Raw genomic sequence first — 71,599 nt, 5'->3', positions numbered from 1 at the left:
GAGAATTTTGTTTAGAGTTGCATGAGGGTTTGATCTGTGAGCTGCAGCCATCACTGTGGGCCAGTGGAGTCTTTGTTTCATGTCCCCTTTCAGCTGTGGCTGCTGCTGCCCAACGAGTTCTAGAGGTGACTCAGTTGGGTAGGGCTGATGAGGGAATTGAGGAGGACTTAGAAAAACAGTGCCACAATCTCTGCTCCCTTAGGAACAGTGATTGAGTGTGGGCCTCTCCCCTTCCTAAGGCAAGACATCTAGAGCTCATTAGCTGGAATTGGTTTTGTGGGCATTTGCTTTTTCAAAAACAAAGGGAAAGATTGCAGTGCTATCAACAGCTAACATTATTTAAAAGTGTTAAGATTAAAACTCTACTCTGTATTTCTTGGGCCTTTGCATACATAGAACTTGGGGGCATATCTGGTTTTTTATATATTTGCTTACCTTCTTAGTATGCATATTTCCAAGACAAAAGAGAGTGCATGCAGGTGTTCTGTGTTTAGAACAATAATTAAAGTATGTTATTACATAGTTAGTTTAATTCCCTCTTGACTTCAAGTTGAAATTATAATGATGCATGGCTTCAAGTGCCCAGAGGACACTAATATCCATGCCACATGGAGTGCAGAGGGGAGGGGAAGAGCAGTATTAATTACTAGTTCATCTTTGAATTCTAAATATTAGCATAAAACAAGTCTTGTGCTAACCATTAATGGGTCTTCATGGTTGTTACATACACTTCAAAGGAGACAATCTAGCTACACTTTCATTAATGCAACAAGAAAGTGTGTGTATAATGGGCTTAATTTATCTTGGACTTCTTCCAAGACTAGGAAAAGAGTAGGATGTGGATACTTGGTTAATATCAAGTTTGTCTGAAACAGTTCAAAGGTGGTAGCAAGGCTGAAAGCTTCTGCTTGAATTTGATAGAGTGATGTTCAGATGGACTCCAACTGTCTGCCTGGTACCGTACTTGTACATGTCTCTTTATCTGAAAGTCTTTTTTCTCTTTTCCCTAATTTCATCAATACTTTCTTCTGTTCTTTGCTATTAGATTAACTGGGTGGATTTCTGCAAACTCCTAGTGCCAGCTCCAGCTGTGGTGGAGAGGACTGAAGCTTACTAGCTGTGAAGTCATGAAAGTATCTTTAGATGTAGCTGGTTTATTTCCTGTAACATAATGATTGGGCAAAATGTGTGTTGATACTTAATCCTATGATCCTCTATCTAAACCAGTGGATTCTGGTTTTTTTTTGTCCACTAAAACTGGATACTAGTAAGGAAACATCTACTGGAATTGCTACTCTGATCTTGTATATAATTTGATTTAATTTCAATTTGTAATCTCAAAAATCAACACCTTATATTCTCCCTGAATAGGATGGAAGGCTGTTATTTAAGGTTCAAACATGTTTTCAGGATCGATGCACATGGGGTTAATTTCATTTTCCTTTCTGCTGCTTTTGCTCTAGAGCTCTCAAAAAGGGAAATGTAACTGGGGGATGTTAACTAAGCTCTCCTGTTTGAGAGAGAGGCAGAATAGAAACTGTGATACTTGTTTGACAGTTATCAGGTAGGCTGCTAGGATGTTGTCTCTTCCTTTTGTATAGTTGTAGTGTTCCATACCAAATCCTTTTGCTCTGGTTGGTAGCTGTTGTACTTTAAATAGTGTTAGTAATTGGCTGGTTTCTCTACTACTTTATTTCTCCTATGGTGTAGAAGAATATCTTGCTAATGCTATTTTATATTCCAGTATACTTTCAAGAAACCTCACTGGGACAGGCACAGTAACACCCATATCAAAGGATACCCAAATATTTGTTAACTTTTATGTAGTCTGATTAAAGGTTTAGTGTATATAGATATCTTAGGTAAATTAGCAGAGGGGAGCTGTGCCTGTAGGAAGGATGACTAATGGTTCTTCTATAACTGTTTTGTATTCTGTGCTCATCATTAGTTCTTACCAACTACTTGAAACAAAGCAAAGTGATGAGCAGGGCGGTTTAAAACTGTTTGCAGGTGGATTTTACCTTGTGTACATGCCATTCCTCATTATGGTGTCGATTTTTCTTTCACAGTGGTCATGTATAAACAGAGCATTGCTGTGCTCAGGCTGCTGGGACAAACTGTCTTTTTTTGAGGCCTGTTTTCCACATGCCTAAAGCTTTTAATGGAATGCTAGGCCTCTGCCCAGCAGATCTGAGGATCAGCTCCAAGATGCTTTTGCCATGTTTTTTAGTTGCAGATTGGAATAGAATTGCTGAGCTGGGCTTCCTTTACCTGTAAGCAGTTTCACAGAGTTGTCAAAGGGTATTGAGTTTCTGCAAGTCTTTCCCCAGGACTTATTGGAGACCTGCAGGAGAAGATGTTATGTGCTTACGTGCTGACAAAAACTTTAAAGGAATTTTTTCCCTTACTGGAGAGTGTGAAAAAGTTCAAAAGAAAAACATTGCAAGCAGTTGGTTTACCTTTTTATAGGTATGACTCCAGAAGGCCTGTGATGTCTTAATTCCTACTTCTCTACTCGGTTTTTTTTTGTCTAAAATGTGTTTCCTGTGGTCACTAAGGATTCTGATCTTTGCTCAGATTCTGGATCTGTGTTGTCTGAGGCATGGGCAGAGCCTGTAGCAACTGTCAGGCACGCTGATACTAAGGCACACCCAAATGGCTAAAAGGATGTATCTACTGTTTCCATTTATCAAGAGTGCTCCAAGGGTCCCTGCAGAGTATCTAGAAGCATCTTCTGGAAATCTAGCTAATTAACCTGGTTTGCTCTGAAGAGACTGGCTCTTCCTGTATTTTGTGTCTGGGATCTTATGTTATGATGAGGATTCCTTGTGTGATTTCAAGTTGTGTTTTATGGAGAATAGTATTGCATTTGAGGTGGTTCAATCAGCTAGGGAAAGTCCTGTAGCAAGTCTGTGACTGTTTTTTGCTTTTAATTCCCTTTCAGTTTTTAAGATCTAACATTTTTTTTTTAACTGTTATTTCCAGACTGTCACAGATGCTCTTGCCTTCACAGCTTCTGTGCCAGTCATGCTAAACTAATCTTTGCCTTTCCTATTCCTCTTCCCCTCATTCTCCCTGGAGAATAAAGATGATGTTTTGAAAGCTGTTTTGTTCCTTAGACTGGTTCCTGAGTGGCTGAGACGCCTAGCTTTTAATGGGAGAAGTATTTCTTGCTTGCTCTTCAGCTGGTGTGGCTGGTGTGACACTTGGCTCAGTGACACACATAGATGGTGCAAAATCACTTTCTTAGTGAAGGAAGGTTAATTAGGAATAGCATTAGCCTTCATCTGTGCCACATGGAAGCTAGAAGGGGTTGGTTTTGGCTAGTGTAAGTAGAATAGCTAAAGTTTGGAGATGAATTATGAAATTATTTCAGCTATTTTTCTGTTGGTAAACCTTGGTTTACCAGTCTTCTCCAAAAGAAGTAGTGGCTTTCTTACAGTTAAACCAGGATTTTTGTCACAAATGCGCTGATAAATTTTTGTGTGAAAAATTGCTGTGAAATCATTAAGCTTTGTACTTCACTTGACACTTGTCAATCTTCTTCTGGTGAAATAAGTGCTTGCTGTATTTGAGCATTTCTGTTGTCTTGCCTTGAATGACAGTATGTTCTGCTTTGTGTCACCTGACTTAATTACTATTAAAAGGCTGTCTGGATTACCTTTTCCTCAGGGGAAGTATCAGAAGCCTACAGTCCTCTAAACCTTTATTCTAAATAATATGATCTCCCAGTTATAGCTTTAGCTCAGTTGTCTTTTTTTTATCTGAACAGCATTTGTTGCATTTACTGCAACAGGTACCTGACTGAATAGCATGCTTGGGTCAGTGATTTCTGCACTTGTTCTATTTCATGTGATATTTCTGTGCTGCAGAAAGGAGAATCTCGATTAGATTTTTCAATTGTCTTCTTCTGTCATGATGTTCAAAGATGAGTTCTGAGATATAATTATAAATCTGATTTAGAATTGTGCTTTGTTTCTCATGGCTTTCTTTTCTTCCTCAAACACATTTTTGATTATCCTGGGATAGATGGTAATGGCTCAGGCAGGTGTGCAAGATTCCACATTGTAATTGTTTTATTAATTTTAGCACTGTCTTGTTTTAATGTCAGCCATCAGAAAAAGTGAAATACTTGCTTCACAACCACACCTGTACTGGAACTGGAGTTCAGGGAACGTAAACAAATGTTCCTTGGAGGTTAAGGGCAAGAATATAGAAATCTGCTTGTCATTGTCCCTAGCTTTGCTTTCAACCTGAGAGCCTCCAGAAGTAGTTGTGGTTGGTCTCTCCAAAATATTTATACCAGTTTTCCCTTGGACCCCCAAAACTCTTAAAACCATTTTTCCCTTGGGCCACCCGTGTAGCATTTTGCTAAGTTCTGCCTAAAATGCCATCTTCTCTGACCTCATTTCTTCAGGCCATGAGTCCTGTTAGCTTACTTTCTTACCTTTTAGTTCTTGGCAAGACCATGGAAATAGATGATCTACTCCTGACCCATCCCTAGGGCCTGTTGAAGCATTTAGGCTTCTGTCACATACTCTGGTTGTGTCTTTTCCAGGCTGAGGAGTTTTGGCCAGCACTTTAATTTCTCTCATGGAAATAACTTGATTCTTTGTTCTCTCTTGTGTTTCTCTGGACCTTTGATTTCTTCAGTCTACCTCCTGGAAGACTTGATTTTTTCTAACTTCTTTCCCTATCCAGGGGTGTTCTTTTCAACAAACTTCTGCATATTAAGTAGTCAAGGCATGGATAAGAGTGGAAGGCAGATCTCTTACTGTGATCAAAGAGCTTGTGTTGAGTTTGTGAAGGGAAATCACTTAGCTGGGAGAAGCTACATGGCCTTAGTGGATTGAAGTAGTAGTCGGTTATGGTTATCAAAAGATAGATTTAGTGAAACCTTGCTTATCAATACAGATTTGAACAGAAGAACGAGGTCACAGGTATCATTAACCCAGGATTGTGACAGGCTCTATGAAAATTAGTTTACATTCAACAAGGTTGGAAGTTAAAATGAGATTTGCAATGTTGTACACGCACTAAAATAGTTGGTACAAATAAATTCTGAAAGATACCGTAGAAAGAGAAAAGAGTAAGACTTAAGTTGTTTAAAGACCACCTAGAATGTCATTGTTCTAGTAACTAGAGTAAAGTTGCTGGTCATTCATCTAAGATGAAACTGATTATTTTTTCATAAGCATTACGAAAAAGCATTACTTATTCAATTGGGAAAAAATTCCTCCTTGATGTATTGATTAGTTTGATAAGCCTTGTGTCACAGGGGAGGTGCCTAGAAATGGCACAGGCAGAAGGCATTTGTAGTAAAATAGAAGTGTTTCAATAAAACTGACAGTTTATAGCATAGATTAGTATTAAACATTGATATTCTTGTTTCTTGCTGGAAAATCTCAAGAAAGGCAAATTATCATGGGAGTCCTGAGTAGCTGAATTTTCACTGATTTTTTTTTTTGTTGGTTCTGTAAGTATATGGAAAACAGATGATTTCTAAGTCAATCCTATGGTGTTTGCTGAAATTTAAGTGGCCACAGTTGGCAGCTTGGACTTCATAGTTGGAACTTAATCTCTCTGAACACAGCAGAGATGTGTACATTCTGGAATCAGGGGAAGGGGGATGGATAGGGTGGGGATGAATAGCAGACAGCTATAAAAAGAAGAGGCAAGCATTACTTCTGTTCCCCTTGGACTAGCATTACTGCTATGTGTGTAATGGTGAAAGGCACCCCTTTAAAATAGGGAGGGGATCTTCTAGGAGCTGAGAGCTGTCAGCAGATGAGCTGTTCTTCAGATGAAATCCTCACGTGACTGCTGCCTGGTCACATCTCCTGCAGGCTTTTTTAAATGAGAAGCTAATGATTTGCTCCTGGTGCTGTGAAAACTGTTCCTGGGGTGCCTGTTTCCTTCTTCCTCAGGGATGCTGCTGCCCTGGCTGCAGCAGCTGTCTAACAGGTGCTATCAGAGGTCAGGGCCAGTGCTGAACCAAATGTGCCATCTCTGACTTGCCATTTGTCACAAGGTTGACTTGGTTGAGATGTGCTTTGAGTTTCTGTCTAGGGTGCTAAGTTACAAGAAGGTTGTGGAGTCTTTATTCCCATGGTTTAGCTTCACATATGTAGATGGATCTCCAGAGGGCTCTTTGATCTGAGCTGACTGTGTTAACGTCCTGCCTTGAGGAGCTCTTGTCTGACATGGCATTTTGGGCTTTTGTGAAAATGGGTCACTGTTTCCTACAGGCATTAGCTAAAGCTAGTGTGTGACTTGAGATGATTTCAAGAGCTCCACAGCTGGAATGTTTGCTGTCCCATAATGTACAAAGACCCCTTCACACTGAGAAACTCCTGATCCATTCTGTCACTGCAGGAGGATCAGAGTATCTCCAGAGTTCCACCTGAAGATCTTACTGCAAATGGGTTCTGTGGGAAGGTATATCAGGATCCCTGGTAGTTTGATTAGCCTGGAGAGAAGCACACTGCTTCTGTTTCATAAAACACTAGGCACTGCCAAATAGGTGTTGCAATACCCCTTTGAATTCCTCCTTCAAGTTGTTTTATCTCCTGGATGTGTGCAGCTGGTTGTTGGTAGGATTCTTCCACCTAGTTGCTAGGTAATTTTCTTTACCTGAAATGAGTCTCTACCTGTGTGTTAAATTTGATATATTAACTCCAGGACTGACTCTAATTCACTTGTTGTTTTTATTTGTACTCTTTTTGCAATGAAATTATCTTAATAGTCTAGATTTCCCTCTGCCACCCCCATATGCACACACATACACGCCCCTCCAACTCAGGTTTTGCTTAGTTTGGTGGAGGAGTGGAATGAGTGTTCAAACTCATGTAGGTGGAGTTATCAGCACGTTGTCTGTTAACCATGGCAAAAAATAGCCCCCTCACCCCTCCCTGGTTTTGCAGACTTCCTAAAGATTGTCAGGTGGGGCTAATTCACAAAGGGTTCCCCTCACACAACAGTAGGGCTCCAGAGTTTGTAAACATCTTGCTTTTGTGACTGGGCCAAGAGGAGTATAACTGCAGTAATTGCTCTCAAATAGAAAACTTGAACTTGCTCAGCTGCTTTCTGCTATCTGCTGCTGATGTTTGCAGGACTCTAACCCAGCCTTCCATTCCTAACCAAATGGGATTGTTTGGCCCTGGTTTCCAAAGAGAAGGCTTTTGTATAGGACTCACTATGGTCGTGCCTTAAATGAAAAAATGAAGATGTAGAGAATGGTCATTATGATTTTGCATGGTGGATGGTCTCTGAATTCAGCAGACAAACTTCTGGCATGCAAGTGGCTGAAATATCCTTCAAGTTTCAGAAAAGTCCCCTACCCTGCCCCCAGCCCCCATGTTCCCCCCAAATGGGGATGATTTACTCCTTCAGTAAAGGTCCCTATTATGACTTTATAATGTCTCTTTCTACAAGATAAACCTGAAGGCTGCCTGTCTGCCCTTAAACTTGTATTGACTACGAGTCCTAGATCTTCTCAGAATCTTTCTTAGTTTCTTCCTTATTCACTTTCCACCTCTGGGTTATTCATGAGGAAGTTGTATGAACTTGCTGCAGAGTTCCTGGGGAAGGAAATGGAATATGCTTGCCTTGAAGTCAGCTTTTTCCATGGCAAGCATCTGCCTGGGGGAGGGGGAAGAGGTGCTGAAAACAAGAAAAGGGAGGGCAAGCCCACAGACCTGCGCTTGTCTCACTTGACTCTAAGTTTCTTATGAAGGCAAGCATGAGAATTGACTGTGCTGATCAAGACTTAATGGACGTGGCTGCAAGAAATATTGGTTGTGGCTTGTTCCAGAAGTTAAAAAAATTAACCTGCAGCAAGACTAATGATATACCATCCAGTGTTTGGACAGATAAAAAGGTTTGAGTACAAATGTTTCCTGTGCTTGATTGAGGTTTGAAAAGAAAAAGTGTTTACTGGAGATGAGACCCTGCATTTACTGTGTGACTGTAGAACAGGGAGATAAGGAGGTTTTGGGATTTGTTTAGGAGGCACACTTTTTTTGTACTTCATAGCTTTTTCAGACTGTGGGTTGGAGAATCTAACTTCTATACCTGACTGAAAATGCTGTCATCAGACTGATCATCTCTCTTGGGATGAAAATTCTGACATGACTGGTTTGCCAAAAAAAACCCCCATAGCTTTTGAATGTTGATTTTCAGATATCAAGGTGATAGTAATAGTTCATGAAAAGACAGTGCCAAACCAATATTACAGGTCTTGTTTCCCCCCTCCCCAGAAAAGAGGTCGCTGGGATAGTAGGGGGAGTGTTTTGTTTAGTATAAACAGTGGAATAATGCTTTGAAGTTGCTTCTGTCAACACCAATCCTGAGGAAAAAAACACAACTGAGGCAGCATCAGCAGGATAAACAGACTTAATTTGTATCTTTCCAAGCTACTTGGCATATCTGTTTAGTTAACTCCTACGAAATGGCTCTTGCATAAGCTGTGCTCTTCTGCAGGAGTGCACTGATGCTTTTCTGACTTGTAGCCTTCAACATCTTCTGAGTTTTGTTTTGATGAGCACAAATGATGATATGTGTTTAATTTTTTCCAAAAAATAAACCTAATCACCAGTCAATAGAACTAAGTCTGTTTTCTAGTGCTGTATGTTCCATACCCTCATTCCCTTTCCCTCAAATCTGTGCCACGGTCACTTCAACAATATTTTCTAAATATTTTGCCAGTACTAGTTCTAAATATTTTGCTAGTCCTGGTTGAAATGAACAACAGATACTACTTCACAAAGCTTCTTGTATGTATCAGAGCAGACTGGAATATGCGTGTCCTGCTGTTCTATTAGCCTACAGCAAGAGTTGTGTGCAAGTTAAATAAGCTTGTGTGGTGAGCTGTGTGTGTGTATTATGAGTAGGGCTCATGATTTTGGGGCTTTCTTAGGATACCTGTTTAGTGTTTTTTGTTAGATTTATGCATGAACTAAAGCACACTTCCATCAACAGTCTCCATGGAGAATATGTTCTTAAATAACTTTAAGTGAGCCTGTTCATATTAAAGGTACATCAAGAAGCCAGGGCAGTGCTGGATGATGTGAGGGAGGTAAAGATTTGCTGTATGTGTAGTCCTTAGGTTCTGAAGAAAAGCCAAATTAATGCAAGTTCTGTTGCTATTCAATTTAAGAAAGATGTCTGGTGTCAATGTCTCTGGTAGAGATGAGTTACTTGCAGCTGGTGTCAGTAGATGTGTTGGTTAGAGACTTTCAGTAGTAGTGACTATGTCAAGTGATGGTAGAGTTGCCATAAAATAAGTATGGCCAGTATGAAGCTGAAAATATCCCTTAAAATTTATATCCATTAATGTTATTAAACTTTATTGCTTACTCTGTTTATTAGGTAAGGTTACACTCAGGCTGAGTGTATGGATGTTAAAATTTCCTAATAAATCATTCTGATAGTAAAATGTGTTTCTGATAATTGAGCCATAACTGGGAAGCTCTCAGTGCCACATATTATGAACATATTTAGTAACACAGATGCTTTTTGTAAGTTTTCAGCTGTCATTTTAAAGTGAAGTGCAAAATTCAAAGACATGTAAGCAGATCTAGTGCAAGACTTGATACATGTGGTAGTGGGCAAGAGTGGTTTTTGAACGAGTGGGTTAAGGACCAGTTTTCTCTCTTAGTAGTTGCATTGTGATGATCCATTGCACTACCACAGGGAGGAATTCCTCTTTCAAGTTGTTGGCCAGCTGGAGAGGAGGAAGGATGACAGGTTGGGTTGGTAACCTTAACTATCTTCTCTAGAGGTAAAGTAACCATAGAAATCAGTTTTACAGTTGCACTTTTGCTGTGTCTGTTTGGGGTTTTTAAAGAGTGGCTGTGTAACTTAACAGAGAGCAGAAGTTGGACAACTGAGAACTATCCCAGCTGAAGTTGATGGTTCAGTAAATACACATTTGTCTATCAATACTGTGTAGTGCCATTTGATTAACATCTCTAATCTCCTGCAAATGTGACTGCAAGCCTTCCTGAAAGGTTACACTCCAAATGCTCATTCATGTGTGAACAGCCAAGTGCCAGCCTGGTCACCCATAAAAGTAGACTCAGGGAAGTGAAAGGATTTAAGTATTTGTCTTGTCTTTGTTGAGTAGGTTCTCTAAACTTGTTACAGGTGGGCTGTGGTTCTTGTTGGTGACCAGTGGGAGGATGGTTAAAGCAGATGCTGGAGACCAGGCCTGTGGGACCTGGGGCCTCCAAAGGCATGAGGAGGCAACATGAGCTGTGTGGGCTCCTCCACATTTTGGAGGAGCAGCTCTGCACCAGAGTCATACTTGCTCATAATGTACTTTTAAGCTTTTATAAGGCTGTAAAGCAATATTTTTGGTTCCAGAGACTACACCAACTTAGACCATGAGGTTTGCCACCAGAGCTGTGGGATTTCTTGTTATAAGCATCTAAAATGGGTAGAATGCCTCTTTATTGCCATTCACACAGTCCAGCACAGTCACACTGGAACACAGTGCATTGCTTGGAATTCTTTACCCATGAAAATTCCTTAGCATCTTGAGCACAGATGCTTTTAAATGGTATGATGGGAAAGCATAGATGACTGGACTGTTTCCTAAGATAGTAAGTCCATCTTAAATTTTTTGCTGCCTTTTGTGGGCAGTCAGATGCAGCAGCCAATTTGCAGCTGGACAGACCAGCCCTTGCATAAGTAAATGGACATCTGCATTTGAGCACTGGTCTATACTTCTAATACAAATCAGTAGAACACAGGAAAACTAAGGGATATGTTAGGAGGTACATAGTTAAAAGTGGAAGATGTGGATAACTTTGGACCTTGAACTGATTGGCAGAATTCTGCCTAGATATTGGCTCATAATTTTGAAGCAAAGTAAGGAGACAGAAGTTGCCAGAAGATGATGTTAGGGCAGTATTATATAGAACTTATTTTCTCAACTATTCAATGTATGGTTGTTTTTTTCAGGTAGCAGTTAGGAAGAGGCGTTGCAGGTAGCGTTTTCAGAGTACAGTAGAATCCTATCTGCTTCCCTAAGTGCTGAGACTGGGGAGTGCAGGAGTTGGAGGGTGAAGCTACTAAAATGCTCTGCTAATATTTGTCTTGAAAAATCAGGTGGAGTTGAGCTGTGCTGTCATACCTCAGAGGCTGAGCCCTTTGCTTTCTCAACTGATCTCTCTCAGTTGTCCATTTCCAAAGGCAGTACAAACTCAAGTATGTCTCTGTCCAGTATGGTCACTGCTGAGCTCCCTTTCCCCTTCCTTTAGTCTAATCTAAATAGTCACCACTAAACCTGTTTGTGTTTCACTGATGTAAAATCATCTTCCCTAGCATATGTCTGAAGGTGAAAACACAGTAGACTTATTTTCAAAAGCTGAGTTGTGGTTTGTATGTTAATGTAAGTGAGCAGTAGGAAAATTAAGCACTCAAGTACGTTTCTGAGTAGAATGATCTCTGCTGTAGTCATGGAAGACCTCAGAGATCCCTTCTGCTTGGGGGCTGCATTGATCCTATTGCTGCTGCTCTTTAAAAATGGGGAGGTTCCAGTGTTTTGATCAACCCTCCTTGGTGTGGAGTTGAAGGGTGTATAAAGCTTGTAAAGAGCTATCTCAAAATAAAAACACACATCTCGTGATGCAACAGTAAAATAGTCCTGATGACCCTGTGAAAGATGGCTGAATTCTTACATAATCCTCTTCCAAAGAAAGTCCTTGCAATTTCTTGGCTGAGTGTCCCCATATCCATGTGAATTTATAGATCATTAGGCTGTGAACTTTGTACACATTAGGGCTTGGCTCTGCATGAAGATGAGTATAGGATGATTTTATGATAGTGGTGCAATAACTCTTTTCTGTTCTTGATGGTTTTTCCTTGATTTTGAATGTATGTGAGGATCTCAATGTTATTTGTAGCACTTGGAAACTATCAAAGTTGAATGGTTTGACAGCTATTCTTGTTCAACTCAAAGCAGTTTAAAATTATCTATGTATAACTTACTTAGAAAAGAAGTTTAGTGTTTGAATATCAACATCTGTCCTACATATTTGATCATAAACGAAGGAAAATGCCTGAAGCCTTGGTTTAGTGCAGTAAAGCCTTCATGTTTTTTCTAAATCATTTAGGAGCTGTCTGAAATCATGGGTTTTTTTCTTTCCTCAGGGGAAAGTACAGTACCAGGTGTGCTTACTGTAGTAATTGTTTCTGCTGTGTCTTTTTTAGATCTGTTTTTTATGCTGCCCTTTCATGAGACAGAAGTCTAAATTTTTTGATAGATGCAGGATGAAATGTGTATTCCTTCTTTAGATATGTTTTTCTGATCTGGTATAGACTTATTTTTCATGTGCTTTCTTAAATGATAGCTCTCACTCCTTTTTAGGGGTGGTGGTTCAGTTGTTCAAGTCTTAAATATCCCAGCTGTTTCCCAAGGTTCAGAACCTCATTTCATTTAAACCTTTTAGGGCTGCTTCTGAAAAGGATTTCTGTGGCTAAGCAAGGCTGAGAACTAGATGCAGTGGGGAGAGAGTAATAATAATTCAGTCCTCAATGTATGTCTGTGTGTGCATGGAATGTTTTTGTTTTGCTCTTAGCATGGCTTGTCCCACAATTTTTTAATGCTGTTGTATTTGAGAAGATGCTTTCAAGGGCTTTCACATGACAATAGAGAAGTTAAACTTTCTACCGCTTTCAGTTGGCTTTCTTGTAGCAGTAATGTCTTTTTATTTCAAATCAGTTTGTCTGGTTATAACAGTTTATTACTGTCTAATTGGTGTCTTGTTTTTTTTCCAGAGGTCGTTCACATTAATATTAGAAGCATGGGATTGGGATAACGATACAAAAGCTGGTGAGTATTTATGCAAAGGTTGGAGTTTTTACTTCTGTGCAAATTGGGGAGGGGGAATATTGTATCCTGCTTCAGTCAGCCATCCCTCCAAATCAGCTGTAGGCAAACCTGTTATCTGAGTAAAAAGGGCATGTACAAATCCAAACAGTGAGTATTGGGTTAGGAACTGTGAAAAATTATTGCTTTATAGAAAAAAGACAGGACATTTGAAAATAAAGAGTGTAATTAACACATGACTCCTGGTAATTAGCTCTAAAAATGCTATGCCCTTTTTTCTTTAAAAAAAAAAGGAAGATAATCTGTAGAGTTGCACTTCAAATTCCCCTCAGTCTGCCTGTGATCCCACTGAGCAATATTTTGTTCTAGATATCTAGATCTAGTACAAGTACTAGATCTCTGCAATAAAAAGTGTACTTCATATTTTTGATGACGTTGTTCTAAATCTTGGTGTGATCCCTTCTCTGTTTCTCCTTAAGTACTCGAGCTTACCTTGCATTTTCAGTCTGTAAATGCTAATACTGTCAAAGCTGGGTTATTGATCTGAAGTGAAAGCAAGATGATTTTATAAATACTCCAAAACCATATCAAGGTGCTGATTGCCATAATGCTGCTAAAGCAAGACTCCAGCTTGAACCTGCTCTTTGTAAATGGTTTACAAATATGTCTTAAAATAACCAGTGCTTCTGTCTATAAGAAAAAAATGAACCTCAGGTTTGCATTATGGTTATTGATGGACTATTTCATTTCAGTTGGGGTCAATGTAGAGGAAGGTAAGTGTTTGAACATTAAGATAATGAAGGGGTTATATATTTCCCAAGTCATCATCAGATTCTGTATCAGTATGAGCAATGATGACTTTTTAGTTTGTTCCTGAAGCCTTCTTCTGTTAGAATTAAACTTATTTTGTCTTAACAGCTCCTTTAGCCTTTTTCTATTTGCTGTGTTTTCTTTACATCACTGATATTAATGCTGTTGCAACCTTTCAGTTGAGTTTGTCCACAGCCTTCTTGAATGGCACTTCCTAAAGCTGGGTATGGTATTCAAAATGAGATCTTGTGTGCTGAGCAGAGTAAGCCTGAATCTTGAATAACTCAGAGTAACTGATTGGAGGAATCCTTTTGAATGCTTTGTTTCAAATATACTGTGTGATATTAATTAATTGAAATGATATTCAGGTTGGGAATAATTTATCTAGGGGCAGCTAGTACAACAAATATTTAGAGTATTCATGCCCTAGTTACAGAGGGCAAATCAACTCATGAGATGGAAAGGACTGAACATGAAGAGAGCCTATCCTGCCATTCATCTGTATGCATTCAAGTGCTGGATTTCATTTTTTAATTAACTTCTTAGTAAATAAGAGTATTGTAACTTTCTGTTTATTTCTTAGAATTTGCAGAATCCTCTTGCAAATCTGTAGCTTTAAACCCCAGATTTCTTCTAAAGACACTTGATAAGAGGACAGTCACCTCAGGCTTCTGTTAGGTCTTTGTTATGCTTTTTAGTTTAACAAGCTCTAACAAATCTCTTTACTTGCATTCTTTTTTTTCCCCCTGAACCTCAGGCCAACAGGATATAGAGTGTCTTCTGGAGGCCCAATGTGCCATCTCCTTAAATTAACAGTTTCTATGAACTGTGGGAGAGTATATAAGTGTCAGATTACAGTTTAGCTCTATGAGAAACTGCTGATGGAAAGTGAACTTCCCTTTAATTTAGGCTGCCAGAGAGAGGTACTGCAAAGTTATATTGCAGCTGAAACCTTGAAGGCTTATCAGGTGAATTTAGGAAGGCTTTGTTAGCTTGTAATTTGGCAGGAGACTAGCTAAGTGCTTGTCTTGGTTAAATGTTTCTGTAGTCTGTTTTCTGATTTTGTGATAGAGATATGTTGCTTTGCCATGCTTCAATTTATATTTGCATATAAGATCCTATAGAATTCCTTAATGTTAAAGGTTTTCCTTTTTTTTTTTTTTGAGGGATTTTGTCTGTAAGTCTGAGTCCTCCAGTAGGTTTTGCCTTGTGAATCTGTCAAGATGCAAAGATGCTTCACTTGTATTTTTGCAAGCACCACTGAACTGCCAAACAGGCACAGATCAGTAAAATTTCACATTAGAGAAGAGGAAAGGGAATACAGCAGCTCCTCCAGAGAGCAAAGAGTATCAGGTCCTGGAGGGGTGAAGTGAATGTCTGTGGAAAGCCTAACTCCCTGTCAATCCTGAGCACTGGGCTGATCTGGGGATCAGGTTACATGTATCTTCTGTTGCTACTGTAAGATAGATTAATCAAAGTAATTGCCAGAGTCTGTTTATAAGCTGATTAATTAGTTCTAGAGTCAGGTTTTGCTTTCCTTAAATGGGGATGAGTAAGGCTGAAAGTTAAGTGTACAGTCTGTGTTCCAGCTTGGATTGTCAAGTGGGTATTAAAAACCAAAACAGCCCAAAACCCCCCATCCAAAACAAAACAACCTCCCCAACAAAATAAAAACAAAACAATGACAGCAACAAAAATAACAAAACCCAAACAGAACAACAAGGAAACAAAAATCCTCTCTTAAAACCTAGAAAGAGCGGCTTCCAATGAACAACTTGAGGATTCATTTGTCATTCCCTCCCTCTGTGTCTGAGCATCCTGCATTCTTCTTGCACTCAGTGAAGGCAGCAGGACTCAGAGCTGACCTGTGAAGTACCATCTCAAGAGCAAGTCTGCCATGACAAATATTTCCCCTGTACAAATTATTAGAGAATCCTTCAGCCCTGATTCCTGAACTGCTCCTGTGTTTTTCTCCTCCTGGGTGTAGCAGGGTTGGCTCGGGGGTAAACTTCTGGCAGCGTAGTGTTACCACTTGTTTGCTTTGGGAGGATGGAAGAGGGGGAGAGGAAACTGGCTTAGATACAAAGTCACTGCAGAGGGCCTGCTCGCTGGCATCTGTCACAGCAGTTCCACTTTCCAGGTAAGTCACTTGACTTGGCAGACGTAGCAGAGGTCTTGGCAATGCCCAAGACCTGCCTTGACAAAGCAAGCTGGCATCTTCATATGTGAAGTAACTTTCCATTTGACTCTTGTCTACTGCAGGGATGCAGTGGTTGCTTTCCTCCTTCCCATTAATCTGTAGGAGACTAATCTGTCCACAGTGCTCAAAAACATGCTGAAGAGAATATGCTTCCTGAGAGAGGACACCTCCTGCTCCTTTGGATGTGAAGTTCATGTGATGCCACTGTGCTCCTTTACAAACAACTACCAGCATCACCTTTTGTACAGCCCTTTCGGCTTGTTGGGAGTGTCTGACCTCTGCCAAGGGTCAGGGTGCTGATGGACTGTGTTCTTATTTGTATATCACAGTTAGATACTCTTCAGATAAGGCTTTCTCTTCTGAAAATCAGATGCTCTGGGAACATTAATTAAAGACCTACCTTTTAGCCATCATTTCTTTTATGCAAGCATCTCTACTACTATCTGCTTTTCTAGAGAGGCTTGTAGAAAATCCAATAATCAAGAAAATTGCTTGGGGGCTGTTTGTATTGTAAGTAAGTTTGAGTAATGAATGATGCTTTCTTGACCAATAACCAAACAAATTCAATTATGCCTTTACTGAGGGCTAAAGAAGTGTGAATCCCTAAGACCTACTTCTATGGCAAAGTCAGATGCAGGGAGGAAACTCGTCTCATCAAAACAGTTAGGTGAGAGAGGCTGAATATCTTCAGACACACTTTGGTATTGTGGGGGAGGAAGGAGAAACCTTGACAAACACGTTCCTCCCTGTGTTTACAGATCTCTCTGGGAGATGCACCTTCTACCTTGGATCAGTGTTAAATCTTAAGTTAAACAGAGCTCTCATACTTCCTCTGGTACCTAAGTTTAGTATTAGAAATGAAATGGCTTGGAGCTGATTCCTTCATGCCTTTTGTGGCTCAGGGTAAATTATTTGGCTTGTTTATTTAGGATGTTAAACCTTGCTTACACTGATACAAGCTTGAGGAAAACCCCTTAAGACTCTGAATACATTCCTTTTCAGAGGAGCTTGTGAAGATAAAGTTTGAGTATTCAAAAAGATAAAAAGAACACTTTTGAGTTATTTCCCCTGTTCCTGACCCCCTGGTATCAAGAGATCTGTTCTGCATAGGTATATTTGCCCTAGCTGTAATGCTTGTTCCAGTTAAGTGGATCTGATGAATCTCCATTAGCCTGAAGATGCCTGATAAGAATTTTATTATATAAGCCACTCCTTTAATCTCTTAAAATGAGTGTTCTTCAGTCCATCTGATGCACTTTGAGGAAACACTTTGACAGCAGTGGCTGCTGCAGCTGTTTATAAGGAGCCTATGTTACTTATAACAGGAAAGGAGCTCTGTAATATATATTTGCTATTTGTTCAATTTTCCTTGACCATCTGGTGATTCAGCATGTTTTCCTTTATAGTTTTTCAGATCAATAGTCATTGGAGGAAAAGAAGGTTATTAAAGGATGCTGAGATTTGCTCAGGGAAATGGTGGTGTCACCATCCCTGGAGGTGTTTGAAAGACATGTAGATGTGGCACTTGGGGACATGGTTTAGTGGTGGTCTTGGCAGTGCAGGGTTAGTGGCTGGGCTTTGATGGCCTTAAAGGTCTTTTCCAACCTAAAATGTTCTGTGATTCTGTCTAATCATTAAACTTTCAATGGTGACTGGTGTGATAAATATCCTGCTGGTAAAATGTGAAATGCAGACAGCCTTTTCTGTCTGTGCACGTGCTGCTGGGTGATGGAGGAGCCCATGCAAGGGAATGAGAGTTAAAGAAGAGGGATAGGCTTCAGTGTGTCCTGGCCAGCCATGATGTATTTTATGAAGTCTAGTGCAAGCAAGTGTGACTTACAGCTTGTACATGGCAATACCACTTTTATTGATAAAGCAGGGAGATACTGTGAGGTCTTAATAACTGGAGTACCTTTCAATGCCAAGTTAGAAGGGATTATTTTTAAGTTCAGTATTTTTTAATTTCAAGCGGAAACATTTTTATAGAAGCAAGCTTAGAAATAGATGCCAAGAGAGCAAGATACTTTGGAGAGCCTGATACTTCTGTAACTGTTATTTTCTCTTAATATTGGAGGGGCTGAAAATTGTCACCCTAGTCCTTTTACATGCTGAAGGGAAAATTCTACTTGGCTAAGAAATGCACAGGATTCCTCTAAACTGTCAGTAACGTTCTGGTTGAGAAACAGTCACTCCTTGGGTTTTGTTTTCTAAACATATGAGGTTAATGAGTTTTAGAAAGCAGCTGGGTAGGTAAAATGTGTTTGCTAAATGTGGTAGCTTACTATTGCTTGCTACCAGCTTGGCATGTTCTGTAGTATTAATAATTTGAACTTCAGGCTTTATCTCACTATTATATTAGCCTTTTGCTGTGTGCAAGTTTTTGGTTATTAATTTCTTTTAACATGTACTTTACAGAATCTTTATTTAAAAAGAAATTGGGTGGTGAAGCTCTGAGCTGGCATGTGTTCAAATGAAGCTTCTGTACCTTTTTCTCATCCTTAAATAGTGTTTGTAGTTCCAGATGCAATTTGCAGTCACCTAGAAAACCCATTAGAAAACTCTTGACACTGGGGTTGCTCACTGTCTGCCCTTACCCCCCTGCATTGGGCTTTGCTTATTTTCAATATCTGCCGAAGCCACTGTATAATTTCATTGTATTGGCATAGTTGTCTCACCTTCTGCTAATGAAGCTTCTATACAAAGAATTACATGGATGAAGATACAAAATGTATATTAATGTAAATGAAAATACTTTGTGTTGGGAGTTTCTATAATGTTACAGCCTAGAATCCTCTTGTCCCCTGGGATATGTAATTCTTTGTGCAGGTTTGGCCTCGGTGAGTGGAGCCTGGCAGTAGCAGAGCTGCTGCTTTCCATGGGGACAAGGCAGGATGCTCACAGAGTGTGCTGCAGCAGGGATCACAGTTATCAGGAGTTTCACTGATAAGGAGAATACAGAGCTGAGAATCGCCCGTGACAATGCTGGCTTCACTTGTTTATTTTTCCTCAAAATGTTAAACACTAGCTGTGCAGTGTTCTATGGAATGGTTGTTAAAGATGTTTTGCCTTTATTTTAGAGAGAATGATAAAATAGAAACAAGCTAGTTCATGTATATAATACAAGCCTACCAGAGCATCCACTATTGCTCAGTAATCTTGCAGCAAGTGGAATATATTGTTGTATTTTTTAAAATTAAACTTGCAGCAGAGTACTTTATCTCAGCTATGATATTATGCAGATCTTGCAATTTTATAAGAACAAAACGGAGGCAAGAAGAGCCTCAGATCAAGATAAAGCTGCTGGTTGTCAGCATGTGGGTGTGGTATGTTTGGCTGCCTTGAAAAATAAGCTATTTCCTATGGATAATGTTCCAGGGTTTTTTAATATTTCCTCTGGGACACTTTTTTAAATTGGCCTTCCTGTAATGAACTTTGCAAGGCAAAGGAAAATTCAGTTATACAGTAGATCTTTATCATCTTAACATTTTCTTTGCTTTCTTCCCTTAACTGATTGAGTACTTCTGATTGGATTCCATATGTCCTTGTGTGCTATCAAACTTAACCCTCTGTTGAATTTACCTTTCTTTCCAAAAAGGTGAAAACTTACTAATAGAGCGAGTGGCACATGCTGGCATGATCAACCCAGAAGATCGATGGAAGACCCTACAAATTAATGGTCCTGTTGCCCACTTTGAAGTCCAAATAAGGGTGAAATGTGATGAAAATTACTACAGTGCTCTGTGCAACAAGTTCTGTGGCCCTCGAGATGACTTTGTTGGTCACTACACGTGTGATCAAAATGGAAACAAAGCCTGCATGGAAGGTTGGATGGGAGAAGAATGCAAACAAGGTAGTTTGTTTCCTTTGTCTTGGATTAACCCTGGTGTATGTAGAATAGGTGTAAACTGCAGTAGGTATTTCTGTGGTGTCAGTGCTGTAGCATATTAATTTTAGCTTTTCAATACAAATCTTTGCATTAAACATCCTCTCTGAAAAGTGGAGCACAGGATACAGTGTTGCATCTGGTGTGTGCTGTAAGCATACCTAAGCAAATTTAGTATTCAGGGGAAAATCTTTTTACTAATTGACTTTTTTCAATGGTGGTGTTCCTTCAAAGAAAAATTATGCATTACATCTGTTAATGTAAGATTTTATTGAAGTGATATCATCACTTACACAGTAGACTTCAATCCTATAAAAATGCACCCATAACACTGTTTCTGCAAATGAAACAGTTTTAAGTGTAAAGTGCACCAAGCTGAAAGCTTTTTGATAGCCTTTAATGGGAACAGAAATTTGAGTGTAGTCATCTCTTACAATGTACCACTCAATCAAATCTCTCTGTATTTTGCCTTCACTAAGTAATTAGTGCTAAAATTATTAGACTTACTCTTCTTCCTGCTGAGGGCTTTTTGGTTTTGTTTTTTGTTCCTTTTCAGTAAAAAGCTTGTTAATGATGGGGAGGACCATTTTTAGGGCTTATTCAAGGTCATGTATCACTTAAAGTTTGGGATTTCCAGCATAATACCAGTCTTACATCAGGTTTTAAAAACAACCATATTTTATAAAAGTCCTGACACTCCTGCTACAAAGGTTTTTGGCTGTAATGGTGCTGTGTTCTGTGAAATAACAGTCTGGAAGGAGCAACTATTGGAACATGGCAGAAGGTGATCTGCTTTGCACACACAACAAGCTAAATGATAGGAGCCCTACCTGAAGAGCTCCAGATTGCTGCTGTACTAATGGATATCTGACTGCCCTGACTGATACTCAAATCTTTCTGTGTCTACAGCTGTGTGTAAACAAGGATGTAATCTGCTCCATGGGGGCTGCAGTGTACCTGGGGAATGCAAGTAAGTCTGCATGCTTCAGTGTCTTTTTTTTTTTGGGTGGGGGAGCACTGAGTGTCCTCCATGTATGTTGCCACTTTTAAAAAGTCTATTTTAAAATGGAAAAATTCTGTACAAGAACATGGATGGAAATGGATTTGAAGGAGATGTCATATATGTAAGAACTGCATATACTCTAAATTGTTTTGTGATGCTATTCTATTTTTTGCCTATATAGGACTAAACAGATTTGCTTCATGTAGTTCAAAACTGTGCCTTTATCAAATGAGAAAAATCTATATTTTTATTACTATTATTTTCAAAATCTTTAGGAGTTTTAATCTTGTTTGTTTCTCTCAAATGAAAAGGGCAGCTTGCTCTTTAGGCTGTTAGATGAGGAAATGCTCACAGTCCTAGAGCACTCAATATACATTTTGACCACCAAAATATAGTACATTTTGCTCTTCCAAGAAAAAAAAAGGGTTTTGGTAATAATAGAGATACAGTAGCAACCCCAGCCTAGACTTTCTACCTCATGTAAATTTTTTTGGTCCCTAAATATGAGAGAACAGAGTGAAATGTTAAGGGAACATTTGTGATGCAGCTTGAGTGGACTGTGATAGCAGGGGCAGTTGATTGTTTTCCTGCAAAGGTTCAGACATTCAGTGTAGTAGGTCAAGGGGAAATGAGTGTTATTTTTACACTGGCTGTTGAAGAAAGCTTAGGACAGGTCCCCTTGCAAGTTTGGGATCCTGTGTAAGTTGTTGTGTTTATTTGTGGTCAGAGTGGTATTCACCATTGTAAGGATGGGTTCACACAGCAGCTCTGTGTTGAGCCTGCTTGGTTGGAACCATGTGAAATTGAGCTGTGGCTGCCAGAACCCCTGAGAGCTGACAAATAGCACTTTGTGGCAAGCTGTGACAGTTTAATTTGGCTTCACCCTTCTGACTACCACAGCCTCCACAGAAGTGGCAGAAATGGGATTCAGATAGCCCAGCTTAGCTGGGTTTAGAGTTGAGCTGGGGTTGAGGTGCCAGTTCATGAGCATAGGTGGCATGCAGACAAGTCCCATCCTGCTGCAGAGCCTCATGTTTTTAACAGTGGGGGATAGCAGATGAAGCAAACCTTAAATCATTGCAGCAGAGTGGTTTCTTACTGCCCTGAAGCCTTCATCAGATGCTGATGACTTATTAGGAGGTTTGTTGCATTGTAGTCCTCTGACTGAAAACTGCAAATTTGAAGTGCAGTGCTTCTGTCTGTGTGTGGTTTCACTTCTCAAGCTATAAAAATTTCTTTAAAAGATTTTTTTCAGGGAAGATGTTTAAATGATGGCTTCCTTTTTGTGAAAGAAAAATATCTATATATAAAGTTATTTGTGATTTTTCACACTAAATATCTTCCTTGTGATTTCAAATATTGGGTGCTCCTACTGCTGTTGGGCATTTTTTGATGCAAGTAGAGATTGTAACTGAGAGCTGGGCCAGTATCATTTCTGCTTGAAGAAGAAACAGTCCTTCCCTTGAGCCTTCCAAGACTGCATTTGTTCCTCTTGAGAGACTATGTTAATGAATTTTGATTCATGTAAGGGCTTCTGGTGTCCTGTAAGTGTTGAAGTAGCATCCTAGGAGCCTATGAATATTTGCTTTTTGAATGCAAGTAGTTTTTGGCTAAATGTGTAAAAGAAACAGATTTAAGCAAATACAAAGCAGTACCTTTGGTTGGGGTTTGTTGTTTTGGTTTTTTTTTTTGATGGGGGTGGGTGGGTGAGAAGGATTAGTACAGTTTCCCTTTCAACTTCCATTTCTCTGTGATACCAGCTGTATGTGAGAAGGCAGAAGCTGGAGAGGAGGGAGGTTTCAAGAAGGAGCTCTTAAAACCTTTTGAGCTGAGAGGCTGGGTGCTGTTAGCTTTATCAGGGTGGCTGTCAATAGGTGATCTCACATGGTGAAGCCTTTCCTTGAAGCCTGGAGCTGATGAGAAGAAGCATCTGGGGTTGTAAATCCAGATGTTCCCTTGCAACCTGCCCAGCTAAACTGAGCCCCTAAAAATAACCCTGAGTCTACTGAAGGACTCTGTCCAGGTATCTCACTGTTGTGATGGGTGGATTCTCTCACCTGAAAGAAAGTATTGAGGGAAGGAGTAGTGGATTGCGTACAGTTTACCTTGTTTCTTGATTCATGTGTGCTCAAGTCAGATCTGTGATCAGCAAGCTGAAGGAGAACAATGGTTTTTCTCTCTGTGGCCACTCTGTAGTATTGCAGAAAGTTCTTAGCTATCTCTTTAATGGCAATTTGGTGGTCTGTGTTCACACAGAAGCTTTAAATTGTATCTTTAGATTGTATTCTGTCATTGTTATAAGAATATATTGGAAATGTTGCTTTTAACCAAAATGGATAATACTTTCTGTAGAAAAATTATGCTGGCCTAAAAATAAGCAAGGCTTACAGACATGACCTTTATCTTCAGCAGTACAAAGGAAGCTGTTATTTAAAAGAAACTGCTATGTTTGGTGCTATTGAATTTTAATCTAGATTCCTTCATCCTGGTTTTTGGACAGCTGCCACTGTAATTTAACAGGTGAAAACAATGTCCTTTTTTAATTCAGAAAGAAAATGAAAATGTGAGAAAAAATATGGGTGTGAGGTAGCTGGGAACCAGCTGGTGCCAAAAGCTACTTAATTGCCAAAACTTGCAGTGCTGTTAGTAAATAGAGAAGCTGGAAAATGGTTTCCACTTTCAACTTGCATGAAAATAAAGGTAACTTAGGCAGGGGCTCCAAGGCTTCAACCAAGGTCCCAAGAAAAGCTCTATTTTCTGTTTCTTATATTCCAATGTAACTTAGAGCCATTCTTGGATTAAAAGTTACACTAAAATCAGAAGTAGCTAAATTACCTCAGACTGTTAATGAAGGCTACGTCACTGGTTCTGGATGTGCATCATCCCTTGGTCAAGTTTGTGCATCTGTTTGCTTTCAGACAGTTACTGTTGAGATGTTTTTCCATTTCTTCCCCTGAGTTTCCATCAAAATGGAAAATAAGTAGGGAAGGCCAGATGTCTCAAAATGACCTGATGTAAGAAGTGATTTTGTGATGTGGCTAGGTGATGTGTTTCTGTCATTGTGGAGGTAATTCAGCAAAAACAAAATTTCCTGAATAAAGGTGAAAAATACATCCTTGGGGAAAGTGAAAGCAACTTACCTGAGTCTTGCAAGGATGGAAAAATGCTACTGTCCTAAAGAGAAAACAAACCAGTCTTTATCCACCGTGCATAAAGAAAGACAATAAACTTTGGTCTGCAGTGGCAGGCTAAATGGTCTTTTTTTATGGACTTCACCAGGCCAAAGTAGTAGGAGGGGTTATCAAAGACACAGCGTTGCAGAGCCTTGATGCTGGTACTTTGTGTGTTTTTACATCATTTAAAGTACTTTGTTAAATTCCATTAAGCTGTCTGGAGGAGAATGAAGTTTGATCTAATGGCTCATATCTGGCTCGGGTTCAATGACCTCATGAAATTAGCAGAGTTGAATATAAAGAAACCACCAGTGACAGTGTTTTTCCTTGATTAAATCTGCTGACCTGGGTATGTTTGGTACCACTCATAAACTGTCACTAGGCTTAACAGCTCAATCTTTCACTTCCTTGTTACCCAGAGTGGTATGGCCTTGGTTGAGGTCCAGATATGCCTCATGTCTGGCTTACATTGTCATAGCCCTGCCAGGATGATGGTATTTTCAGAAGTCATTCTGCTTTTCTCATTGCCTTTGAATGTTTGTTTCTCATCTAAAGCAAAACAAAATGAGTTGAATCCCTAACACTGCTCAGCTTGCATTCTGGAGCCATGGTAAGAGCTAGGTTTTGTCCTGGGAAATGCCAGTCTTACTTTCCACAACTGATACAAAAATTTCTTTAGAATGTGCAGACAAACTAAAATGAATTAGAAATGGGATCATTAATAGTACCCTAATATGAATTCTTGTGAATAAATTAAAGTTTGTGTGCTTTGAACCAACTTGTTCTAGAATTATACATGACAGTTCTACAGTTTTGGTTATTTTATTTGTTTAAACATGTACTTTATCTTTGCCCCATTGAAAAAGTTTTCTCAAACTTTCTGTCCAGTGCCATGCCTTTTGTGGTCCTCATATTCCTCTTCAGCAGTCCTGCAGTGCCCGCAAGCGCTGTGGGAATCTCCCAAGTGGTTTTGTTCCCTTCATCTGTCACTTTACAGGCCAGACTTTGCTCAGCTGTTACCCAATACTTTCTTTAGAGATGCAGAAAAGCTGGAGCTGCAAAATGAGCTACAACTACCTGGAGTATCAATGGCATAAAACATGTTCTAGAGAGTCTTTGTTAGATCTTACTTCTCAGTAGCTGTCCAATATCACTGATGTCTCTGATGTGGTTTTGTGGTGGATAGCATGTTTAATATCAGCTTTGGGGAACTTTGACTAAGCCTTTTTTAAAAAAAAAAAACCCAGCAGTTGGATTCTTGTAAACTCATTCTTGGGGAAAAGGTGATCTGGTGAGGCTTTTCAAAACAGGTTACTATTGAAAGACTCTAGAAGGACTAGCAAAAGGTCATAGAGAATTGAGAAAATGAAGGAAATAAAATTCCTGCTTCTAAAAATTGGGAGAAAATAAGAGGTGGAGATCTTCCACAGGTATTCCAGAATGGAATTACAAGAAATCTCATAGGGCTGCTCTGAACAGTAAACTAGAAAACTATTTGGGCAGTGTGCTTAGCTGCTTTGGCATCTGACCAGCTCAATTCCAGCAACACTGGGCTGCCCATGGTTCTTAAAAAGTGAGGCTGCTGTTTGGCCCTGCAGGAATGCACTTGGTACCAGGCTTGGGACATCTCCTGTCTCCTCTTTAGTGTAAGATATCCTGTCACAGCTTCAGATCTCAAAGATCTTGTAAAATTCTTACCATTGTTGTGTCCTTCATCACGTTGAGTTCTCTTGCCTGTTATAACCAGTGTGTTTTTATTAATTTTTTTATGTCCTAGTGGTGAGCCCTTAGGGAATGTTGGTAAGCATTTCACAAGTAGACACCTTAAGTTAGACAAAGAATTTCATGTTTTGCTTCTTTATTGGTCAAGGACCTGAGGCATGCTCTGCATGAGTGGGCTGGGAGGGTATAGAACATATCCTAAAGGTGGATGTGCATCCAGGAGATGTGAGTGGGTGTGCAGGAAGTAAAAACATGTAGTGCTTGAACTTGTGTCTACAGCAGTGTGGGGAGTGCAGCTGAACTTGAACAGTAGATCAAAGCAGCAGAGAGAATTCAATATCATACTCCAAACACTTTGGGACTTTAAATTTTAGACTCTCTAGTCTGTTCCTATGGCCTGAATGCCTGTTTGCAGCTGGAACACATTGGGTGTGCTCCTGGCATACATTGTCTGATGTTACCTTAGTTTAACCTAAGAGGAATCCAATTCCTTTGTTCCAAAACAGCTCTGTGATGTGAGCTAACACACCATCAACAGCAATGATTAGGCAGTTCACTAAAAAGCATGTTCCTGGTGTGAACTAATGCAAATACAGACACACCCTTAGAGCCACTTATGTAAGTTAACTGAGCCATGTTTTGGCTAAAAACGTTTGAACCATCCCCTCTTTTAACTCGTTCTCAAAGCTCTATGTAGTACTGGATTTAGACTGTTAGCTTTTAATAGCTTCCTTTATTAGAGGAGAAAAAAGTTGGTAGGGAAAAGTTTGTATCTTGCGGTGTGATAAAAATGCTGGGGGGGAAAGGAAAAGATAACAAGCTTTCAGGTAATTAAATTATTGGAACTCATTAATGAGTATGTTTTCCTTTGCTATTCACAAAATTATCTTTCCTATTTCAAAGGTATGAAAGTGGACAAAGTGTTTCTGTGACAAATATTAGTGAATGAGTACTGTACTGCTTATTAACATTGAATCCAGATGCTCAGAATTGTAGGATCTAACAGCTGGACAATATTGCTGCCTGCTGTGCAACAAGTAATCTCCTGAAAGTTTAAACAGACTTTCTTATGGTTATTTTAAGTAAATAACTAATATAAATCTATTGTTCTGGCCTATGCAACACCATCCTGTTCACGTCACTTGAAAATTTAGTGGTTTTCTATTTAAGAGGGTTATTTCTCCCCCACCCCTGAATGATGCATTTTGCTTCTGCTCTTAATGTCACTGTTTTGCTTTGTTTTCCTGTATTGAGTGTTTTGGCCCCAGCTTCCACTTGAAACATGATTGGGAGAGGCCCCTTCCAAAAAGTCTGGTTATAAAAAGGTATATGAATACCTCACAATGATGTTCTCTTCACTCTTTGTATGGTGTGCAATATATCAGTAAGGTGTAACCTGTGATATTTAAAGGTTTATACCACATTGCCTACATCCTCCCTAAGATTTTTTACATTTATTTTTAGGCCCCATATTCTTTCATTGACTTCAGGAATAGACTTCAGTTGGTGGTTTAGGTGTATTTATGCATGAAGTGCTGACAAAGCTCTGTAAGTAGGTGTTGAACAGAATTTAAGTATCCACTCGTTCTTATGAATTACAGAGGTTTTTTTAAGGTTAACCAGCATAGATTAGTGATTGGATGAGATGTACAATGCGAAGTTTCTCAGCTGAACTTTCTGCACAGAGGGATCAGGACTCTCAAATAACCAGAAGTGATTGAACCAGGAAACAAACCATGTGTGAAGATAATACAAAAGAGCTGAGTTTAAGCTGACCATCAAGGGCACCCTGACTTTCTGCTGTGTTGGGAGAGGTATCCTCCTTTTGGATAAGGAGAGGAGTTAATCACTGAAGGTGCTGAGACCATCAGGATCTGAGTACACCTCTTCACCTTTCCACATCACTTCCATAATTGCCACTGTAGGATTTGACATAAACTAGTCTGGACAACATTTCCAGGGTCATCTAGTCCCCTCTTTGCCCAAGAAGGTCTAGTTAGACCCATCAAGTTAGTCCCATCTGATTTGGAAATGTTCAGTTGCAACTAAGCTCTTACTAAATAATTATAACATACTTCCTCAGAGGAAAGCAAAGGCTGCTGTAAGCTTTTTCCTTAATTGTATCTCTTTCAGAAGAACATAAGGAAAGCATATTTCTGTAGAAAAATAGTTTATTAGACTTGATAAGTTTAGTCTTTGAATGACCCCAGGAAAAAAAAGTTCTGTTTCATGCTTTTTTCCCCACTTTTCCATGCCTCTGGGTACACGTGTACCTTTGAACTGTGCAATGTGATGAGTGCTTTTGTAGGATTCCCTGATGTTAAATTTACTACTTAAAACGCACTGAGGTTTACTGTAGAAAGTCCTTATCCTGAAATTTAGCTGTTCAAAGCCCACTGAAATGAATTATTGTGGCTTTTTCTGCTTGTCAATGACAGCAGTGTTTTTTGTGCACAGTTGCAGTTTTTCTAATCTGACGATTGAAGGGTTGTCTAGAATTTTTGCTAATGTTAACTCCTGCCACCCCCACCTCTAGTCTTTTGTTTGAATTCTCATTTTTCTATTGTCACCAGACTCTTATCTAAGGAAAATGGAAGCTGTGAAGTGTGCTTGTAGAATTACCAGATCTATTCTCCCAAGTTGTTGGTTTCAAGATAACCAACAATTGTTCCTCTCCTTATTACACTCTATGTTAATTGTGACCCAAGGGGATGCTTTACTCTGGGAGCAGATGCCTGTGCTTCAGCCTTCCATCAGGAAGTTGCTAAACTATAACAATCTATTTATGGTAGCTTCTTTGTACTGCTAATAACCCAGCAAGGGCCAAGATTAAGCCAGGTCTGATTTTGTTTTGCATGTGCTGGATTGTGAAGACAAGTTTGAGCTGATGAAGTCAGCAGAGGGGAAGGACAAAGGAAGTAGAATCTTGATTCCAATAAGAATTTTCTTTGTCTGTTGAACAATGAGAATCCTTATAGATTCTCTATATTTGGCTTTCTTATTTTGTCAGATGTGAAAATTTAGAATTGCAATTTAGTTGATTCTCGACTGGGATGGGAGGGCAGGGAAGAAGTAACTTTAGCCCATTATTAGCTGCACTGGAAGTTTCCTTTAGGCTTTTGAACAGCTGCTTAGTACTTGAAAAGGAGTTCTGGTTTGGGTTTTTTTTTTTCCTAAATGTTGAAATTGTGTTTGTACCATTTGGGTTTCTCATAGTGAATCATTAATCATTTTCACCTTTGTTTTTTGTCTTGAAATTTTTTCATAAATGACATACCCATATCCATAAATGACATGCAACCAAACCCATTTCTGGGTTGATTTATCTTTATTGATCCCATCTTGCTCTCAGGGAGGGCTGAGGTCCATGTAAGCACTATCCTTTTAGGAGGAAGTGGAATTAACGCTGCTCTAGCACCTGTTAATGTAGGATGCAACCAGACTTCCTGTTCAAGAGGAAATCCTAATTTACTCTTCCTTGTAAACTGAAGGCTGATCAGCTTACCACATAGTAACCTTTTGACTTGTAAACATTGTGTTCCTTTGGACTGCCTTTAGCCTCTAGAAATTATTTCCCTCAGGCTTGGTGGTAACTTTAACAATAAACTTCGACATGTGAATGTCATGAAAAAGCAGCAACCTTTTTTCTGCTGAAGTAATTTCAGTGTCATCATGCACACCTACAAACTCAAGTAAGTGTGTAAGATGCCTTCAAGTTCTAGAAGGTGGCTGTATTTTTTTTTGCATTTTTATGCACCTCTGCAGTGTTAAACAAAGAAACTTGTTATCCATGGGCTCTGGAGAATAAATTGAGTTACTGTGATTATTTGCTTTGTGATGCAAACTTTCAGCTCTTGAAAATGCTTGTTGTATGTGGGTGGGGAGTTGGCTCTGGCTGGGATAGTCATGGTGAATCACTGGCAGTAGTGCCAGGTTTGGCATGGATGAAGATTTGGGTTTGGGCCAGTAAAGTGAGTTGCAATGCTTTTTTTATTGTTTATTACCATCCTCTGAAAAGATTTTTCTGTCCTTGAGGAGGAAGGAAGAGATCAAATTTAGCAGGAGCAGTATTTGTTTCCTCTTGCTGCTGCTGCAGCCAAAGAAAGAGGCTTCTAAAATACGAGTGTTCTTCAGGCTTCTGCCAGCCCTGTTCAGAGGAGCAGTCGAAGCCTCTGGGCTGGATACTCAGCTGAGGCTCTCCTTGAAGATCTGCAACTGGGAGCTTTTCAGGGCAGGAAACTGGGCAGGTACTGGGACAGGAGCTCAAAGTAGTTCTAGAACTTTGCATGAAAAGAATGGTCTTGCCGAGATCTGCATCTAGATTCCCTTCTGCCAATGTAAATAGTAGGGATTTAAATACCGTGCTGCCAGCACAGCTTGTTCTGTTCCTCTGGGGACTGATCCAGCTTACTGACACAGTGCAAGGGGATTAATGCACAAGCAACCAAGACTCCTCATTTATGCTTATCATCCTTGTCTTCTCTCACTGTCCCCCCAAAGACTTAATTTATTTTCTACTCTTTCATACTCTTCAAATTATGTGGATAATAGAATGGTAGTGTCAAATGTAAAAAACGTAGTTTTATTTCTGATGTTTTTTTTTTTCTCTAGGCAATAAGGCTGCACTGTTGTGTATGTGCCCAACTCTCGTTCAGTGTGATTTCATGCATCTCTCTGTTGCTAGTATGTGTCTTGAATTCTGTCTAAGAAATACACTCTTAAGAGACAGAGCATTTCTTTTGTTGGCCCAAAAGAGCAAGCTTACTATTTCTTGGTACTAAAAATATGTGTGAAATATAAATATATGTTAAAAAAATCATTAGCCTATGCCCTTTCCCCCCCACTTATGAGTTCAGATTTTAATACTTTCCTGTAGCATAAACAGTTGCTTCTTTTAGCAGAGTTCTGTTACAGATTAACATAAAGATACTGGTCTCAGAAGAAATCTTGGGGAAAAAATTCAACTCTAAGCCGAATGAATTATTAATGGATTTTGTTTCTGTTCTCGTTCCTCCTTTCTCCAAAGGGTACTTTTTCCATAGTGCTAGTAGAGAATATGGAGGATATAATGGAATAAATCCATGAAAAAATGTTTAGTTGAGAAAATTGTCAAGACTGCTGCCTTTCTGGCTGCCCTGGTCTTTTCAAGGCTGTAGCACTCTAGAACCAATTGTCTATTATCTTGAAATCTCTCTTCACAGAAAAACACTATGGTGCTTGATGCAGTAAGCCAGCAGTCTCCTTGTGAAAATCAATTTCAGCTTTCTTGTATCAATCACAAGTTTTGTCCTAGTGTGAGATGGTTGTGAAGACGGGACTTCTTGTGAAAGAACAACTAATTCATGTCCAGATCTCATAATGTGTAGTGCTTGGTGGTGTTCGTTGCCATGGCATGTAACACATTTGAGCAGGATGAGTTCCCATAAGGATGTTCAACAGGTCTAGCTGTGTCCCTTCTAAACAGGATAAAGTTTTGTTATCTGTTGCACATTGAGCAGTTTACCTTGTTCTTGAGAATGGTAAGTGTAGTGTTGTAAATACATGTAATGCTGATAATGAAGCATCATGTTGCTAACTTTTAACATGTGAACTTACATCTTAGGTGTCATTATGGTTGGCAAGGACAGTTCTGTGATGAGTGTGTCCGCTACCCAGGCTGTGCTCATGGGAGCTGTAATGAACCATGGCAGTGTAATTGTGAAACCAACTGGGGTGGCCTGCTCTGTAACAAAGGTACTTAACATTAATGTACAGGAAAAATAAGTTAAGTTGCATGATTAACTGATAACCCATTAACCCTTTTTATTTCCTGCTAGTGTGCAACTACCTGAGTGTTTCTGTGCCTTAAATCTTGTGTGGCAGATGGTGCCTAGGCATCAGAAGTATAGGAAGTTCAAGACAAAAGGCTTGGAATTGTCCTGACTCTTCTAACTCCTGCAGTTGTCTCTTGTTCATTCTTCCCTGTTCTGTGGATAGTTACCCGATCACATGCTAGCCACTGGAATATGGGGATGATGTGGGTGAAGGATGTTCGAGCCAGAAAGGCATCTGTGTGTCTGACTAGGGATTGAAATGGTGGGGTCTGTGTTCCCTGCTGACTGAGCCTTCTCTCTGTGCAGATCTGAATTACTGTGGGAATCACCACCCGTGCCTGAATGGAGGGACCTGCATGAACACGGAGCCGGATGAGTATCGCTGTGCCTGCCCCGACGGCTACTCGGGAAAGAACTGCGAAATCGGTACTTGGGGACAGTCACCTCTCCTTGGAGATCTGTAACTGGCATAGGCACTTCCACATTTCAGTGTGGATATGCTCCATCTCTCCTTTCTCATGCCCACGCCTGGCCATTCAAAAAATCACCAAAGACAACAGAAATCCTGCACCAGTTTTCCTTTAAATAAGGCTGAGACTATTTCTTACCTTGCTCTTCTCTTCCTTAATCCAAACATGCAGTTGGGCTGTGGTCCCATGAAATGGGTTACAAATGGCTGCCCATTTTCTTGTTTTCTGGCTTGCTGGCAGGCATGCATCTTTTCTAAGCTGGGGACTAAGAAAGATGGAAGTGATGGATGCTTCTGTTTCTACTCTGATGTGGGGCTTTGGCCCAGTTTTAAGTTGGCTGAATCTGTTGGTTATCCTTTTTAATCAACTGAAACTTAATCTTTTAATGTGGGACTCCTAATATATTTGGATTAATAATGAAATGTTAACTACTATGAAAATGTGCTCAAACCCTCTTACAGAGTCACCTTGAGCAGTCTGAACAAAAAGCATCTTCCCTGTGCCTATTGGCAAAATGGAAGAGAGCATTTAAACCACATCTGTGATAAAGTATGGCTTTGACTTGAGACTAACAGATCTGTGTCTTGAAAAACTGCTTCCTATCTTAACCACAGTACAAAGATAGCATGTTACTTTTCTCTGTCTGTGTACGTGTTGCACCAAGAGCAAAATGTTCATGTTCTGGGGACAGTTTTGGTCTCTGGAGACTTTACTTCATTACTCTTACTTTGGAGCTAAATGGGCAGGGTGTAGTTTCTAATTCCTTCATACTTTGCTTCATATAGTGGTTAGTTGGGTGTTCTGTTTCTTTGTCATGATGTGTGTTAAATCCTTTTTTTGAAATCTGATATTCACAGCTTCTTACTATGAATCTTGCTGTTGATAGTTAAAATTTTAGGTGAAAAGAACCAATTTTTTTCCACTTCACTGCTTGACCTGAAGTTCACTAAACTATTATCAGCAGGTTTTCGGAGTTAATCAGGATGTAGATTTTAAACTTCATAAAGCTCTATGTGGTATTGCAGGTACCATCAAAACTTGAATTTTGCTTCAGCTGGTAGAATGTGATGGAAAGTTTAGGCTAAAATGCATGAAATCTTGCCACAGCTTACCCTGAAAGCTGTGGGTGAGTATGTGGAGAGTTTCAGGTCAGGAGGCAGTGAAAAAGGGAGCCATATACTTGCTGAGACCCACAGTGATTTTTTAACAGTAGGTTGATGTGTGAGCTGCTTTTAGGTACTGGTACTAAAAAGCTTCCTGGGCTTCTGAGAGGGAACGTTGCCAAAAGGAAGTTGCAAAACTTGTTCCTCCTCAACCTGATGGTTGTTTTGTGCAGCCTCTGCCACTGTTACAGCCCTACATGGAGTGACAGGGAGCATCCCTGCCTGTAAGCACCTCTGTTCCCTGATGTTTTTAAGGAACAGTGCTAGAATGAAGCTAAAGAGACCTTTGATACTTAAACTACTACAGCTGTTCAGACCTCTGCATGCAGCATATCCGTTTTGTCTCACTGAACTTAAAAGAAGTTCTGGAGCACTCTGGAGGTGGAAGTGCATGGCTGGAAGTAGAGTGTTAATGGGGAACATTGCTGGGATACTGAAATAGAGTGAGCTCTGTCTGTGCTTAGGCTTTCTAGTCATTAGGTGGGAAGGATGATACATCTTCAGTGAAATCCTGTGTCATCTTCCATCAGGGAATCTTAACTCTCTGTGGGTGGGAGAGGAAGGCTCCAAACTTCTGTACAGGTCTCTCTCCACTGCTGTTTCTCTTAGTTACTTTTAGCCAATGCAACTATTAACCACAAGTTCTCCTTAACTGGTACTGGAGGAGTACTTAGCAAGAATTTCTTTCCTTCTTTCTCCCCAGCTGAGCATGCTTGTGTATCTAATCCCTGTGCTAATGGTGGCATTTGTCACGAAATTTCGTCAGGCTTCAAGTGTCACTGCCCGTCGGGGTGGAGTGGACCAACATGTGCTATTGGTGGGTATGGTTCTGCAGGTGACTGACCTGTTGGGGTGGAAGGGTTGATGCAGCTTACTTGGTGATATCATGTTCTGTGGGTTTGGAATTTGGTGGTAGTCTTCTACTTTCCCAGTCTTTTAACAGCTGAGCACTGGCAGAGTGAAAAGAGGAGGGTTCTGTGCAGTCCACAGTATTGATTCAATGCATTTGAGATCTGTTATCAAAAGCATAGCTGGACTATATCCAAAGAAATGCTCTGTTGCCAAAGCTTGTTCAACAATTCCTGATTCCTTAGCTACTCTGAAGCAAAATGCAGAATGGTTTCATTTCAAGAAAAATACACAGAATAAGTCAAAGGTTTTCCCCTTCTTTAATAGTAGAAAAAATAGATTTGCACACTTAAATGCTTAAGTGTCTGGTTCAGAGGACAGAGAAGTGGTTGAAATGTATTGTGGGACTATAATTGGTTTGAATGTTGCCTGTGATTTGGAACACAGGTGGCTTACCTGTTTTTAAACAGCAGCTGTCCTCAAAAAATAAATACCAAACCAAAAACCAAACCAAAAAACCCTGAAAATTACCAACCTCAGAACCAAAACTGGCTAAATTTGTGTCATGATCTAGGGGCATGATATTCAGTGAACATGCAAAGCATAGGTAGGTTATCTGATTCTACTTTGCTGTTTGCTGATCTTCTCTACTCTGTCTCAAAGATGTGAGAAAAGCCGAAGTAAAAATTAGGTTAGAAATGTTGGTCTGTGCCTAAGCTTGTTTGTTTGTAAATTCTTGCCCTTCATCTCAAACTAATTTTGAAGCAGAACCTGTTAAGCAAAGCTGCAGGCTGTGTGATGGAGGTTCCCCTTTGCCTTTGCAGATATTGACGAGTGTGCATCGAACCCCTGTGCTCAGGGAGGGACCTGCATTGATGGTGTCAATGCATTTGAGTGTATTTGTCCACAACAGTGGATTGGAGCCACTTGTCAGCTTGGTAAGTAGTTCTAAAGCTTTGGACATCACTGCAGATTATTCCTAAACAGTGAATAATCCTGTGTTTTTCTGGCATGGTGTTTATTGAAGGAAATATGGAATATGCGTGTTGTTATTGGTATCTTAGGTCATCTTTAGTAGATCTTAAAGCCAGAAGTTTCAAGTGGATTTGTAACTATTTAAGCCCCAACTTAAGCTTACTTGTAATAGTTCTTTTAGAATGCCCCATAACTTTCCTGTTGCAAAATGCAGCGTTGGTGATGGTAACTCCTTCTCCATGGTGGCAGAACAGTGACTAAGCTTGTGGAGGCCAGGAAGGGATTTGCCCTAACTAACAAATTGCCTTTTTGAGTTTTGGCCAAGGGGAAGAGTAAGATAACATGCATGTGCTACTATAGGCAGGTGTGCATTAAAATCCTGTGGTATGTAAATGGTTTTAGTGCCCTACCAATGTTTAATATGAGCTTTTGATGCTTGGATTGCATGGACACTTTGCTTGGTGCTGCGGTAATCTGTTTCTGGGTTTGTTCTTTATTCTATTCTTTATTTTCTCTTCTTTCACAGATGCTAATGAGTGTGAGGGGAAACCCTGTGTTAATGCTTACTCTTGCAAAAATCTCATTGGTGGATATTACTGTGACTGCATTCCAGGATGGACAGGAGTAAATTGTCATATCAGTTAGTATTTCTTTAGTATGTATGTTGACAGTAGGGTACTTTAAAAAGTTCTTTAAAAAGAAATTATGATGAGTAATAGTACGCATACTTCTACAAGAAAAAATACCTGTTGTCAGGATTTTTCTAACCTCTAGCAATGTAAATTGAAAACACTGTTTGAAAATTTATTTTGAAAGGTAATTGGTATTAAAATGAGCTTAGATATACATTTAAGTAACTAATAAATCTCTTGACTCTTATGTGTTTCTGAATTATATATACAGATTCAATTTAAAATACTTTAAAGTTAAAATGTTAGACATGAAATTAACTGATCTTGATATGTCATTTTAGTATGCTGTAGTAGAAATATAGAATGTAAGTTTCTATTGGATATTTTAAAAAAGTAGGGATCTTTTAAGACATCAAAAATCCTTCCTTTCCATTGAAACATATAGAAAAAATCCTTTTTGAAAATCACTTGTTCTCCATTTTTATGCTAAACCTTTTTGAAAACTACTTGCTGTCCATTTTTTATGCTAAACCTATACTTTCCAGCTTAGTCTTCCAGTCTAAATTCTAATGCTTTTCATATTTTATCCGTAGACATAAATGACTGTCATGGGCAGTGCCAGCATGGAGGGACTTGTAAGGTAACTCTTGTTCATTACATTTCTTGTTGAAAATTAATCTTTTTCTGGTTATGATTTTTATAGTTTGCAATTACAGTTTGGTTAAATGAGTTCAAATGTTAAAAATGTGACACTGCACTTGCAGACTCCTTGCACCCATTTCACAAAATAAAATTCTGTGGTGCTACTGCTGTCTGCACATCCAGAATACAGAAGTAACTTGAATTTTTGTGTGCAAGCTTTTTGTGAATAAATGAATCTTTCTATTTTTGCTTCTTTTCCCTGCTCTGCAAAGGATGAAGTGAACGGTTACCACTGCTTATGCCCTCGTGGTTTCACAGGAAAAAACTGTGAGATAGAAACCAACGAGTGTGAGAGCAATCCCTGCCAGAACGGGGGCCGCTGCAAAGACCTGCTCAATGGATTCACTTGCCTGTGTTCCCAGGGATTCTCAGGAGTCTTCTGTGAGGTGAGGGCAGCACAGACATTACTGCAATGCTTGTCATGGACTGAATTCTTGAAAGAAATATATCTCTGGGTTTAAATGGGAGTGACCCAAGGTTGCAGCGTCACTGCCTGTCGTAGCTGTTACCTGATACTCTGAATAAGCAAATTTGTTGTGCAGTGCTGTCATAGTAGCTGTAACACTTGAATTTGCAGCCTGATAAACTTCAAGTTGTTGTAGATAAGTGTTGGCTTTCCTAAGGATTTTAAGGCTGCAAGTATTCCCTAAGCTTGAAATGTCTGGCAATTTTCAGGACGTGTGTCCTTTAGTTAGACTGGAGTGCTTTAGGTTCTCATCCTTATAACTCTGAGGTATATAATTGAATTACCCTTCAAGTAATCCTACTGCTAGTGGTAGAAGTAGAATAATTATATATCAAATATTTATATTATATATAATGGTGACAATTAACGTAATTACTAAAGGCAGGCGAGTATTGGCTCTTGGAACTTTATCTGAGATCATTTTAGGAACATGGAGTTCTGGTGCTTAAGGATTCACATCTGAAATATTGAAGCCTGTGTTAATTCCTAAAGTATTTAATGGTAAAGAAGATAGTCTCTTTTCTAGGGAGGACATTAGGCTTTTCAATGTAAAATTATTTTGCATTAAGTATTCAGTTTCTGGCTTTTGCTGATAGTCGAATTCATCTGGGTGTTGTGCTTAGTATCAAGTGGAAGCATTAGGCTAGAATTTGTTGGATTTGCTCCAGAACTTTCTTGTGGAGGATATTGGAGTGATCTCTCTTAAACACTGAAGTGTAGAAATTTTATTCTATGTTATTTGCATCATTAAAGAAGCAGTGCCCTTATTTTATTCAAAATTTAAAAGGACTGCAGATACCAACTAGTTTAATAAAGCTGGTGGAGCACCTAATAGCTCATGAACTGTTGCTGCATAAGGATCATAACTTCAGTGCTCTGCTCTGGGCTGATTCATACAATACTGTGTAATTAAAGTTTTAGCAAATGTGCTTGAATAATAGGGGGGAGTTGGCTGCTTGCCTTGTGAGCTGCAGGAAATATCTACCATTGATTCCAGATGCTAAAGTACCAGCTACTGAACTTGCATTTGGAAGGGGAAATTTACACTAATGGAAGGAAACAAATGGAGATATCTGATAGAGGAGATCTGAGAATCTTTCTCAGACTATAGCTATTTTTTTTATAGCTTGCTTTGAATGTTCTGTGGGACAGCACGAAATGGTTTGCTGAAAAATTCTCTGTTGCGACTAAAATTGTATGTGCTCCTCTGAATTAAATACTTAATGCCATTTGTGTTCCTTCTCCTTTGGCTAGTTTTGCATTTTTCTCCTATTTAGCTACCAAACTGCTAAAAATAGGGATCAAAACCACTACTGAACTTAATTTCATGTCTATAAAGTTGAGTGCTATCTTTCTTCCAAGAGAGATGTGAAGAAGGAAAAACTGACTTGAGGGGGAGAAAAACAATTCTTAAGAAAAACAGTTTGGAGGAAAGATACCGTGATGTAAAAATATCCCTTTTGAGACTGCTTTGTGGATTTTGAGACCAATTCAGGACATCACAAATCTGTGATCTTGTGTGTCAGTCTAAAGCAGAAAGCAGCAGAATATTTTTGCCCCAGCAATGTCTATGTTAAAGGTTGTATTGATGAAGGTGAGGTTTAAATTTTGCTCTCTGGATCAGATGGTCAGAGTTCAAAATGCATCTCAAGTAAATGTGTGTAAATTGGCATGCTGATGGTGTTTATTAAAATAAGGCCCCGAGCAGTTTGGTCTAACTAGACCTACTTTGAGCAGGAGGTGGGGAGTAGCTGACCTCTAGAGGTCCCTTCCAAGCTGTGTGGTTTTATAATAAACTCTGTGTTAATTGAGATGGGAAGAGAATTTGCTCTAGGGGATGGGATATTGTACAGGTTCTGTGTATTTTAAGTCTCTTGCAGACACAAAGCTGACAAGTGCACTGGTATTTAACTTGCCTTGTGGCACTTGGTACGTGGGTGTGAAGGACAGAGAAGTGACTTAAAATGATCCAGAGAAGTTGCAGTGAGATGTCTCCTAATGGCTTAAGTAATTATTTACTGACTTATTGCAAATGTGCTTATTCAGCCTCCTCCAAAGGAGTACTTTTTTAGCAATGTCAGAAATGCATTGTGTTAGGATAGACTAAAGTAAGCTGAAGTTTGTCTTGCAGGATGGAATGCAATATTTATAATTTATAAACCTTCTTAAAACTTGAGGTTCCTTGTACATTAGCTTCATCTGTGTCTCTGGCAAAGCAGATAATGCTGCTTACTCCTGGGAAATGAAGCAGCTGCTGCTAACTGTAGTCTCTCTTACAGATGGATATTGATTTCTGTGAACCTAACCCTTGCCAGAATGGGGCTAAATGTTATGATCTGGGAGGAGATTATTACTGTGCCTGCCCTGATGACTATGATGGAAAAAATTGTTCTCATCTCAAGGACCACTGCAAGAACAATTCTTGTAAAGGTACCTGCTGTTGTCCATAAATCTGTCTTGATGGTGGTATATTTAAAAAAAAAACAAAACAAACCATTTTGGGGAGCAGTATAATGCAGAAATGTTTTTATTGTATTCAGTTGAACTTAATAAAATAATGAGGCAGTGAGGAACTGCTGCTTGTTTATGAAGGGGTAGATGGTAACTTGCAGCCAACATAAAATCATGATTAGTTTTAATTTTTGTGAAAGGTCTCTTAAAACTAAAATCTGATACAAATCATTAGTCTAAAGACCACACTTCTTTTTCAGTAATAGACAGCTGTACAATAGAAGTCTTCACTAATGCTACACAAGAAGGAATCCGTTTCATTTCATCCAATGTTTGTGGGCCTCATGGACGGTGTATTAGTCAGCCAGGAGGGAATTTCACTTGTGCCTGTGACAGAGGTTTTACTGGAACATACTGTCATGAAAGTAAGTAGGAGCTTGTAAAAGATTATTCTTTTTGCTCTAAATTTATTTTAAAGTTAATGTTATGAAGCTTTACAACATAAAGCATTTAGATTTCAGTAAAATTGCATAAGGCACTGTTTCAGATGTACTGCTTGAAATTGTTTCTTCTGGTAGCAGTCTTTGGAGTGCTTTATACTTCTTCTGTGACAGAAAACTGGTTTTAGTCCAACTTCAGTGTAAAAATGTCTGTACCCACTACCTTGATGTACAATCTCACGAGCCACAGATTTCTCCAACGTGAGAATGATGAAGATGGGACTAGAACTTGTATTGCTGGTCTGGGTGTTTTTAAACCCCTGGATATCCTTGCCAAGTAAGCATAATGCTCCGATTTGACTTGCTACAAGAGAAGACAGTACAGCCAGAAGCCCTGCCAGGCTTGAAAGCAGATGTTTGAGCTTTTCTTCTGCATTTTCTTTGTGCTGCTTTTCCTAGAGACACTGTGTAGATCACTCCTCTGAGGAGGTGAAAACAGCCTTGAGCAATAATTGTTGACATTTTGTTGTAGATATCAATGACTGTCTTGGGAAACCTTGCAAGAATGGTGGGACATGTATCGATGAAGTTGATTCATTTAGATGTTTCTGTTCAAGTGGCTGGGAAGGAGAGCTGTGTGACACAAGTGAGTACTGCTCTGTGTTGCAGGGCCAAATGATGCAGCTTTGTTGTAACAGAGATGGCTGGTATGTGCTTAATAATGGGGTAGTTTCTCTGTGCTATAACTGTCTTGTTTGCAGAAGTATTTTCAGAAATAACTTCAGGTAGCTTCTCTAAAAACCTCAGCTCCTTTAAGGAGCAGAATCTAATTTTTTGGTGTAGTTCTTATCTTAGGAGAAAACTTCTCCTGGGGATAGGCAAAATTGTTGGCCAGGAAGTGAACTAGGCCAGTTCATGGTTAAGACACCTCAGAGGAAACTGCAGTTGTTTCTTTTTCTGCTCTGAATGAAGCCCCTTCTAAAACATGATGGCAAGAACTCACTGAGACTTATTACAGGACATGCATCAATTAAGATGTGAAATATAGACTGAGCAGCTTTTGGCAGCTATTGCTGTCAAAACAGCCTTTTGTGTGGTCTAGATCAAGTTTATTCTGGAATACTTATGTTCCACCTATTAAAATGCTTGTCTCAAGTGAAAGGAGTTTTCTCTAAAATCCATGATTGTTTAAGTATGTTTAATGTGTGCACATATGTATGTGGTTAAGCCACCTCTAATGGCTGTAACTCTGTTTTAAAACAGAACAGAAAAAGGGAGCCTTAACTGTCTCTCTCATCTCCCAGAATGTCCTGGGCTGAGGCTCCTATTCAGGACACTGTGGTCCCTACTCAGAAAGAAAGCTCTTCCTGAAGTTCAGAATACAGCAGTTTGTAAAAACAAAGCTACTGCAGTGCTTTACTCAGGAGCCATACTGAATGGTCCTTCTAAGCTGTCAGAAGGTCTAATTCATGTTGTTCTGTATTAAATCAGATTATTTTCCTTGCTTGTATAAACATAACCTCATAATAATTAGGATTTCTGTCTTCCTAAGTAGCACAAAATTTATTTTCTTTATAAAGATATTTTTTCTGTTTTCTCATGGCCTTGGCTGGGCTAGATCATCTAATTTGAATAACTGGGTTTTTTTTAGATTTCAATGACTGCTCTCCTAACCCATGCCACAACGGTGGCCGATGCATTGATTTGGTAAATGACTTCTATTGTGAGTGTAAGAATGACTGGAAAGGCAAAACTTGTCACTCACGTAAGTGTTTTTTGCTTTGATCTTTAGATTACCCAAAGATTTATTTTCTTCTCGTGGGACTGGAGTTCCTGAAATTTAAAATAAAACAATTGCAGTGAAAAAATAGGTGCACTTTCATTACCCCTTCCAGTTTCCCAGTCACAAAATGGAACACTTAAAAAATGTATTCCTTCATGTAGTGAAACAGTTTCGTGAGAGATGTCCTTAGATTCCATTCTTTGGGTTGTTTATTGTAATACACCAAGCAAAATTACGAGTTTCTGCTACTGGTGTATTTATATACAAAGTCTCTTTAATTCTGTGATTAAAAAGTACCCGTTTGTAACATTCAGCAGGACCAGAAATTAAAACTGCTTTTTTGTGGTGTGTAGGTGAATACCAGTGTGATGCAAACACTTGCAGTAATGGTGGGACATGCTATGATGATGGAGACACATTCCGCTGCTCATGTCCTCCAGAGTGGATAGGAAGTACTTGCAACACTGGTAAGCTTTTAAAATTCTCTACAGCTGAAGCCAGAGGAAGCAAAGAAGTGTTTAAATAATCAACTGTTTAGTAAACAGACACAATGTTCTCGCTGGCCGGTTCAAAGCTGTTCCAGTTGGGTGGTGACTGAAATTTAATTTCTTCCACTCACCTGACATGATACTGATTTTTAGGAAGCTGTTCTCCTCTGGCTGCTTAAATGGTCTTTTCCATAGCTTCTCTTTTAAGCAGTTCTAGAAAACTTGGACTTGTGTCTTGACTTTTCTGTTGGTCTTTAGAGGCCCTGTGTAATGGTTTTCCTGGGAACTTAGTCCTCTGCTTGGCTTACAGAGTCGCAAGGTTTGTGATCATGAGATGTATGAGCAGGCATACCCAGGAAAAATGAAATTAAGAGCTTCTACCTGGGGGATTTGCAGAGTTAATGCCTGTGGTAGGGAGCTACTTGGTTCCCTGCCCTTTGGAGACTGAATGTGGTATGTGGTGCATCTTTCTGAAAAGGAAACTTCCATTATGATCAGGAAGTTGAATGAAGATAATTTAGCACAGTCTAATTTTTAGATGCAATTGCAGCTTTTAAGTAAAAGCCTGAGCTTTAAATACTAGTAGTTTATTGCAAAGAATGCCTCACAGCCTGGATAACTCTGCCAAATAATTCAGCAGTACTTGAAGACTGCTTACATAAATGGGGCAGAAAGGGGGTAATTCCTTTTTAATAAAATTTCATGGTTTGGTTTAAAAATTGAATTGGGACAGTGGTGAAGGTGGGTGAGAGACTGTCACGTGATTGAGTGTTTTGGAGATTTTTGACCTTTTTGTAAGTTTTTAACTGTTGATTTAAACACTGTTTAAGGTTGTGACACTGACATACCCAGATGATAGGTACTCTTTGTTTTCTGGGCTAATAGACACTTTTTCTGTTTTCAAAGCTAAAAACAGCAGCTGTATTCTAAACCCTTGCATGAATGGTGGGACCTGTGTTGGCAGCGGAGATTCCTTCTCGTGCATCTGCAAAGAAGGATGGGAAGGACGCACATGCACACAGAGTAAGGCTTTTCTCCTTTCTTCCCCTGCATCCCTCTGGGATATTGGGAGTGTCTGGCAGAGAGCTGTTAACTGAAACAAAGAGAGTTTATGGGGTTCATGTGCCAAAATATCTGAATCATTCAGAGTGGGAGGTAGGTGAAGAAGACGATGCTCGAGTAATGAATGAAGAGTTTGTCACGCTGCTTTTTGCATCCTGCCTCTGCCAAAATAAGACTCTCTGCCTTCTATAAAAATAAAATCTTTGGAAACATGTGCAGAGCAGGAAAAAATACTCACAGAAATAATAATTTTAATAATGAAGAGTATCTGGAAAGGCAGGCTGTAGTGTATAAGCCACTTTCTCTGAGGATAGCAGTTAAGTGCTTTGACATACCAAGACAATGAATTGGTTAGGTGGAGTAAAGCCTGTAACTTTGTTTTTTATTTTTTCCCCCAAGGGTGTAGCATTGGGATTGGGAGGGAAACTCTAAATTTGAGATGTTTTTACTCTGCCTACTGTTGATATATATGATAATTGAACTTTTTTTGCAAGTGTGGAAGAAAACATTCAGTTCTGTGTATTTTTCTTATCAAATGTAGTGGCTTCTGAACTATAGTGTTATATTTTAGAAAATAAATTGTGCCACTATTTACACTATCCAATATTCTTTTTTCTAGATACCAATGATTGCAACCCTCATCCATGGTAAGTACACAAACTCCTGTCCTGTACCTATTGTGAAAATAAGCGATCACAGTAATACAGATTTACATTACAGATTAGAATTAATTTTACTCTGAAATAATTGAAGTCAGCCTCTGGAAAGTATCTTATAACCTTTTTTTTTGCTATGCCATATATATTCCTTGACAGCACCAAAGACCACAGAATGACCTTGAATTGATTCATGTATGAACAAATAGAAGTATTTCAGTGTAGTCTCCATGGTGGAACTGACCACTAAATTACAATGATATGAAGTGAATCACATGTGATAACATTTGAAGCATTTGTAATTGGATGGAGTAAAAAATGAGAAATCAAAACCTGTTAGTTTATAGTAAATAATTTTAAACAATATAAAAATGTCCTGTTTTACCAATTACTATGTATAAACATGTTTAAAAACAAAACTGAATTTTTGGGAGATAAAATGGGAACATTTTAAGTACAGAGGCTGATATTTATGGTTGAAGGGGGAAAAAGCTTGTGTGTATGAGTCTATCTCATCTTTCTCAGTTGTCCACTCTGATGCCATAATCTGTGCTTCATGTATTAAAAAAACAAACAAATTTGGAAAACTTTGGGCTTTCTTAGTGTTCACTTGAAAATGCTGTTCCACCTCATTGAGTTATGTGGATGTGCTTCCTCATGGATCTGTGTGGTGTTGCTGTTTAACTGCTGACTTGCTAAGCAATATTGTTTATCTAGCATTATACTGTTGCTCTTGATAAATTGTCCCTCAAAAGAGCAGAAGAATCTTTAATTAAAAAGGCTTTAATTGACCAATGAAACAATGTAGATGGCTTGTTAACTGCACTTTTTTATTTACAGTTACAACGGAGGGATCTGTGTTGATGGAGTGAACTGGTTCCGGTGTGAATGTGCCCCCGGCTTTGCTGGTCCTGACTGCAGAATTAGTAAGTACCTGCATGGGTAAAGAGCTGGATGGTTGTACCACTCTGCACAAATTGGAAAGAACACCTGGTGACCCTTTGTGCATTAGCTCAGCTGAATTCCAAATAATGAAGCAGAAGCCACCTGTTGTTAGCCAGGTACTGATACCTTGTAAATAATAGCAGGTTATGGTCTGTTGCTCATTTCATTAAATGGCACTGAAATGAGTTGGCTTAAATCATGCTTAAAGCCTTGATTGCTGGATTTTCTTGGACAATTCTGTTTCTGGAGTTCTGGCTTCATAGAAGCTTAAACTTTAAATATTTCTCTGTTGATAAGCATCTCGTTGGTAAAGATAACATATATCTGAATGTGTTCCACTTAACATAAGAAACCAAAATGGACTGAGACATTCCAAATGGAAACAAAAACATTGAGTGTAGTGCTGGCACTTGAATAACAGGAGTATGATAAAGGTCTTTCAAAGCTGGAAAACAAATCTGTTACACTGCATTTATTCTGAAGGGTAGAGGCCAAAAAAGAAGGGTGAAGAACAGATCCTAAAAGTGTGTTGAAGTGTTGTGGAACAAGCTGCTGTGGGGGGTTTTGTTGTTTGGTTGTTTTTTTGGGTTGTTTTGGTTTTGTCTTTTTAAAGGAACTTTACCATTTTGACTTGAATGGATATATACCTTATTTCTACTTTCTGCTTTGGAAGATCAGACTTTGAATCTTCTGTAGTTTCAAGGTTTCTGGGCTTGGTCTTTCCCACTCCATCAGTATGGTGATGTGCTTTCAGGTTGAGACATCATCCTCATTCTGGCATAGAGAAAATAAACCAGCACTTCTGGTTGGAGGGCAGCTGCTGCATTTGTGGAAGCATCAGCTTAGTGATGATACAGAACCAGGCATGGCAGATCATTGTGTGTCTAGATCCAGATACCCAGAAAGGGATATTGAATTCTACCTGCCTGCTCCTCTTCCCCTTGAGGCTAGGATGTCACAAGTACAAATACTGTGCATTTGTAATAGAGCTGCAGACATTTTTTTACTTGTTTAGACTGGTATAGATGGAAGGAGTAGCTCTGAAAAAAATGCCTTTTATGGCTGATACAAAAACAGAGTTAAGTCACCTTTTTTAGCATAGAGGGTCTGGAGAATCTTGAATCTATATAGCATGAAGACAGGAGGAAAGAGTAGTTAAACCCTCTTGAAGTTTAGATCTTAGTGCACTTTTGAAGGAAGCTAGAATAGAACCAAAAGTTCTTCCACATCTATTGAATTGTTTTGCATTGGCTACAAGTGTAACAGTCTCACTGCTGCCATTTATCACATTCACTTTCAAAGTCCTGTACTTTAAAATGAGCTGTTACCATGTGTTGGACAAGAGCTGATGTTTAAACAGTTTTCTCAGGGGTTGTAAAGGGCATTCACACTCAATGCAGGGAAATTTTTCAAAAGGTGCTTTGGAAGAGAGAGGTTCTGGTTGAAAATGAAGCAGCTGGTGCCTGTGTCTCATAGCTTGATAAGTTGGTTTCTGTTGCATAGAGTATTGGTCACTTCCCCAGGATAACAAATGACACATTGCTGTCCATCTGAATGAAACATGTTTCCCTGCCTTTGTCCATTGGTTTCTGTGTCTGAGCCTCTAAATCTTTGTGTTTTTTTAAAGAAGCTTTTATGCTAGGTGTCTATGTATTAAATTAATCTACTATTTCAAGGTTATTAATGTTCATGTGTTCCAAACCAAACTGTTACTGTTCTGCCTTATAGTCACTTGTAATGCAGCAAGTCACTTCTTTGAACATTGCTGAGCAAGATCATTGTTCAGCTCTTGCACTCTGATAACTTCATGAAAGCACATGCTTTTGTATGAAGCCTTAATGTCTGAGATTAGTCCCAGAACAGGATGTGAGACTCTTTCTGCAGCTGAATGTGGACAAGGCATTAACACCTTCATCTGTCCAACACCTCTGCTCTGTGAGATGAGTCAGCATATGACTGCTGTTTTGATTATTAGAACTTCAGTTAGGGTGCAATTATGAGAAATCTGTTACAGGTTATTTCTGAAATGGCAGAACTGTTTAATTGCAAGATTAATTCTGTAGCCACACTGTCCTTTGCTATAAAGAAAAGAGGTACTATTAGATAACACCTCAGTAAATTATTAATTACAATGTCCTGTGTCCTTGTCACTGAGTTTTACCTATTTTCTCTCCAGATATTGATGAATGCCAGTCTTCTCCTTGTGGATATGGTGCCACCTGTATAGATGAAATAAATGGATACCGATGCACTTGTCCTCCTGGAAGAATTGGTCCTAGATGCCAAGAAGGTATTCCTATATCTGTAATCCTTTACCCAAAACACAATAGGGCACAATGTAGCCAGTATAAAGTTTATATCTATATATAGTAGTCTGATAGGTAAGGAACAGTAGCTAATATTTTTAATTTAAATTTGTATAATATTTATAAGTTGAAGAGGTGAAGTGTCTGAATGTGCTTTTTGTTTTGTTTTTATCTTTAGTGATTGGAATTGGAAAGCCTTGCTGGCTTAAAGGAATGACCTTTCCCCATGGCAGCCGGTGGGAACAGGAGTGCAACAGCTGCCACTGCTTGGATGGACGTATTGACTGCACCAAGGTAGGCATTTTGGCCTTTTTTCTTAAATTCCTGTGGCTGAAACAAACTCATTGTTCTTCATGCACAAGTTAATCTTTGTCTCCTCCAAATTTCCTTGTTTTTTTTTAAGAAAAGTGACTTTCTGTAAAAGTAGTTATGGATTGTGTTTAATATCGTAAGTTACTGTCCTGCTGTCTACTTGCTAGAACAGGCTCTCTAGACCATTTTTTGCAGAAAATTAAATACAAGCTGGAATAAACAATAAATAAATTTCAGTGCTGAAGCTTTGCAAACACAGTTCTAGAACTCCTGATTTTGTGAAATGTGAGTTCCAAGGTGGAGGACACGTAGGAAGAAGTTTTCTCTGGGTATTAACTGCCTTGTTGAATTGTCCTTTAGTAGCTTTATGAGTTGATAGCTTTCAACCTTTTTATATTTATTGTGGACTAGATCCTTGTGGTTTTGTGACTGAGGAAAAGTAAGACCTAAATGCAGATGGAGCATGTGCCTTAAATTCAATCCGTCCATGTGTGGTATTAGGTTTAGAAATCCCTATGTTCCTAATAGCTGTACAGTGCTGTGTAGGATCTTGAAGGCTACATGAAACTGTAGAATATCCTGAGTTGGAAGGGACTCACAAGGATCTTCCAAGTCCACTTCCTGGAATGGAGCTGTGTTTGGAAATTTGTGGGTACCAGCAAGCTGTTACCTTTTGGGAGCATGGTTGGAGTGGTTGTGCTTATCACCAATGTGCATCAGCTCTTAACATATTCACCATTCTCTGGCAGGGGTCTCAGTGTGAATGTTGAAGAAATTAATCTTTGTGGTGATATTTCTCTTTCTATGTTGTAGAAACCTAGAGGACTATATTAAAATAAACACTTCAATTTCTGTATAACTAACTGCAACAAATCCACCAATTCTAAGGAGATATCCCAGTCAGTGGTTTCTCAGATTCTTTGCACACATTTTTACTCTTGTATCTGTACTAAATGTCCTCATTTCATGGAGAGCAGTTCCATCTGCTACTAGGACTACAGCAGTATCAAAAGATAGATATTTTTCAATGTGAATTGCTTCTTTGGATTTACTGTATGAGAGTAACTACCTGTAAAAGTGCTTCGTTCTTTTTAATTTCTAGGTGTGGTGTGGAAAAAAGCCTTGTCTGTTACACAAATATTGGGATAATTCCAATAACCAGTGTCCCATGGGTCAAGAATGCCAGGAGAAGTATATGAAATGCTTTCAGCCACCATGCACAGACTGGGGAGAATGCAGTGCCTCTGAACCTCTGCCTAGCAATATCAAGTGTCTGCCTAATTCTGGGTACTTGGACAATGATTGTGCTAGGATTACTTTAATTTTTAATGGAGACAAAGTACCCCAGGTGAGAATGGAATTATTACTGAAGTATGGCAATATATGTAGGGATCTAGTCTGTGTCACAGTATGAAAGATTAAGGTTTCTAGTATGGCTCCTTGCTATTATAAGCTTGCAAATTTTATTACTAAACTCCTCTATTGCTTTTAATTGTGCCTTGTCTAAATGATGAGGCAAAATTCGGGTTTGTACTGACTATTTTATCTTCTTGAGTCTTGAAGAACTATTTGCATTTCAAGATGGGCTCAGACTGTACTAACATAATTATGCAAGCTCGGTTTTTTTGCCCTTCATTCCAAAACCCTGTTCTTCACTTTTCTGCCCTTTCTTGCTCCCTTCTTTTCTGCCTTCATCAGTTCTTAGCAACTGTGAGAACTCTGAAGATCCTTATGTTTACATGCTATTTTTACTTGAACTAAAATGGCACAATCTCCCTTGCTTCTAACAGGGCACTACAACAGAAAATATCTGTTCTGAAATCCGGTATTTACCAGCTACTAGGACTGTTTCTAGGGACAGAACTCTGATAATACTGTGTGATCCATCTTACTCCACAGAGAACGCAGTGGAAGTTGCTATTGTAAGTATAAGATGTGTGTGTATATATGTGTATATATATACAAAAATGTTTTCTTATTAGTTTTTGCTGGGGAAGAAGTTGTTCAAGCTTGTTTCACTTGAATGCAGGTGGAACAATCCGTGGCTTAGTCTTGTCTGCAAAGCAATTTTGTGATCTCACAATTTCCTACACTGCCAGAGAGCTGAAACTGCAGGTTTTATTAATGATAGATGGCTACTACAGGCTTATGAGAAATTACTCTAAAGCCTAGTTCAGCCCAAATTAGTGAACAGGTGCCTACTTGTTCTGTCAGAAATCTTGGGCTCTTGACCTCCTCAGTAAGGAGATATGGTTACATGTGGCAGGATTGTTTCTGTGAAGAGGTTTCTGCTGTGGATTTAGTGTATGGCTGCTTCAGGGATGTTCTTTAAACACAAGGTACTAAGTGAAAAGTGGCAGAAGGTGCAGGTTGAGTAGATGAAAGTCACTTACCCTAGTGAGCTAAAGACTTGCTTTAGATGCATTTACAGCTCAATCACCCTATACCTGTGTATGGCTTAGTTTTCAAGAAAAAGTTTTCATGATACCTGTTTATCCAGGCAGAAGCTGGACTGTCTCTGCTAGTACTGTAAAGTGCATGCTGAGCCACAATGCAGGGAGCAAAGTGTATGGTATAAATAGAGCAGACTGTTATTAGTCCAAGCTTCTATCTAGATAATCCACATATCTTGAACTGCTCCAAACTATGACTAAGTTTAGCTCATCAGTTAAATAACATGGAAGTCACTGCCTTTCCTTTGAGGTATGTTAAGTTAACAAGTAGGTGTGCTACCCACCAAGTCTGACACTGCATATGCAGTTTGGGTAGAGCCAGCCATGCTGTTGCTGTGGTAAGCTTTTAGAGAACTGTTTGTAGCTACTCCCAGGCAAATTCAACTGAGTGAACTCAATTAAGATGTTGCTGGATTTATAAAGAATGTTTCCATGGTTAGGTGACTGCAATAACTTCTTGCTTTCCCCCTTCACACCCTTTAGTCCTTTGTCCCACACCGAGATGAACAAGATAACAGCCTTATTCAGAATGCTGCTAATACAATAGTAAATGCCATCACCAAGCGACAGAACAGCACGGTTATGTTGGCAGTAACTGAAGTCAAAGTCGAGACCATAGTTGTTGGGAATTCGTCATCAGGTAAGGTTCTAGTGCATACCTCCTCTGTGGTGTGATTTCTGTTCCCCTGCTATATCAGACTTCCCTTATCTTTCTCTACATTGGAGAAAATGATCCACCAGGTTGTCTTTAGTTGCTGTTACTAACTGATGAGAAAGTGCCTTGGAGATCAATTCTGTCCTTGTGTGCTAGTTTAAACTTAACCTCATCCCTAACATGATTTTCCCAGATACTCTTGCCATGGTTTTGGCTCTGACTTCCAGCCCATCTCTCCAGCTGAAGCACACCTTTCATAAGATCAGGAGTTGTTCTTGTGTGTAGTTCCAATCCTGTCCAATTCGCCTACATTAACCTTAAACCAACCTCAGCCCTTGATGCTGCTGGCACTGAGGCTGTGAAGAAATGAAAATGTGGGGAGAAGGAAGGTGTGGTATGATACCAATCTCTTCTGAAGTGCTCGTGTGCTATTTATTTACCTTAACAAGAGTCAAAGATGCTTAGTTTCTTCCAATACTTGGCCATGATGTAAAATTTCACTCTCTTTTTCAACATATGTTTTTCACTAGTGCACAGCTGGCTTCAAATGTAGCATTTATTCCTCTTTAAGAGGATATAGTGTGATTGGAGACCTTTATCTCTGAATGCTGGCTCTCCAAGAGCTGTGCCAAAATCAGCTATTGGAGGTTTTGCATGGCTGTGTTCCTGCCTGGGGGAGGCAGGAGACGGGCTTGTGGAAGACCGCTGGTAGGCTCAAGTTCAACTAAGCCCCAGAGTGAAAATCTTACAATGGTAGGAGGCTCTCCCAACTTTTTCCTAGACCTCCCCAACATAATCTTCTGGAAGATCTTCCATACATAGTCCAAACGATTAGCAGTTTGCCTGGTTCCACTTCCCTTTCATTTTCCTTCTAGGAAATGCCTTTCATCTGTTAAAGTCTTGGCAAATGTGCTGTTTCCTCAGCTCTCCTGAAGGAGTGTGCCTGCTTTGTGCTTGCCTTAAACAGCAGTTGTGTACAAGATAAGGAATCTAGCTGGGATTTTGACATACCTCAGCCTCTGGCTTTTCTGATTGCATGTTAAATTCTAGGGCTAAAGGGATGCAGACTATTTTGCCTCCTACCTCAATAAGATTTAAAGATTCTCCCAAAATAGTAGATTAATTTGGGTTCTCTTGCAAAATGGTTTCCAGACTCTTCATTTTGGTATGAGTGCTCAGTATTGACCACTGGCCCCGAGTTCTTTAAGTGGAGCTGTTATGAAACAAACTGTAACCTGTTTTTTGATTTTATTTGTTGTATTGCTGCCCCTTAATTGGTTAAGGTGGGTGAAAACCTATCAGAACTTGTGGTGTGAAGCCCTATGTGTTGAGAATCTCATCCTGTTCATGATACAATGTTAGGTTGCTTATGAAAAATCAGGATAGAGTAGCAGCTATGAGTGCAATCCTTCCCATAACTGTTAAAATACAGTTTTGAGATCCCTTGAGGCCAACCACGTTGGCAGTTTACTCACCCTCCTTTACCAAAAGGAAATGTTTGAGAATGTGTCACATTCCACATAACAATGTGCTCAGAAGACACTTGAACATTGGAGCGAACGACCGCGGTGTTGAAACAGTGATTGTTTTTGTATAGTCATTTCCAGGTTATTCTGTAAGCAGATGTCATAAAACTGCTGAGGGAATTTATGTTTGGATCAGGCACTAGAGTGGTGGGTTGATAGTGTTTGTCTTCAGAGCTGCTGAATAACCCTGTTGCTCTCTATAAAGACACCTCATCTCTTGTTGCCCCTTACTACGTGTTTTTGCTTATCAAGAAGAACAGATAAAAGTTGTTATTCTCTCCTAGCTGTACAGCTCTTGAGGAAGGGGGGCAGAAGACATCCAAATATACATACATTTTCCAGAAATATTTTCCTAGAGAAGTACTCTGTGTCTATGTAGCTGGGAGAAAACTGTAGTGACGTTTGGATTGGGAGAGTTGAGAAAAGTAATTGCCACAACAACTTTTCTTTGTTCATTGAGCAGGGAAGACTTTTCTCTCTAGGGCCAATACTCTGATATTTTGCCCTGAGGTAGAACAGGAACTTCGTGAAGAATGCATGGCCAATTTGGTTACATAGACCTAACCTGAATGTTTTTGGAGATCATTGGTCCATAAAAATCCATAGACACTGATGGTAAAGGACTGTTCTTTCTGATGATAAAATGTGGGACATATTTGTGGGGCAAGTGCCAGTACTTCTAGACCAACTTAGAGGCACAGTGCTCCATTGCCTGCCTCCTGCTAGGATAAGGTTTTTCTTCAGAGAAAATCCTTATCCTAGCAGGATTACTCAGGTTTTCTTGGCCAACTTTGTGTAGATGCTTGAGAAAGATGCTACTTAACAAAACCAGTTTGTCTGTTGGAGGGGATAAAATATCTCAAACAGAGCTTTCCTCCCTCATCATTCATCATGTAAAACTAAACTAGTAAAGAGCACTTTCACATGGACCTGGTGCATTCAGGCAGTTGTTATTGTGCTGTAATGACATCTTACTTCCTTTCTCCTAAAAACAGTTCAGGGGATCACCTGTAGTTAAGCATGGATGCTTCTCTTGCAAATGTCCGGTGCTATGCATCTTATTCTGTTAACGTGAGACTTTTTCTTTCCATTTGCCCTCTAGATTATTTGGTTCCAATTCTTTGTGCAGTATTTAGCATTGTGTGGCTGACTTGCATAATCATCTGCGTGTGGTGGACTCGGAAGAGAAGAAAAGAGAGAGAGAGAAGCCGTCCTCCCAGAGAAGAGGGTGCCAATAACCAGTGGGCACCTTTAAATCCCATAAGAAATCCTATAGACAGATCTTACAGTAACAAAGACATTCGTTATGAATGCAAAAACTTCATATCTCCTCAAAAGAGAACTTGTGATGCAGTAGAGGAGTATGTAGAGTATGAGGAAGAGGAGGATGAAGAGGAGGAAAGAGATGAGGAAATGGACAAATTCCTATCTCACAAACTCGCAAAGCCTTTGCCGACAAAGGTGTCTGACACATCAGAGAGCAGTCCAATAAAGAAATCACATCAAATAGGCAAAATGGACAACAGATCTGTAAAAAATGTGAATGCATCAAACTTTGAAGGCAGTAGAGACTAACCTGTATTTGGGATGTGGGCAGACTGCGCCTGCGCTTTTGCTGGGGAGGGGAAAAATTGACATCTCCACTTTGCATCAAGGACTAAAAATATCTGGAGTCAAATGTTCATAGTTTCTTTATTTTGCGTAAAAAAAATAAATAAAAATAATAAATAAAATTTATTTTGTTTCTTTAGCCTTGTATAAATTATTCAATGACTGTCAGATGAAAAAAAATGAGTAATCTTTGATAGTTGCTATTTTTGTAAAGTTTACTTATAATACACTCGCTATGTGGCAGAGGAGAGGTTGTATTTTCAATATGTGTAAAGTTTATTACAAAAGACTGTACACTGTTTACAGAATGTATTTCTTTTTATTACTTACTCTAATTTAATGGTGGCTTTAAAACCTCCTGGTTGAGGAAATTGTGTGAACTTTAAACTGCTTTCTTGACTTTGAATCTCTATTAATGGCAGCTCACTGCACTTGTTACGTTAGTAGCTTCTGTAAGATTTTTTCCAAATTTGCCTTACACACTTTGTAATAGGAACAAAAAAAAAATATAGAGATCTTTCAACTGTGGTTTAAAAGTGGCCTTTTTATTTCTGTTTAATTACTTTAGAATTGCAGTATTGAAGCATGTGACAAGTGCCTTGAGATTAAACTTTTTCTATAGCAACTGTCAAAGACTGCCATATCAATATAGTAAAATTGTGAGAACTCTAGGTTCCCCAACTGACACAGTTTATTTTCTAATAGTGAAAGTGCTTTTTTGTAAATATGTACATATTAAATGAATCACTCTGTATATTTGATTTAATAAGTTAAATATTTTGGTCTTTTTTTTTTTTTTTTACATGTCATTCCTTTTAATTTATGTTGCAGAAAAGGAGGTTCTATGGCAGTTTATAAGACTTTTTTTGGTATTATGTCCAGATTAGAAAATGATGTTAATACAATCAATGTTAGGAATCTGTTGGTCATTTGTATTTACATAGGAACATAACCACTTACATGTAAATAGATCCAGAAATGTTTGTTTATCCCCATGTTCAGCCCATCTCAAGAACACTAACGGGTGCATCTACTGTACAGTACCAACATAGAGAGGCATTGTTTTTTTCTTTTGTGAATATGTTAATTACATGTGGTATTACTTTTTTTTGCGTTTAAATACAGGCCTAATGAAGGGAACAATATTTTCCTCAATCTTGTTTCTGTTGTGCTTTATTCATCTTTTGCTCTAAAGGAAAAAAGCTGGCAAGCTCAGAGGATGGGGAGTACCTCAGTAGAAATGGTTAAATATTATGGAAGGCTTATGCTTTTTCTTTTTTTTTTTAAGGCTTTTACTATTGCTGTTAACTGGGCAGACTGTAAGTTTATTTTAATTACTGAAGAAGCATAACACTACATACACCTAGTTACCCTACCACTGAGAGGAACGGATGTCTGAGAGTGTAAACTCTGGCCCACAAACAATGTAAACATGAATGTTTTGAAACCAGTTCTTTTATACAGGAATGCAGGATTTGCTTTGCAGGATCATCTGTTTTAGTACATTTTTTTGACATGTTCTTAAAAAATAAAAAATAAAACCTTTCAGAAAAGAAACTATTTATTAAAGCATTTTATAATGATGTTTGTTGTAACTTTTTTACTTGTGCTAAATATTCAAAACTTATTTTGATAACCTGGTTAGGAGTTAGTTTAGAAAAGGGTACTATCCTTCTCATGTTCCCCAGTATAATCCTGAGTATTTAAACCAAAACCACTTTTTTTCTGCTACTCTTGTAACTTTTTGTACTGTAATGCTGCTGTCTTCCATAATCTAATAAAATGATTCCCTCATTGTGTGTAAGATACTCCAGATTGTTGTTTGCTTTCTAAGTGCTTGGTGCTCAGATGTGACCAGGCTAAGCAGAGGAGAAAGTCCAGCTTTAATTCCTGGTCCTTCCCTTAAGCCGAGCGTGCAGCACCGAGCGCTGGCGCTTCCTGAGCCAGCCCAGCAGCCTTGTCCCACGGCCAGCCTGTGGAGGAGGTGCTGTCCTCCTTGGAGACACCTGCAGCTCCCAAACTGGGGCTCTCCCTGCTGTGATAAACACCAGGGCTCTGTTCATCTGCCAGCAGCTGCACTGGATGATCCCTGTGGGTGCCATCCAGCTCGGGATGTTCTGGGTGGCCCATGTGCCTGTTGTGCAGTGGTTCTCCTCCTGGCTGCTCAGTGAAGCCTTGTCTGAGCAGAGTTTGGCTTCCTGGGGTGAGAAAAGGGCTGGCTGAGCATGCAGGGGCCTGAGGGGAGATGTCCTTTCCTAACTGTTGGATTTTGAAGTAAATCTACTCTGCAGCCATTCAGAGCTTTTACATGTCATGCTCCAGTCTCCGTTGAGGTCTATTCCTGTTTGTGTAACAGTTCCTTTATATGTTTAACATAGGAAAAGATGAATTCCTGCATGATAATATGGTATAAAAGTTGAATTTTTTCTTATAGCAGAATTTTATATCCTGGCAGAGTTTTTATTCTAGTTATGATACAGCTACTTTTTGTTGCTTTTCTTGGAGAATTTGCTTGTCTTCATCATGACAGAAACAACTCTCAGTTCTCAAAATCTGTTACCTTTCTCAAAAGGAGAAATAATAGATTTATATGTTTGGAATAAGGTCACTGCTGTTCTGTCATGTAGTCATGAGCTGGCTCATTGCTCCCAAAGGTGCAAATTCCATTTATTCCCAGTACTGAAGCAGCATATGCTTCATCATAAGGGGGCACACTGGTGGTCATCACCCACTGTTGTGAACAAAGGAACTGATCTATGTCCAGGAGTTCTTCCCCTGTGGATTCGCAAAATCACTGCAGGCAAGTGTTCAATTTTGTAGTGCTCTTTCCCTGCCAAAAACAAGAATTATTTGATGTCTCCTTCGTGTGATGAGTGAGTTATGTACACTGAGATACATGAAACAAGATTAATAAGGTTAGGAGGATAAACAAAAAAGTAAACTTTGCACAAATTGACTGTGGTCGATTTTATGCAGATCTTATTTCTATGCTGCTCTTAAGTTACTTGTGTGTCTCCACATGCTTCATCTCACCTTATTCAGTAGTTTTGTTTCCTCTTGATTTATTTTTACAGGAGATGTTGAACTCTTGCATCTCGAATATTTACTGATGCACATGTGCTGAGCATTATGGTGCTGCCAGAATCCTTTTTGTTGCAAGAACGACATAATGAGACAAACCAATAAATGGACTCTTGTGATTTTTCTAAGTGATGAATAGTTGTGGGTTAATTTTTCTTCACTGATGCTCTATCCAAGACCTGATGTTAACCTGAAACACCTGCTGAGCTCAATTGTTTTTTGGCCATTTGCTGCTCTCTGGTTTATTCTCCAGCAGGCCACATAATTATTCCTCTTCAGGTCTGACTGTGCTTGGATGAAAAGTTAATGTATCCAGTAAAATAACTGACTCTGCCAATATCTTTTTAAGAACAAGCCAAGGGTTGAAAGGTTTTTCAGTCACTGCCTTTAAAGCTGCAGAGGACACCAGTTGCTGTTCTCGTTGTGAGGAAACTTGGACAAAAGGGATGGGGTTATAGCATGTGACATATTTGCAGAGGAATTTGTGTTAGAGATATGGCGTGTGACTGAATTGAACTCCCTCATTTTCCTGAGTGCTGGTGGGCCACCCTAGTGCTTTGGGTGCACTGGAGAAAGGATGAGCCTGAAGAGCAGTTCAAATAGCTTGTGAGCTGTCCTGGGCAGTTGGCATCCCTTAGGCAGTCTAGCAGTGACCTTTAGGAGGTTTCTTGTGAGTGAGAGGAGTAGAGATTGTCTTTGCTCTTTCACCATTCTCAGCAATAAGGCTAGTGCTTGTATCAAGCTTAGAATATTGCTCTTGCTGTGAAAAAATTATGAGACTCTCATTGCTCTGTTCAGTGCTGCAAAGCAGTCCCTGGCTAGCCCTGTGTTCTTATTTCATCACAGGCAGTGAGATAAAGAATGGGCTTATAAAACAGTAAAGGAATAAAAGGTCCCCTTGAGAATGAGAGATGACTAAATCCTTCCCAAGTCCATCCTTGTTTCTTTATGAGCATATGGGACTTTCTGCTTTTGCTCTGTATACATTTGCTCTGTATATTTTTTTCAGTGTGACAGGGACTTAGTCTAAGTGCAAAAATATCTCTTCTTCAACCACTTGATTGTAAACATGTGCTTGCAATCAAAAGTTTATAAATTAATGTCATAAGTAATATTCCTAAGTAGGAAGTTTTGGGGTTTTTTTATGAGAATCATTAAGTTTCATGGTTCACTGGGTAACCTTTTCCCTTGGAAAAGATAGATTGCATCCATCTAGGAAATCTGGATGGTTTATAAGAATCTCCTTTTTATACTCTATTTACTATTTCTAGAGCAAGAAGAAACAGACAATGTACAGGGCAGTGTACATTACAAATGAGCTGAACAGAGACCCACCTGTCCTGCTTCAAAGTTAATAATCTGTGCTTTTCTGCAGACAATCAGCATGATTTTGTACAAATCCTTCTCCAAGGATACTTTGCACTGTCTTTATGAAAGGAGTACATAAATCAACCACCTTGAGGGACCAATGAGCCAATCTTTAGAAGCTCAGAAGAAAAGCTCTATTTAGTTTTATTCCCTGGCAACAAACCTGCTTCTTCAGTTTTTTAACTAGATGGGAAAAGTCATGGAAAACTTATGCAATATTAAGGAGATGTCATGTTTTCTCTCATATTAAAGTACTTCATCCATTATTACTTTTTATAACCACTGAGACACAAGGAATGAATGTTCTTTGCCGAAGTCAAACTAAGATTTCTTGGTTTCCAGCGGTGGATAAGGCAGAAGGATCTCTTTGCAGGTGTAAGTGTGACATTCTGTAAGGATGCAAGACCATGATTAGGGAGGCAGGATGTTTTCTGACCTTTGGGCTCCCAAGAGAGGCTGATGCTTTCAAATGTTCTGGCAAAAAAAAAAGGACCCCACAGCCAACCAAATGCAAATCCTTCAGTCCTGTTGGGTAGGGAGAGACTTGCTAACTTGTGGGTCTTTCTCAGCTGCTACCCTGTCTTTTCTTCCACCCATCTGAAGGAGGCTTGGGTTGGAGGGGACTTCTCCCTGTGGCAGATTTGGCTGATAGGCTGTGAAAGGAGCTTGGGCAGGGAGCTGTGGAGCAGGTTTGGAAACTGCTGTGGCAGCGGCCTACAGAAGGCCCTTTGAAGGCTTGGCCATCTGCCTGCAGGCATAACTCTGGGCATAACCCCACCTACTCCTTCATGAAGCCCCACCTGTGGGTGGAAGTTGCTCTGCCAACAGCTGTACTGGTGCAGATCAAAGGTCCATCTACTGTAGCCTCCTCTGGCCTGCAGTGGCCGGTGGAAGATGCTTACACAAAGTGCAAGACAGCAGCAAATTGCAGTGTGAGCCCTTCTCACACCCATCCAGCTCATTTAGGGTCACAGTCAGTCAGCAGTTTAGGGTCATATTTGATAGGCATCTCTCCTCTGTAGCATCACATCATCCTTTTTATGCTCTAGGCCTCCACAACATCGTGTGGCAATGAGTTGCACAACTGCACCATGAATTGGGTGGAAAAGTGCTTCATTCCGTTTGTTGCAAACCTGCTCCTCAGTGAGGACAAAAAAACAGCAAGCAGTTGTTCCCTCTCCATCTCCACAACATTTGGGATTTACACTGCAGACACCACTTTCTCCCTAAGTCTTGGAGCTCAAAGTCAGTCTCTTTCCACTTGCAGACCTGTTCCAGGTCTCCAGCTGGTTTTCCTATATGACCCTTCCAAATTATTCTCTGTTCCTTTGGAGTCAGGTTGACCAAACTGAACAGCATCTGATGTATGGGCACCCCACAAAGGCCAGCACTGTTCTGTACACTGTTCAGATCCTTTCTTGACCATCCCTGGTGCACTGATTTCCTTTTGACCCATGCTGGCTTCAAGACTGATGAGAAAGAAGAAGTGGTTGTTTCCTGCCTTGGCTCTGCATGCTGCTGGCTCTTGTTAGATCAAAGCTGTCTGAATCCCATTGTTCTGAGTGCTGGGATCCCTTGAGAAGCTCACCCCACCATGACTGTCTGCAAGGGGCAGCACTGGGGTGTGAGGGTCCACAGTGGGCCTGAGCATGGTGATCCTGTTTATTTGGGGCAGGGCTGGAGAGGGTGGATATGCCAATGACAAGGATTTGTGCACACCAGGCAGTACAGGAATGAGCCCTGCAGCCTTCCCAGCAGCAAGGAGGCTGAAAAGGATGTGGGCATCAGTGAGGGTAGAAGAAGACTGTGTTCTGGGGAATGCTACATCAGTAATGTCTAGAGGTGAGGGTTAGGTAGGTACCACACTGCACTGGTTCACCCCTCTTCAATTCCTCTGCTGCTGAAGAGCTGTGCCACAAGTCACAGCTGGCACAGTCTGTCTCAAAACTGGTGAATCCACCAAGAGTCCTGCACTCTTCAAGGTGAGGCCAAAAGGACCACGTTAATGCTGCACCACCACCACTCGTGGTTTGCTGCTGGAGAGGCAGAAGGGAGGAAGAGGAAGAGGTGGGTGGCTGGTGGCCATTGCCCTGTGCCCTGCCCTGGGCAGACATGTGGCTGCTCAAACTGTGAGGAGAGCAGCCCAGGAGACTTCTCCCCACCATTATTTATCAGAGAGCATCAGCTCTGGTTCATCACTGTCTGCCTCTTGGGAAAAGCTTACCCATGTCTGACAACTGCTTCAGTCAGCTCGTTGTTTTAGGAGCAGAAGAAAGACTCTGGCAGGGATTTTTTAGGTCCAGATACCTGCAAGTGCTGGAAAAAATCAAGCTCAAAATCAGTTTTGTGTATCTAGGGGTTATAGTTTCAAATAAACATGTAGGTGGAGCATCATCACAAAATGTTGTATGATAGCTGTTGGGGAGAAGGGGGTGGGTTGTCCCACCTTCTGTGCCCTTTCTAACTGTGGACCTGGGGTCTGACCTCTCCATGGGTTAGAAAATATGGGACAGTTTGTATCTGTTTCTCCTTCTGACATGTGGCTTATCTAAGTGCTTCCCTCTTTGGTGGTCCCCTCACTGATGTATGTCTGCATCACTGGGCTCCACTCCAAACTCCTCCATGTGTTACTTACTAGGAGGTGCAAAGGGGTGACAGAAAGGGCTGTTCAGTGCTGAATCCCCCAGTCAGCCTGTGCAGGGAATGTGCCAACCAGCTCTTTTTTCTGGCTGAGGTGAAATCCCTGACATGCTCTGCCTTCCATGGGGCTAAAACTCCTCCAGACAGGACTGGTCCCTCCACGTGGCACCACAGGCTCAACAATTTCTCATCCCCACTTCCCAAAAGAAAACAGAAATGGTGAGTGCAGCAGCTTCTCAATGGGAGGTAAAACTTGCTGGACCCGGACACTTGGACAAGTTAAAAGGTGAGTGTGGATCAGCAGGCTCTCCTCTCTATTTATCTTCAACCTTTTTTTTTAATTTTTAATTAAATGATAACCATTTGCTCTCTCAAGATATTCTTGAAGCATGCACTGGGAAGTGCAAGGGTGCTGCCTGGGCCCCCTAGGCCACTGGGATGTGCCTGGAGGCCACCCTCAGCCTGGAGAGGCTGGCTGGCATGGTGGCACTGCCCTCCTGCACGGCCCCAAGGCCCCACGGACACTGCAGGTCCCCTGAGGTGTTCTGACAGTCTGCTGACACCACTTCCAGTGCAGATAAACCAGCGAGGTTATCTCAAGTGCAGCAATATCATCTAAAAAAGTGAGGAGGAGAACCCTCTTTGCACTGTGTCACCCTGGATATAAAGCTGTTAATGGGCAGTGGTGGTGGGAGCAGAGAGCCAGCACCTTCTAGGGGCATGGTGTGGCAGCAGTCTGTGTACAGCACAGGGCAGTGGAGGGAGCACATGGCCGACATTTTCCAGCCTGGGTGTTTGAATTTTGCTCTATATTTAGTGCCCTAAACGAGTGCTTTGATTCACAGTGTTTCCAAGCACCTGCTGCTTCCATTGACTCTGATGGTCTATATGGGTCCCAGCAATCCTCGGGGTTAAGCTGCTCTATCCACATGCCTAAATTTGGGTACTAAAGGTTGGGAGCTACGGGTGCTATATTCTGCTGGGGTTTGTGTTTCTCCTGCTGTGGGGCATGGTGCTAAACCGGGGTTTGTGGGCAATGTGTTTTCAAAACAAGGGTGGCTTTGATTTGCCAGTTTCTGGTTCGGCTCATCTGAGCAATTAATCATTTATCAGAAGAGAGAGAGATTAAAACTTCTAGAAATAAAATCTGAATATAGGCTAGCTGCTTGTTCCCAGCAGCAGATGCCTGACACACAGAGTGTGGCTGGTGCAGGACATTTCTCTTGCAGTGGGAGCGTTTTCCAAGGCCTTTTCCCTGCACACCCAGTGGAAAGGCTGAGCTCTAATGCTGAATGCGACCACCCTGCTGTCAAAACCTCCAGCTGACTGTGACAGCTCAGTGGGGCACTGCTGCAAGTGGAGCCAGGGCTGGCCTTTTAAGGAGCCCTGGTCTGGGACTGGGCATAAACAGTTTTTGCTTTCATGCTCATTTCCAGGGCAGGTAATTTATGTATCTTGGTAAGAACTGGCAACCACGTCCATGCTTCTGTCCCTTTGTAATATCCTGTTGTTGCTTTCCAGAGAAAAATACCAGCAGACATTCAAGGTTACTTCCTTGGCATGCTCTGTGTGTTTTCAGCCTGATTGTATCTGCACTGTAGATGTTTCCTGACATGCTGCATCTCCCCCGCTCTTGCATCACAGGCTGAGCATTAACTGTGCATGCTTTGCTGCAGCAGACCTTTCCTTTCTGACCACAGCCCCAGCTGTCTTCCACAGGCTTGCTCCCAGCCACCTTCCCTCCCTTGTCCAACTCCCAGATCGCTCCTCAGACGCTTCATGGTGTTTGATAAACCTTGGATGTTGAAGCAGGTCCTTCTCCAGAGCAGGAGATGAACATGGCACAGATCAGACGCCCACACAGGTGCTGGAAAGGGCTCTCACCTCCCTTCTTTCCAGACAGATGAGGTCTCTCAAAGGTGGCTTTCAGAAGTGACCCTCGTGCCAGGCTGGTGCTCCCAAATGTTGTTCTGGGTCTCTGCAGCACCTGGAGGAGGAGCAGCCCCAGGATCCTGGTGCATGCCTGCTCCACTGACCTGGCACTGCTCCTTTTGCCCACCCAGACCTTGAGAAGTGTGAGTCCAGGGTTGTTATTCCTCATTGCTCCAGGATGCCTCGACATTCCTTAAGGAGATGAGAGCTCATTCCCATCTCCTCTGCCAGCCCTGGGCTGTGGCAGCACATCCAGCCCCAGCACAGGGCCCATATCGCACGTGGTGCTGCAGATGAAAGCTGTTGTTTGTTTACAAGCTCTCCTCAATTAGAACTCGTTTGCTGCTCACACACTATATTTAAAAGCTCATGTTTAAATCAGCGCTGGTGATTTAGGAGTGCCTGTTTTGTTTTCTTTCCTAGATACATAGATAATTCCTCCACCTGTTAAAAATCTGTTGCTAATATTTTCTGTCAGGTTTCTTTTTCTTTTTTTTCCCTGTCCCCTGCCAGGATAGGCAGAGGCCTGCAAGTGTTTATTTAACTCTAGCTGTTTACTTCTCATAAATTTCCCTACCTGAAAATCCATTTAGGATCAAGCAGGAAAAAGCTTTACAATCATGCTGGATTAGATTAAAATAGTCAGAAAGTTTCAGTTTGGGCATTTTGGCAGCTCTGCTACTCTCAGATCTACTCTCAGAGAGACTTTCCAACACACTGCCCCAGGAGGGGATAGGTTCATGTCTTGGTGCCACTTTGTACCCCATTGTCCTGGCCAGTGCAAGTGTCCCAGGAGTTGGGGCAGGGAGGGATCTCTGCCCATGGGATGCTTCCCTGAGCACTCTCCATCCTCAGGGAACTGCTCCAAGCAGAGCCACTGCACCATCCCCCTGGGGTGTATGTGACCTTTTAGCCTTAATTTCTGCAGGTCAGATAAGTAGGGGAAAACAGGATTTAAATATTTTTTTCTCAAGGTTATTGTTTTTAAAACTTTCCTGTAATTTTTTTTTATTCTGTTCATTCTTCATTAATTTTGTTAATTCACTGCAAACTTATATAACTGATGTCTATGTATACCTTTTTTCAGAATATCAAATCAATCCAATCAGATTCACCCATGGGAGGACGACTTTAGTATTTCAAGAAAAGTTTTGTCCAGATTGCAAAATCCTTTCTACAAAAACTGTATTGGGTTTGTGTGCACTTGTTTTACTGCACCTTTCCATGAATGAAGCATGTGAGAGCTCCTGAGCCAAATTCTGGTGTAAACTTAGGAAACTCAGGGTAAGCCCAGGACAAGAAGAAAAACTTCCTCACCATGCAGATGAGCTGATCCAGCAAACTTCCAAGGAACAGGAGCACACCCAAGGTTTGAAACCTATGGCTTTGGCATCTCTTTAAACAAAACTCTGTCCTGTCACAGTATTATTTGCAGAATTTTCACTTTCTATAACTTTTTGTCCACCTACTGAATTTTTATGAAATGGAATGTTTGCAGAGACCAAGATGAATTTTCCAAAGGGCTGTGGACTGGCATGCTGACAGAAATGTTCCCATATATTTATCTGATTGGGACACACATTTGTTTCCTCCAGGCCCCTGGGCCTTCCCTATACCTCATGCTTTAGCCAAGGGCCAAGTGCCAACCCCCATTTCCCACTTCTTCACTTTGGAAATCAGCAGAATCATTCTGGATTCTCTGAAATGTGCATGAAAAAAAATTCTTTTGTTCCTTTCATAATTTTTAGAACAACTCAAATGTCTTCAGGGATTCAGTCAGGAAACATAATCTTGAATAAGATAGAAACAAGAAAGTCAAATCCTTGTTGTATCTTCCATGCTATTTCCATCTCCAATCTATTTCCTCTCTCAAATTGCTTCTCTCCAGAGTTACACTCTGCCAGAGATAACTAGGTGGCAGTGAGTGAAGAAAGGAACAGCATTGTCTACAGCTTTGAACCATGAATAGCCCTTGGAAAAACAGCAACAGAGAGAGATACAAGTTCAGGTTGATAAAGCAGGTTGCCAAGTGACTGAAGACTTGATCCTGTTTCACTGAAGTTGGCGGTGAACTCCCACAGACGTCACTTTATCGCTGCTCCCAGCCCATCTTGGGTGCCATCCACCAGCAGAGTGTGGGCAGAGCGTGGCTCTGAGGAGTTCTGTGGGGATGGGGCTGAGTTTGCTGGTGGAGCCTCCTTCTGCTGCAGCTGCTGGGGCCAGGGTACCGAGCAGCCACATCAAGCAACGTGGGTCAGCTGAGGTTCAGCATCGTGCTGATCCTGTGCAGTGCCCTTTGGCTTTGTGCTGTTGGCAGAGTGAGCACAGATGCACACACATATGTACATCATATTTATGTGTATCAAGGCCTCAAAGTTGTAAGGAAAAGTCCCAGCAGCAGCTGCCATTTACCAGTCCCCCGTGATGAAGATGGAGGCCCTGAGCTCTCTGTTGACATTGCAGCTCATCCTTTGGCTCCATCAGCCAAAGCCACCTGGCTGTATTGATCCAAGCCCTGGTTCGCTCCTCAGACAGCACAACAGGCTGATCCCGTGTGGAGGGCTCCCTCCTCAGCCCCTGACCACACTCACAACTGCACCTTCAGCAGGTGAAGGAAGAAAATGAAGCAATTTAAGGCCATTTTGATGGCTGCCCACTTCCCTACTACCCTCTTCTGCCTGCTTGGTGCACATGACATGGAACATGGGGCAGCCCAGCAGCACAGCCTGTCTGTGTCTGTCTGTCTGTCTGTCTGTCTGTGTGACTGCTGTCACTGAGACCTGCTCTCAAAGACCTGCACAATGTCAGCCAGCAAAGAGAAACCACTTTATTTCAGTGCCTCTGAGGGGGCTAGAGGAATAGCTGAACAGCAGCAGCCTAATGGATTTTGGAGGGGGGTGGGAAGCAGGATGGGACATGCAACAATTTGCAGGGAGGCGTGTGGGGAAATGTTGTTGCAGTGATGAGGAGCTGGAGATGGAGTAACAATGGCTCCAGTTTACATTGTGCTGCACCAGCGCTGTGATCTGCTGCCAAGATCAACCCTGGAGAGAGGAACTTGAAAATAACACGAATAGTGTGGCAAGAGAGATACCCTACAGCATATCCTGCTCCCTCGGACTTTGCCTTTGAGTCAGGAGTGAAATATTGGAGCTATTGTGGAGAAGCGAGGCTTAAAAATAGAAGGAAAAATTGCCATTTTTTCGGGTTCTTTTGTCCTCTAAGGGATATTAATTGTTTTAAAGTTGTGGTACTTCTAGTTTGAGTCAAGGAGGAAAACACTTCAAGGCATTGAAAGGGCTGGAAACCATGTCACTCATCAGCTGTGGTGTGAGAGCTGCCCCTTATCTCCATCGCCATAGCGATGCTGCTGCTCTGGTTACTCTCCCCGATGGGTTTCACAGCTCCTGCATTACCCTCCACGCTCAAGATCCTTGCAGAGGAGGCCTGGTTAATACCATGGGTCTCACAGAAAACTGGTGCTGAAACCCAAGTGGGTTAGCAGCATTTCTGGCTGCACAGTGTGTTACCTGCAGGGAACAGAGAGAGGGCTGGTACCCAGGGCTCCTGTGCAGGAGGTAAAGCTGAATTCCAGATGAAAGCTGGAAATTCTCTTCTGTCTTGCAAGAGCAACAGTCTGTAACCAAAGTGGGTTTAGGGAGTTTCAAAGTTTGTATTTCTTGCAGGGTTTTACCTCATTTGGATTTTTTTTGTATTTCAGGGGTCAGTGGGCTGGTAAAGCTTAGGTCTCTCTGGGTTTTCTAAGAACTGCATTTATTCAAATGTGAGATGAAGCAGAGCAACATCAGATCTGGTCACAGCCATGTGAATGCTGTTTATCTGCTGTCTTCAGAAGCAGCACTGCCCTCTGTGTGAGGCTCCTGGCTGGATGCTTCAGGATGCTGCCAAGACTGGACCTCCTGCAAACTCCTTTCTGGGAGCACAGAACCCTCCCTCTCTGCCTCTGAGCTTCCTCGGGAGTGGAGAGGCCAGTCTGGGGTGCCAGCACCACCACTACAGCCAGACAGCTGTGGACAGCTTCCAGCCATGCTGCCAGGGATTGTCCCCCCATCCCAGACTTGCTGCTAGTCTTTGATGAGTGACTGCTGCCACATGGGGACAGGGCTGCTGCCCTACAAGGAGAGAGCTGCACTGGTTTGTATAAATATAGCAGGTGACATTTATGTCTGAGTTTACCAAATTCAGCCCTTTCCCACTGGTAAACTGTGAGAACCAGCAGAGTTGCAGTGTTTATGGCCAGAAGGAATTGCTAAAACTGGATTTACACAGGTCACTGAGCTCAGTCACTAGAACACAGTAACTTGTTTCACTGAACCTCATGTTGTTCTGAAGATGCTGGGAGATGGAGAACTTCTTTCTCTTTGTCCCAGAACCAGATCATCAACATTGCTAACTCATATGCTTTCCTTCTGGTTCAAAAATCCTTGTCCTTCTATGCCTTGGTAATGTTGCAGATTCCAGAAGAGCTGAATATATTCAACTCTTCAAAGCATATGTATCAGGCTGTCTCTCAATCCTCTTTGCTAAAACTAAGGAGTCTCTAAGCCTCTAAGATCTGCCTTTCTCCCCTGCCTCTTGCATCCATGATGGCAAGCATATATCCCTGCCAATCAGCATCAGAAGAAACCTGGTCTCCCACAAAGGGTTTCCAAAACTCAGGATGTTTCATCCTTTCCTCAGGCTTTGGAAAGGGCCTGTGACCAAACTTTGGGATAAGAACCTCCTATGTCTGAGATTCTATGGGCAGCAGGTGTTGTGCAAGCATCTCCAAGGGAGGTGGCCACCCTGGATGAGGAGCTGACGGTTTCTGTGGGATGGTGCCCAAGTGCAAGGTTCTTCCAAGAGCTCAGAGGAGCCACCATGCAACGGCTCATTTCTGCAGCAGATTCAATCAGCAACAGGAAATGAATAAAGAACAAACAATGGGTTTTAAAAGATGGAAAGAAAAGATAGTTTTTTATCTTATGTGGAACCTGACAAAATACCCATGTGCTGTTCAAAGATGGCATGACTTGATAAATGTGATGAAAATACAACATGGGGGCAGAGAAAATACCTGGGGCCCAGTAGTTCACTGGATGTGGGTGTTGGCATCTCAGACATTATCCCTGACCAGCCAAGACAGGTTTGATGACAGTGCTGTGGTGTTCTGAGTCCATGCTGGAAGGAGGGGCATTGACTCAACACTGAAGGTGGAGCAGGCTCTAAGCATTAGTAGAGGGGCTTTTCTAATGCCACTAAAAAGGAAAAGGATAAAAACACCAACAGCACCTGAATGCTGGAGGAACAATGTCTCTCCATCTAGAATCTGACTGTTTGTGCATAGTTATATTGGTGCTTTTAGGGCCTAAATCTCTATGAGAAGACTAGGGTGAGGAAGTTCAAGATGTAGGACTTGACAGCCAGCACTGCTCACTGGAGAAAGAGGTCTCCTTTCCCTGTGTTTCTTAGCTCAACACCAAAAGGAAGCCCCCACATGCAGCCTTCATTCTGTGTTCAGTTTGGTGTTCAGAGTGGGCAGACACCTTCCAGCTCCCCTTCATCCCAAGCAAAACCCAAGTGCTACACTCACCTCCATGTGCCTTTGGCTTTGCCTGGGGTGGAGGAGAGCCAGGAACACTGGTGGTTTCCACCCAGGTCAGGGAGAAAAGCTCCTTGCTCTCTGACCAGCTAGTGCCTGGCCTGGTATCTATTAGGACAGAAAAATTAGCAGCTCAGTTCATCACCTATTCCTATTCCCTGGACACAATTATTGATCCTCACTGAATTATCCTTCCTGCTACAGAAAGTTCTGTCTCAATGCAGGCCCTCTGTCAAGTTTTATTCAGTTCAAACTTAGGCCACACCCTGCATTTCTCATCACAACAACAACAACAACAAAAAGCACCCCAACAAAACTCTCCACCCACAACTTGCCAAGAAAAACCCAAGGCTGTAGTTGATAACTCTAAGGAATTCTCAGGGACCTTGCTCACATTCACCAAACAAATTCCTTCCTGGGAATTATTAGCTTGGTTGGAAGTGTTTTGTTGCCCTCTGTGCAGTGTTGGGTCTCAGGTGACAATTTAAGAATCCTCTGCCCACAGCTGACTGACTCCAGTGAGGAACATTTCACCATTTCATCCATCAATCCACAAAATATTGTTACTGAAAGGGTGAATTGTGTGACGTCTGTTGGGTTATCAAATCATTCCTCCTTTAAAATATAAAGTCTTTGCACAGGAATACTCACCTGGCTGTGAATCCTTTCAGAAGAAGAAACATTTAATACTTGTTGCTTTCAATCTGGACAGGAGACCAAGAAGCCTTCTCCTGCAAAGCTGTTTGGATGCCACAGAGCAGCCTATGGCTTGCAAACATGACAAACTTGTCTCCCATATGAGTAACAAATGATTTTTAAAACACCCATCTTGGGTAAAGGAGAGAGGTGATTCAGCAAACACTTCAGCAATGGCCTGGGTGGCATTAATCAGCTCCCATGTCAGAGATGTTGTATGTAGTCATCTCACAAACCAAGCTCATGGCAGCAGCTCCTGCACCTCTGAGTCAGACACAGTTTTGAATCCTCCAGGTGCTGAGTTTCCCAAGTGACCTCAGTGGTTTCCCAAATGGGGAGTCAAGTGCAGAGGATTTGGAGCCCACACATCTGCACTGGGACTGGGACACCATCCAGCTGCTGAATAAGGGCTAAAGGGCTCTTTGTGCAGGACAGAAAGGCACTGGAGAGGAAAATGTGTTAAAAACTCACTGCATAAACCCAGCTTTTAGTGCAGCTTCTTCTGCCTTCCCCATTTTATCCAGAAGCTGAGTTCTTGATGAATGACAAGGTCTGAGAGCACCTGCTTGGCTTCTGCCCATACACAGAAATGTTCCCAGGCTTGCTCCCTAGGCCTGGGCTCATGTTTGGGTCTGGAGACAGCTGTCAGGGAGGGATGGGCAGCCTGCCTTTGGCCTCAGAGCATGCCCAGCACCCAGCTCTGCACTGCTGATGGGGACCAGCCCTGGCATGGGCATTTCTTTGACAAACATTGTGGCGTGCAGACACCGTATTCATGGAAAGCCCTCAGATTTTGGAGGTGTAAAGGAGAGAACCTGTCTGGCAAGTGTTCCACAGCCCAGGAATTTGGATCCCCTCTAATTTGATTTCCTCTGTGTGCCTGCACTTGTCCTTCAGTTGTTATCCTCCCTGCAGAGTCACTTCCTTCCAGTTTGTGACCATGCTGGACAGCCTGCAGTGAGGCTTCTCAGTGACATTTCTAGGAGTAGAGCCACTCCAGAAGCATCTGAAGAAAAATACCTCTGAATATTCTGCTTTTCAGCAGTTTTTAATCCTTGCTGTGTTGTGACATGAAAATTTCTATCTCCTGGGTCCCTCTCCAGCCATCTCCTGCTTCCATTTCTGCCTGCATCTCCCCAGGGACTGCAGCCAGGTTGTCTCCTGTCAAAGGTCACCAAGCAGCAGGGTTAATACAGCCACAGAATGGTAGCACAGCCCTCCTGAGCCAGAGCCCAGACCACAAACAGCCTGGAGCACTGTTTGGAAAGAACTTGGAGAATTTGCTGCCTGCAGCACCCTCCTCTCCAAGGGATGCTCACAGGGTCTCTGCACCCTGCTGCCTTCCACCTTTCTCACACATATTCCACAAGGAATTCTCTCTGCAATCAGAGATATTCATATATTTGCAGCAGGGACAAGAGCCCTCTGTCCTCAGTTTGGATACTTGTGGCTTTTAAGTTTAAGAATGTCCATGATTGGGAGTGGTTGATGTTTGTTTTTTTCTCAAAGGCTTTCCCATTCCTCCTGACCCATAAGTGGCTTTCTGCCAGCTCTGCCACTCCTTGTCCCTCTGCCTGGCAGCAGTGCTGGTGATGACACATTTCACAGGTCTGTGGGAGAAATGAGTAAAATTACACAGGATGACAATTTCCTTTGTTGACAGTGTACAGGGACATAAATTTAGGTGATTTTGAAATCTATCTGAGTTGGAAATATTGTTTCCAAACCAAAACATAATTTTTAAAAAAGAGTTTGAAATCTCCTTGGAAAGGTACAAGTGGGACTTCAAATGTCAAAACATTTTCCATCAATACAATCAATGCTCCTTATTCCAGACTTAGTGTTTTCTGAAGTACACTGCTGTTTATAAGAGAATATGCATTAAAAATTAATGAAAAGTTGTTTCAAAAATAAAAAAAAAAATAATAAAAAAAAGAAGAAGGCTTTTAGAAAAGATTGAGATAATATTTTGACCTTGGCATGAAAGTGCCAGTGCAACTTCCTGCAAAGTCACTTTTGGTTGAAAGCTCCATGTTCCCACAGAAAATTTGAATTTATTTAAGGAATGGCATTTTCTTTTATTTTCCTTTCCTTTTCTCTTCTTTTTATTTCTTTTTTTTTTTTTTTAATGTTACTGACAGAATAGGACTCAACCTGATTATTTGCAGGCAGCTGTCTAAATAAGCTATGACAAAAATGTCTTCTTGTGACACTGAAGAATGAGCAAAAGTATTTTTAGTCACTGAAGTGGATGTACTTAATATCACACATTTTCCCTCTACACTTTTTCCAGTGTCTTTCCCAAAGCTCCTGGGCAGCACATGTCTGTGCTCAGGAATTTCATCACTGGGTTTTTTCTCTCAGTCTTGGGCCCACCTGAGCATCCTGCTGCCATATTGTCCTGTTCTCATTCTCTCTTTTCTGCCCCAATGTGAGTTGATTGCTTCTTCCCCCTCTTTTGTCAGCCTGATAACCTTTTCAGGATCCCAGCCATTTGTTCACAAAGTGTGCACTGGTGCCCACAGGCAAATTTTAAGTCCCTAAATCCCCTCTTAGATGCCTCAGTGGTGCATTGAATCTGGTTCAATAGCCTCTTAAGAAACAGACCCTCCATAAAGAGCCAGGGGACAGTCACATCCCTTTCTTTCCACTGCAGTTTGCCCTCCAGGATGAATAGGAGCATCCCAGCTTGCAGCTGATTATTTTTTTAACACTTGGAGACATCTGCCTGGGAAAGTAACAGCCTCCCTGGGATCTGCACGTGTTTGTGCATCAGACCTAAGTCAATGGAGGGCAATTCTCCAGAAAAGATCCTGGGCATGTGTGTGAGAGAAAGAAATTGCAGGGAGGCCCTGATGAAGGGAGGAGAGAGGCCCATGAATGACCTTTTCCAGAG

The 71,599-nt window shown here is 40.8% G+C and overlaps 1 protein-coding gene across 2 annotated transcripts; it reads left to right on the top strand.

Annotated features, from left to right (window-relative positions):
• Positions 1 to 12,690: 12,690 nt before the first annotated feature.
• On the top strand, positions 12,691 to 55,192 carry JAG2 (jagged canonical Notch ligand 2). Of its 2 annotated transcripts, XM_033515174.1 has the most exons (24): positions 12,691 to 12,838; positions 19,441 to 19,695; positions 20,638 to 20,698; positions 31,229 to 31,359; positions 31,746 to 31,865; positions 33,776 to 33,889; positions 34,746 to 34,859; positions 35,423 to 35,536; positions 36,122 to 36,168; positions 36,443 to 36,616; positions 38,976 to 39,126; positions 39,408 to 39,572; positions 40,120 to 40,233; positions 41,239 to 41,352; positions 41,724 to 41,837; positions 42,765 to 42,881; positions 43,540 to 43,567; positions 44,417 to 44,502; positions 46,698 to 46,811; positions 47,006 to 47,121; positions 48,242 to 48,487; positions 48,930 to 49,061; positions 50,076 to 50,232; positions 52,876 to 55,192. In XM_033515174.1, the coding sequence occupies exons 1-24, from the start codon at positions 12,706 to 12,708 to the stop codon at positions 53,346 to 53,348; spliced, it is 3,390 nt and encodes a 1,129-aa protein (XP_033371065.1). In that variant the 5' UTR covers positions 12,691 to 12,705; the 3' UTR covers positions 53,349 to 55,192. The 2 variants fall into 2 exon arrangements, with proteins under 2 accessions (XP_033371065.1, XP_033371066.1); XM_033515175.1 differs by lacking the exon at positions 35,423 to 35,536.
• Positions 55,193 to 71,599: the final 16,407 nt, after the last annotated feature.

The sequence above is a fragment of the Parus major genome, chromosome 5 (genome assembly GCF_001522545.3).
Source record: "Parus major isolate Abel chromosome 5, Parus_major1.1, whole genome shotgun sequence".
NCBI classification, from domain to species: Eukaryota; Metazoa; Chordata; class Aves; order Passeriformes; family Paridae; genus Parus; species Parus major.
The sequence above is the reverse complement of the archived record's forward strand: the minus strand, read 5'-3'. Positions and strand labels throughout refer to the sequence as shown.

What these genes read in the sequence shown, in the direction of transcription:
- JAG2 (XM_033515174.1), top strand. Translation starts at nt 12,706, where the DNA reads ATGTCTTTTTATTTCAAATCAGTTTGTCTGGTTATAACAGTTTATTAC. An exon ending in GGGAAAGAACTGCGAAATCG is followed by an intron (nt 31,866 to 33,775) that starts GTACTTGGGGAC and finishes CTTTCTCCCCAG; the next exon opens with CTGAGCATGCTTGTGTATCT. An exon ending in ATGGAGACAAAGTACCCCAG is followed by an intron (nt 48,488 to 48,929) that starts GTGAGAATGGAA and finishes TGCTTCTAACAG; the next exon opens with GGCACTACAACAGAAAATAT.